Here is a 72,089-nt window from a genome sequence, read left to right on the forward strand (position 1 = left end):
TCGATATCAATGGTGAAAAGAAGCGAATAGGGTAGGGTTAGGGTTAGGTTAGGTAGGGGGCACAGAATTTCTTTATTTAAAAAATAAAAAATACTTATAGACAAACATACAAACCATACAAATGGTAATAACACTAATATTTCTTATAAGTAAATACAAAATAAAATAAATACAAATGACTAGTGTTACAGAACAAACAATACAGTTTAGGGAGCAGAAGTGGTCACAGGCAGCCCAGGGACGGCAGGGGATGGATTTAAATGTTTCTGATTGCATCTGGAGAGAGAAGATGAATATTTGTGAAACAATCTGCATTTTGTAATAAAGTGTTTTATTTAAATATTATTTTCTCTTCTGAGCAGTACAGAAAACTCAACTCAATAGTTTTCCTTGCAACCAGACCTACAGCATGCACACATATCTATTCAGTGAGGACTTCTTTCACAAAATGCATTCATGCTCTTAGACATCAATACTCTAAAGGCAAGAGCTTAAAACTATTAATGACAACAGGAGGAGGAAAATAAACATGTTAATCTACTATGGTGAAAGCTAACTAAGTACAGAAATGTAAGTAAATATAAAAGTAGGTTTTGTGTCCCAAACAACGTAGCCTACTATACAAAAGAAGAAGTGTATTTTCTTAAACTGGTTATTTTCTTAACATGAATAATCTGTACCTTATAAAAGTACAGTGGAAATAACGGATGTTAACTCGAGCTAGGAATCATTGACGTTACTATCATCCATCAATGATGATCCACCAACCAACACCTCTCACTCAATGCAGACTCTCAGCTGTGAACTTTGCTTTTTTACTTCGTTTATATTGACATGCACCTTAACTGCCTCTGCTTTATCTGGTCTCATGCACTACATCACTTTATTCTATCCATTTTATATCAGTATTCATACAGTTCTGGTTAATTTATTCCTGTTGTTTCTTATCCATCATTGCACTACAGTCACTTTATTTATCTCATTTTTACCTTACAGTTATATTGTATATATTAGTTCTGTTGTTCCATTATTCACCATGCACCTTATAACTTATCATTTAGTATTTGCCTACTTGCACATAGCTCTGTATATATATATATATATATATATATATATATATATATATTTATTTCTCGTTTACTGCACATAGTTCTGTTTACATCTGGTCACTACTACACATAGTTATGGTTACATCTGTTTACATCTGTTCACTCATATCTACTCCTTTATATTTTATATTTTGTATTTTTAAGTTAAGTTTAAGCTTTAAGTTGTATTTAAATTGACACTTTATATTTAGGTTAAAATGTTTTGTCTACTTGCACTGTTGTTAATTTACTGCTCTGTGTCCCCCCGGGGACAAATAAAGTTTTTTGAATTGAATTGAATTGAATTGAAATAACGAGCTATCTTAACTACAACAGATAAATAATTGATCCGTGCAGCACGTTACCTCTGTGTCTTTTTCACATTTTTTCTCCTCTTCTTCTTTTTCGTCCCTGGGCTCCGAAGCCTTTGTTGTTGTTGTTTTTTACATTATGGATGTTTATAGACTTCATGTTAACCAGTATGGTCAGTGTCACTTACTTCTAATAAATCACCTGCCCTCCTCCCCCACAACGAGCAGGTAACGAACAGGTAACGAGCAGGTAACAAACAGGTAACGAGCAGGTAACGAGCAGGTAATGAGCAGGTAACGAGCAGGTAACGAGCAGCTGTGTTGTGATGTGCCGGGCCAAGCAGAAGGCAAGAAAATAGAGCCTTTTTAAATGTGTGATAGTTGTGTTTTCATTACTAAATAATAGCATGAAAATGATATTAGATAAATAATATTTAGTGATATTTAAACTAATTTTTCCTTCTATTTCTTCTTCTTATCTTCAACTTTTCTGCAGCTCTCATTTGGGTCGCCAGCGGCGCCCCCTATGGAGGCTGGCGCCTCTAGCATTTGCCTATACTGCCGATGCCACTGGCCGGCCCTGGCCAGCATTACAGACTGACTGAAATGCGGGAGTGATGGGATGTGATATTTAGTCTAAAGTGTGTTGACCAAAAGTCATCATTCTCAACTACGGAATCTTTTGCCATGAAAACACCAATGCACCTCGTAATCTCTCTTGCTCTTGCAATCGTTTGGGCAAGAGGGGCTGCAAACCGGCTTGTCAGTGTGGGTTTGCCTGTTAATGTGTTTTTAACAAGGGGAGGTGATTGGAGCTTCTCATTGTGGAGTGGATTAAATGCTGCATCATGTTTGTTGGGCTATTTGTGTAGTTCCCTGTCTTCTTGTAATATTTGCACACAGTTTTTGTCTTTTCTCTTATCTTCTCAGCTCTTTCATTTTGTCTCTGATTTATAAGACGGTTGTGTGGTCGGAATTTCAACATCTTGCACTGCAGCTGCCATGATAAAGACTGCTTGTTACAACCAGGTTACAACCAACCGCCTCTGCTCTTCAGGTGCTGAGGCTCACGAGAGTGATGTAGGAAGTCAAACAAGAGAAGCATGAATAGATGGCGCCCTCTGCTGTTTAAAAAAAAGTACTGCGATTCAGTTTTTCAGAGTATCAAAGTGAACGTTGACACCTTTGAATCAATTTTTAACTGCCTCAGGATTAATCTTTACATCCCTAGTATGCAGGTGTTGGAAACAGGAAGTTAGTTATTGTAGTTTGTCAGCAGGGGGAGCTTCAGCAGTGGCACACAGGTACTGTACATCACCTGTAGTAGTCCCTTTTTTAGTGCAGTCATACCTGCGTCAGGTGTGAACACGAACAGATTTCGATTGGCTGTGACTGACCCTTAAAATCTGCTTTGATAGTTACTCTGTAGATTCAGATGAACCAGGTCCATTTAGATTTTCATTCATTTCAAAGAGCGTCCCATTGATTGACTAACGATGTAAATGATCATTCACTGTGAAACTGTCGACAGTTTTTAGACAATTAAATAAAACATGTTAAACACAGAAGTTTAGAAGAATAGAACTTTATTTGTCCACAAAGTGGAAAATTGTCTTTGGCTTCACAAGAATAAGACAGATGACAAACAACACAACATTCAAGCACAGCAGGAAACCAGGAGAGCGCCTGTAGTCCTCGACAACATCACAGTCAGCATGGTTCGTGAATTTAAAATAATAATTTAGTATAATAATAAGCTAGAGTTTTAAGACATTTCATAAAGATATAGATTTAAAAACAGTAATTTCATAAAACAATGTGCAGTTAGAGTTGGGGGGGGTCGTTTTCTCCTTTATGAATTTAATAATTTTATTGCATTTGGTACAAATGATTTTTTATAAACATTTTTTGTGGCTCTTGGCAGTCTGAATCGCCGACCTGATGGAAGCACTTTGAACTGGGAGTGCAGTGGATGAGAAGGGTCACTTGTTATGTCTTGGGCTTTCTTTTTAGTGTTCAGTACATGCCTGTCACAAAGAGGCATCTGTGGTTTCCCTATGATTTTACTAGCGGTATTGACCACTCTTGTCAGTTTGTTTTTACATTTAACATCTAAATGCCCGTACCATGAGACCATGTTAAAAGACAAAATACTTTCTACCATTTCAAGAATCTTTTTACTCACCCCAAACTCATTCAGCTTCCTAAGTAGGTGTAGCCTCTGCAGAGCTGTTTTAAAGACATAGTCTGTGTTATCTATGAATTTGAGGTGACTATCGATGTAAGTTCCTAAATATTTAAAGCAGTTTACATTTTCAACCATTTATCGATCACTGAAGATCATTTCAAAAGGACGATGGTCAATAATAACTCAAGTTTTTGTCTTTTTTTAATGACAGTCTGAAAGTTCTTCTCTTGATTGACAGCTGAGGTTTCAACATGAAGACAATCTCTGCTGCTTCTGATCACACACACTTTAATTTCTTCTCATGAATCTTAAAATAATGAACTCAAACTTCCTTCAGGGAGAAATGAAGGGTGTGTCTTTTGATTACCTGCCAGATGCGGTATTTCCTGGTCTCAGTAGGACTCTGACTCTGTCTCGTTCTGACGCAGATCTGTTCTCTGTGTTGAAGGTAAGAGACACTTTTCACTGTTTTTTAAGACTCTCTGTTTGATTTAAGTGTCAAAAGAGCTGTAAGCTAACAGTTAGCCACCAGGTTCATTAGCTGCTCTGACTATAGTAGAAGTGCAGGCAACACAATGACTCTCAGTTAGCATGCAGGCTATGCTAACATGCTAACATGCTAACAGTACAGTTTTACACAACAGAGGGAGGGCATGGAGCTGTCCTCATCAGTTAGGACTAAAAATAATCACTCCATCAGCTCAACTGATTCCACAACTGAAACTGGACGGTTGCCAAGCAACACAAACACTCCTCTGCAAGTCAAGTCAAGTCAAGTCAAGTCATATTTATTATAGAGCACATTTAAAAACAGCTACAGCTGACCAAAGTGCTGTACAATACATTAAAAAAGAAAAAACAACTTGAGATCACAATGTCCACAAGAGAGAAATATATATATATGTATATATATATATATATATGTATATATGTACATATATAAAGAAAGAATATTTAAAGAAAGCAACAAAGGAACCTGAAAGAAACGGTCTATTCAGGACCAGAGGACTCAAATGCTAAAATATAAAAGTATGTCTTGAGACAGGACTTAAAAGAGTCAACAGAGGGTGCAGACCTGATGGAATGAAGGAGGCTGTTGCACAGCTTAGAGGCTTTTACTGAAAAGGCCCGATCTCCCTTTAGTTTGAGCCGTGAGCGGGGAACAGCCAGGAGGCCCATGTCTGATGATCTCAGGCGCCTAGATGAGGTGTACGGCCTGAGGAGGTTGGTAATATATGGGGGGGCCAGGCCATTCAGGGCTTTAAAAACAAACAACACAATCTTATAATCGATTCTGAATCGTATTGGGAGCCAATGAAGGAACGCTAGGACAGGACTGATATGCTCCCTCTTCTTGGTTCCAGTCAGCAGCCTTGCTGCAGCATTTTGGACCAGCAATTGCAGTAGTCAAGCCGGGATGAAATGAGCGCATGGGTTACTGTCTGTAAGTCACTGAATGAGAGGATAGGTTTTAGCTTGGAAAATGTACGGCGCTGAAAGAAACTGGATTTGACAACTGGATTTACCTGCCGATCAAATGTAAAACCTGAGTCGAAGATAAAGCCAAGGTTCCTGTCGTGGGGCCTAATGTGGCTGTATAACTGACCTAAGCTGTTGGCGACCTGTTTGATGATGTCGGGGGGGGCAAAAAGAACAGCTTCGGTTTTTGACTCATTTAATTGTAGGAAGTTATGGGCCATCCAGTGTTTTATGCCTTCAAGGCATTGTATAAGAGAGGTGAGTTCTGCGAGATTGTTTGGTTTGACCGGTAGATAAAGCTGAGTGTCATCTGCGTAGAAGTGGTATGAGAGGTTGTGCTTCTGGATAATTTGACCCAATGGGAGCATGTATAGTGGAAATAGTAGAGGGCCTAGGATGGATCCCTGTGGTATCCCACAGCTCAGACCAGATTGGGAGGATGTGGCGTTAGTTAAGTTTACAGAGAAGGTTCTGTTGTTCAGGTATGATGTAAACCAAGTCAGGGCTGTGCCCCCAACACCAACCCAATGCTACAGGCGATTCATTAAAATTGTGTGGTCGACAGTGTCAAATGCTGCAGTAAGGTCCAGTGAGATCAGGAAAGCACAGTTTCCAGAGTCCATTGTAAGCAGAAGGTCATTGTAGATTTTGAGAAGTGCAGATTCTGTGCTATGCTGCTCTGAAACCTGATTGAAATTTGTCTAAAATACTATTATGATGAAGGTAGGGTAGCAATTTCTCCAGAATAACCTTTTCTAGCACCTTAGAAAGGAAGGGTAGTTTTGAGATGGGTCTGTAGTTGGAAAGTAGTATGGGGTCCAGGTTGGGTTTTTTTTAACAAGGGCTGCACTATAACATGTTTAAATGAGGGAGGAACAGCACCAGTTGACATAGAGCTGTTTATAATGGAGAGGATAAAAGGGCCGGTAATATCAAAGGAATCTTTGAGGAGCTTGGTACGTACTATGTCACTGGGGCAGGTGGCAGATTTCATTTTAAAAACCGTCTCTTTGAGTGAGGTGAAGGTGATAGGCTCAAAACAGTTTAACTGGGCAGAGCAGTTGAAGGGCGGGGAGGCTGAGATGTGCCTGGTAGGGGCTGAGATATTTTTTCTAATGCCAGCAACTTTTTCAGTGAAGAACTTTAGGAAGTCTTCAGCTCTACTAAGGGGAGTGTCTAGAGAGGATCCAGGAGGGGGGCAGGTGAGAGAGTTTATAATATTGAATAGGACTTTAGGATTATGGTGATCTTTTGAGATGATATCTGAGAAATGTTTTGCTCTCGCTGCCTTGACTGCAATTTGGTAGCTGATCAGCCGCTCTTTAAGGATGTCATGTGAAATTTGGAGCTTATCCTGCTTCCACTTGCGTTCAGCTTGTCTGCAGCTCCTCCTTAGGGCTCTAGTGGATTCAATAATCCAAGGCTGTGATTTAGGCTTTGGTTTTTTTATCTTGAGAGGAGCAATATGGTTGAGAATTGAGGAGCAGGTAGCATTAAATAACTTAATGTGATCCTCAGTGCAGAGTTCAGTAGGAATATTTTCAACGGACAGAGTATCTTGAGCAGCTAAGAAAGCAGCTGAGAATAAACTGGCAGTGGAAGAGTTAATGTAATGAGAGTAAAGCATGGGGAGGAGACCATTTGATGACAGGTCAGAGAGAGACACATTAAAAATAATGGCACTGTGATCTGAAAGACAAGGGTCCATTATTTCCAAATTGTTATTAGGAATACCAGACAAGACCAAGTCCAAAGTGTGGCCATGTTTATGAGTGGGACCTGAGACATGCTGTGCAAAATTAAATGATTCAATCAGGTTTAAAAATTCACCGACAAGTGGTTTTGATGGACAACATACATGGATATTAAAATCACCCAGTATTAAAATTCTTTCAAATGATGGCACAGTTTGCGATAAGAGGTCTGCAAACTCAGTGATAAAATGTTTATCTGATTTTGGAGGACGATATAATATGATGATAAGAAGAGGGTTTGCTGTACCCACTTTGTTTTTAAAAACTGCTGCCAGGCCCCGCCCCGTCCGGAGGGTCGTGGCGTGTTAAAGAAGGAACAGTCATTTGGAGAAAGCTCAATAAGTGGACTTACATCATTGGAGTTCGGTCAAGTTTCAGTCACCAGAAGGAAATCTAGGCCCTGGGATGTGAAAAAGTCGTGAAGAATAAAAGTCTTATTTAGCGCTGATATGGCATTTATCAGAGCCAGTTTAATCGGGGCCGCATTACTAACGTGCGCTAGTGGCGTCCATGGCAGAGAGCGGGGGGCGCTCTGCTATGGATCAGTGTGAGGACACAGAGGAGGGAGTCCCTCCCTCTAAAACCTCTCTGTGTGAGGAACATGAAGCTCTGAGGTGAGGATCTCTAACTGTCCATGACTCTTCTCCATGTCACAGCTCAACACTCACATCACTCCACCTTCATCATCATCATCATCATCACCATCATCATCATCATCATCATCATCATCATCTAAATCATCATCATCACCACATCATCATCATCATCATCACCACCACATCATCATCATCATCATCATCATCATCATCTGCTGCTCACAGTAACTGATAATGTTTGTTTTTTTGTATCAGGATGCAGGAACAGAGACCAGACTCTCCTGGACCCAGCTGTGTGTCCATGAAGAGTGACCGGTCTATGAGTCGCCCTGTGAACTTTAAAGATGGACGTCCTGCTGATGGAAGGTGAGATCTGACATTGACAAAAAGCTCTGTTCTGCTTTTCTGTAGGCTCACTCTTTCATCCTCAGCCATTTACATCACTCTCAGTCTTCAGTCCATGTTCACCTCTCCCAAGACTCGTACTTTTCTCCTGTTTCTCCTACTTCTCCACCAGAGGTCCTCAGAATTCACCTCCTTCTCTTCTAGGTTTCAATAGCCCAGACTTTCCCCTCTACTCTACTCACCTGTCTTCATTTTCCTCATCAGCTTCATGTAGTTTTCTTACCACTTCATGATCATTGTGTGCTTTGGTTCCATCTTGTGTTTTTTAATTTGAAGTTTTTGTTCTTGAACCCTGACCTGCCTGAAGGCTGTAAAATGTGGAAAAGAATCATTTTATTGCAGCTGTGAGTCCATTTTTTTCTGCATTTGGGTCTTTCCCTGCGCCCTATTTCCCTGACCCTGTCAGAACTTAACCTGCCTGACACAGAACCAGCCGACAGTGTGATGGACTTCATGACTTTAATGCAAAAACAGCCCTACTAGAAAGAAGCTAAATATTCTTAGACAAAGTCAAAATAATAGGCCAAACCTTAAAAAGAGACAAATCTGAGGAAAGATTTATTTTTGGGCTTCTTCCGTTATTTAGAGACGGGACAGTAGATAGAGTCGGAAATCAAGGAGAGAGAGAATGGGGAATGAGATGCAGGAAAGGAGCCACAGGTTGGATTTGAACCCGAACCACCAGCTTTGAGGGTTACAGTCTCCCTGCATGGGACACGCACACTCACCACTAGGCCACCAGCACCCCAATTAAAGCATTTTTAATGAATGAACATTTTTGTTTTTCCCTCAGGTAGAATGAATGTCCTCTCCTTCCTCACTCCCAATGATGACCAAAACAAACAGACATACTGTCCACAATATCAGATTTCATTCACTGAGAGTCTGCTTCTGCACGTCCATTTTAAAGCATGCACCATCAAGGATGGGAGCCACGGTTTAAAAACTGTGATTAGAGGATTATGGTCCACGTGGTGGATGTTGGATGTCCTGACTTTGTCCACAGCCCAGATCCTGAACCTGATGAGGTTCTGCTGGTGAGATGTTGGGCATTGAAAGCTGCAGGTCAAGTTCACTAACCTACCTGGTCCATACATCCTGCTGATCCAGCTGACCATTGTACTGATATCTGACTACACTTTCTCCTGGACTACATAGTTTAACACTTGATCCTTGTTTTAGTGAATGGTGTCTGAGTCCAGCTGAGGCACGTTTAGTACATCAGGGATGATGTCATGGTGGTATACTGAACATTTGGTCTAGTGATCTTGGCAGGACACTGGTGAGCAGATGTATCATGAAGACTGCAGACAAAGATCTTCAAAGCTCTTGAGTGTTTTTACAAACCTTGTAGGATCCATATTCTGGACTTACTCACAATATAAAAACTACTGTGATGGTGCAAGCAGCACTTATTTCCATCTGAAGTGATGTCAGTCTGAAGACTTTGTCCCAGAAGTGAGTTCTAGGTTGAGGTTCCTGAAGTTGTTCTGGACAAGTTCTTGATCTTGATCTGTTCTGTATCCTAATAGTAATTGCTGCTCGTTGTAAATGCTGCTCGGTCTCTAAATGTACTATGGGAGGTAGAGCCTTCAGTTATCAGGCCTGCCTGTGATACCTACGGTCTCTAAATGTACTATGGGAGGTAGAGCCTTCAGTTACCAGGCCTGCCTGTGGTACCTACAGTCTCTAAATGTACTATGGGAGGTAGAGCCTTCAGTTACCAGGCTCATCTCCTCTGGAATCATCTTCCAGATGGGGTATGGGAGGAGACACACTCTGTGTTTTTAAGAATACAATTAAAAGTAACTATACATTTTATAGTTAGGGCTGGCGCTGGTGTAGACCAGCTCTTAGTTATGCTGCTATAGGCTTAGACTACTGGGGGAGCTGGCACCTTGAGCTCCTATATCTCCATCCCTCTCTCTCTCGCTCTCCTTCTCTCTCTCTCTCTGTGAGATCATATTACTGCATGTTGCTATCTGTAAATCTCAGTTACTAACCACAGAATCTTTCTGAGCTGTGTTTATCTTTAAGTCGTCTTCTGTTAACTTTAGTTTCATCAGTCTGAAGAATTTGAGGACAGACACAGTGTTGGCTGTATTCTGAGTGAGATACTGTTCTAATAGAAACAGAGAGAACTGTGGAGAACTTCACCTCTGCCTCCTGATTACTGATTATCCATCTGCCAGTTTAAACTGGAACAATCTGATTAAAAATTATCTTTCTTTGTTTATTTGTTTGTATCAGGATGCAGGAACAGAGACCAGACTCTCCTGGACCCAGCTGTGTTCAACAGGAGAGCTCCAATGTTCACAGAGATCAACCAGACCAGCAGAATCCAACAGACCTGGACTCCATCTTTATGGTGTGTTCAACACACTGTTAATTAATATTGTAGTGGCAATTTCTTCTTGTGTGTCATATAAAAATTGTCACTTGTGTCATATGAGCCAACCTGTTCGTTCCTGATGCGTGTCCACTTTAATATACTCACAGATCCCTTGTTTCACTTGATTTTTTGTTTTATTCGTAATTCCACTTGTATCCAGAACAGATCCAAAATGAATATATCAAAACTCAAAACAAAAGGTCACGATCAAAAAACATTTGCTGCTTGGCTCCTAAACCTCCACCACAGTCCACAAACAAAACGATCTACCTTTTTTTCTCTCCACCTGTGCATCGCACCCAAATTAATCAACTCGGCTCCACCTTAACTCGGCTCCACCCATAACACAAAATACCTGCCAAAATATGCCCAAATAAATCCATTATTCACCATAAAGGTTTCCATGTCAAATCAGGTACTCATAAATTAATACTTATTTCTTACAACACAAAAAATATACTCTATTAACACAAACTTAAACCATACTTCTGAAACTAAAGTTATCATGATTAAAATGGCCTCCACAAATCCGGCCCCTAATTATAAGGCAGGAGGAATTATAATTACCTTTCTTCAATAGTGTATATCACACTGCTTACATTAACAAAGGAATTCTCCAAAACTATAACGATCCTACTATTTCATCAATTTCATACATATTACATTTCATATACAACAGATTTTTTTTTTTTTTTTTTTTTCTTGATTCTTCCTGGAAAGAGAGTTACTGATAGTCATTTGCGGGGCAGCGATCCGCCTACACCCCTTAGTCAGCGTCAGTCATTAGTTGTTATGTCATTAGTCATCAGTCTCACAGATGAGACAAAGTTTGGCAACAGGTCGTTCCAAAGTGCTTGATCTGGTCTTGACCAGCACACGCCGAACAAGACCTTTTGAATCCATTTTTGTCTGCACTACTCTCCCGAGCAGCCAAGAATTTCTTGGTGCATTTTCATCCAAGATCATGACGATGTCTCCTAGCTGAAGATTTTGTTTAATTTTGTTCCACTTCTGGCGCTCCTGAAGATTTGGTAGATACTCCTTCACCCACCTTTTCCAAAATAAATCTGCCAGATATTGAGTTTGCTTCCACCTTCGACGTGAGTAGCAATCATCCTTACCGAAAAGACCAGGTGGCAGCAATGGTTTCTTCTTGAGCAACAATAAATGATTTGGTGTTAGAGCTTCGAGGTCGTTTGGGTCATCGGATGATGCAGTTATTGGTCGGTCATTGATTATAGCTTCCACTTCACAGAGAAGAGTTTGTAGGCACTCATCATCTATTGTTTGTTCACGAAGCATTGACTTTAAGATCCTCTTCACCAACTTTACTTGTCTCTCCCATATACCACCAAAGTGCGGGCCAGTGGGTGGATTAAAAATCCATTGTATCCCTCTTTCTGTAAGAGGATTTTGTATCTTGGTTTGATTCATTTCTTGTAAAGAAGCTCTTAGCTCTCTATCAGCTCCTACTAAGTTGGTACCATTATCGGATCTGATGAGAGCTACCTGTCCTCTTCTACACATGAAGCGTCGAATTGCATTTATGCATGAATCTGTGTCCATCGTGTGGGAGACTTCAATGTGCAGAGCACATGTTGTTAAACATGTAAACAACACTCCATATCTTTTGATGATGCTGCGACCTTTCTTGACCTCTATGGGACCAAAATAGTCTATCCCTACGTTTGTAAAAGGGGGTTTGTCAGGTAGCAGCCGATCCACTGGCAAGTCTGCCATTTTCTGTTCTTGAGCTTTAGCATTATTTTTTCTGCAAATGACACAACGGAACAAAAGCTTTCTCACTGCAGCATTAGCTGAGGGTATCCAATACCGCTGGCGCAGACGAGAGAGCATGATGTTTCTGCCAGAGTGTCCAGTTTTCTCATGTATGTCCTGCAGCAACAAGTTTGTGGCATGAAGACCCTTTGGCATTATTATAGGGTGTTTTGAACTTTCTGGCATTGCAGATCTATTCAATCGTCCTCCAACTCTGAGCATGCCATCTTTAAGGTGTGGATCCAGTCTGTAGATAGGACCTTTTCTTTTCAGCACCTGTTTTCCTCTTTCCAAAGCTGAAATCTCTTCTTGGAAGCTGCAACTCTGACAAAACTTAACAATCTGCATTTCTGCTCTGTTCAACTCTTCCACAGTAAGACGCCCTTGGTTTGGTGAAGCTTTAGCGCCAACAACTGTTTCTCTTATTTTCTTGTTTTTCGAAATCAAATGGTCTTTCGCTCTGAGTATCCAGGCTATGGCTCGTTTTAGACGCCACCAGCTTGAATAGTGATTTATTAATTTTCCAACTGCACACGAGCTCTCTGTGATTGTTGAAAGCACCACTATTGCGTTTCTCACCTCTTTGTCATCTTCAGAGAGCCTCAGACTTTCATGTTTGTCAGTTTCTGTTTTTCTTGCATCCTTTAAGAAGGATGGCCCCTTTGTCCAGATCTGATTGGTCAAAAACTGTTCCACTGCCAGTCCACGTGAGGCATGATCCGCTGGATTTTTAGAAGTTTCTACATGACTCCACTGTTCCACATTTGTAGCCTCCTTGATCACTGCAATTCTGTTAGCAACAAAAGTCTTCAACCGCAGTGCTTCATTTGCAATGTATTTTAGCACAGCTGTGCTATTCGTCCAAAAAGCTGAGGCCTGAAGATCAATCTGTAGCTCTCTTTTTATCACCTTGTCAATGTTTACAGCCATTACTGCTGCAGTAAGCTCCATTCGAGGAATGGTTGTTTGTTTCAGTGGGGCTACTCTTGCTTTTCCCATCATAAAGGCACAGTGAACATGACCTTTATCATTTGTCAACTTAAGATATGATACTGTTCCATAACCGGTTTCGCTGGCATCTGAGAAGTGATTGAGCTGGGCTGCAACAATCGGACCGAACTCATTTGGTTTGATGCACCTAGTTATCTGGAAGCTGGCTACTTGAGGCAGTTGGTTCACCCAGACAGACCATTCATGCAAAAGATGTTGAGGAATTTCCTCATCCCAGGAAATCTTTTCCTTGCACAGTCTTTGGAGGATCATATTTGCAGGGAGTACAACTGGAGCAATAAAACCAAGCGGGTCATATATTGAACTCACAATAGAAAGAACTCCTCTTCTTGTCATTGGTTTTTCCTTCATGGCAACTTTGAACTTGAATGAGTCAAGAGTTTTCACACCACGGCACACCTAGTGCTCTTTCTATAGGAAGAGCATCTTTTGAAAGATCCAGACCTTTCACTTCTTTAGCCCTTTCATTCTCAGGCACCGACCGCAAGAGTGTGTGGCTGTTGCTAGTCAAATTGGAGAGTTTGAAACCGCCTGCAGCACACAAAGTTGTGAGGTTTTTCCTTAGAGCTACAGCGTCCTCCTCATTGCTGACCGCCTTTAAGCAATCATCCACATAAAAGTTTTTCAACACGGTTTCAACAACATCAGGCAATGCTTTAGCTTTATTATCTTCTGCGGTTTTGCGCAAAGCATAATTTGCACAGCTGGCGGATGAAGTTGCCCCAAACAGATGGACAACCATTTTATATTCAGCCATTTCTTGAGTGAGATCCCCTTCTGGCCACCAAAGAAAACGTAGAAGGTCTGTGTCCTCTTCTGGAACTCTCACTTGATGGTACATGGCTTCAATGTCAGCCATCATTGCTATTTTTTCCTGCCTGAAGCGAGTCAGCACTCCTATAAGTGTGTTAGTTAGATCTGGGCCCTGAAGCCGCTTTTGGTTGAGAGACACTCCCTGATAACTGGCGACACAGTCAAATACCACCCGCAGTTTTTTCTTTTGCGGATGGTAAACTCCATGATGTGGAATATGCCACACTTTGCCATCCTGCCGACTCAGTTGTGTTTCTGGAACTTTGACAGCATATCCATTTTTTAACATGTCTGTGATACAGTCAGAATATTCCTTATGAAAATCAGGATTCCTGTTGAGTCTTTTCTTCAGTGTGAGTGCACGCTGCACTGCTGCAACTTGATTGTTTGGCATCTTGATCTCCGACTCCTTTGTTGGCAACTTAATATAGTAGTGTCCTTCCTTATGTTCCACAGAATTTGACACAGCATACGTAAACCTTTTGTCCTCAATTGACATTTCCACTTTTTCATCACAGGCACGTTCTGGAAAATCCACATTGTACTGCTGCATGAGCATCCTTTCTATAGTATCGACTGATATCTGATTCACACTAATAGCTTGATGCTCTCCATCCTCTTGTCCTCTGATTGGTCCATTGACAGTCCATCCAAGAATTGTTTTGACAGCATGTGGGCCATTGTTTTTACTGTTAATCACTCTCCAAAACTTCAGGAACATCATAACCAATTAGCAGCCCAACATCAGCATCAATGTGTGGCAGCTTCACTTCTTTAAGATATGTCCATTTATCAATATCCTTCTGGAGGGGGATATTTTTCTTTCCAACTGGAATGTTGTTTTGAGTAAAAACCTTTGAAAGGGTGACAAATTTATTCTCAATGATTCCACTGATTTCCAAGTTTCTTACAAGACGGCCCTTTACTTGTTTGGTTGAGTTCATAGTGCTTAAGACAATCTCTGTTCCTTTACCATTTAGGTTAAGTTGCTTTGCCAATGCATCAGTACAAAATGTTCCTGAGCTCCCAGGATCCATAAACGCATACGTTTCCACAATTTTTGTCCCTTTTTTTGACTTGACATACACCGGCAGAATAGACAGAATGCAGTTGTCTCCGGCCCCAGTAGACAGAGTTGCTACATGATTTAGACTCACAAGTGTACTTGAAATCCAGTCACATCCAGTGTTTTCTGTATGACAACTTGTGTTTGTTTGCTTTGAAACATTCTCATTTTTATAAATGTGCAACAAGCTTGGGTGTTTCAGCGAGCACACTTGACATGTTAATCTCTTTTTGCAGTCTTTGCTGAGGTGTCCTTTTAATAAACAAGCAAAACATATGCCATTCTTCCGCAAAATGTCCAATTTTTCTTTGTGTAGTCTCTCTGTGATTTGGTAACACTCGGCCATAGTGTGGTTCTTTCTGCAAAACAGACATGGCCTGGTGAGGGCACTGTTGCTACACAAGTTGGGGGCTTTACCTTTAACATTTTCAATTTCTTCACATAAAGATACATTAGTAGCAAAGCTACTTCCTCTTGGTTTATCTTTCTTTGTAATTTTTACCGTAACAGGCATTTTTCTGTCTTTCCATTCACCTGCAACTCCCTGCAGGTCTCCAAAGAGGGGTCATTCACCATTTTTGCCTCTTTGTCAACAAAGTTTACAAGATCCACAAATCTTATTCGAGTTTGTTTTCTTTCTTCGATGTCAAAGGCCAAAGCTCGCCATTTTTCTCTCATTTTATATGGCAGTTTTGAGATCACAACCCTCATGTTGGTTGGATTGTCCAACTCATCCATATAATCCACATCCTCCAAAGCATTGCAACAGTTTAAAAGAAAAAGTGAAAAACCATGAAGGGTTTTAGCATCCTCTGATTTTATTTGTGGCCATCTAAATATCTTATCCATTAAAGCTGTCACAATTTTAAGAGGGTTTCCATAGTGGTCTTCCAGCAGGCGAACTGCTTCTCTATAGCCACGGCCAGTAGGCATATGTTGGCAACTTTTTACCACATCATGAGGCTCACCTCTTGTGAATTGCTCCAAAAAGAACAGTTTGTCTACATTGTTGTCAGTTTTCTAGTCCACAACATGTTCAAAGGCCTTCATAAAGGATCTAAAATCAAATGAGTCACCACAAAACACAGGAATATCACGTTGTGGCAAGCAAGCTGATCGTTGATGATTGACAAGCGTTTCTGTGGTGTCTGTTTGTCGTTTCATGACATCATAGAGTTCATAATTATGATCTGTAGGTTGTTTGGGAACAGTATTCTGCGTTGTGATGGACTCATGTGGCCTTTGTAACTTGGGTCTCGCTCCTAATGATGGGACTGACCGCTGACTGTGGTCCATATTAACAGGAATTGACATTTTCTGCTCATTAGCACCCCTTTGATTGTGTGTCATGGCTTCTACAGCATAATATTCATTCATTCCATCACCAATTTCAGGAATGTCATGTCCTTCATATACTTTAATTTTTGCATTTGACACTGCTAATGCTGTTTGAATTTCTAGCTCCTCCTTCTCAGCCACGAGATGTGCCTCCTTTAATGCCAAAGCCTGTTTTTGTTTCAGGGCAGCTGCTTTTGCTTCCAAGGCTGCTCTCCTTGTTTCCTCTTTGAGGCGAGCGGACGAGGCCGATGACACGTAAGAGCGCACACTGTAAGAAGTTGATACACTTGATTTTGACACGTGACGCACTGTCCAGATGAGATAACTCATCTTCCGCTGTTGTAGCCGTTTCCATGCGTCTCTTGACATCTTTACACCACAAATGAACCCTTTGGATGAATTCTTCAAACTTCTTCAACCTTGGTTCAAACCAGTCTTTCTGATCAGCACTTTGCTCCTCCTTTTTCAAATGCTGTTGAACAGAATTGTTTATCTCCTTGAACGTCTCCAAAACTGCATTGAAGTCCTTTAATTTTAATTTGACCTCCTGGTGGCTTGAATGCTTTCCCAGCAGATCCTCAATTTGATTTGATTTCAATGTGAGCTGCCTTAGTTTCACTCTCCTTGCGCTGACATCGCGCTGCAGCTTTTCCTCTTCGCTTTTGTCCACGGGCGCAACATAGCCAGCACTATCCTCAGTCATGCTTGGATACGCTTCAGAGAGTCGGACATTGAATCCGCAGATTCATAGAAAAGAATCACAATGTGCTCTCGTTGACCAGGCATGAAACATGTTCCTTTTTAAACTTTTTAAAAACCCGAGTCATTTATTCATTCATTGTAATACAATCAGCTGTTGCGGAAGCCGCAATCACAGGCTGTCATTCATGTGGCAAGATTCCAGGACAAACAGCTGAACTGCTCACGCCTGGTTTTTGATTTTATGTAGTGGCAATTTCTTCTTGTGTGTCATATAAAAATTGTCACTTGTGTCATAGGAACCAACCTGTTCGTTCCTGATGCGTGTCCACTTTAATATACTCACAGATCCGTTGTTTCACTTGATTTCTTATTTTATTCGTAATTCCACTTGTATCCAGAACAGATCCAAAATGAATATATCAAAACTCAAAACAAAAGGTCACGATCAAAAAACATTTGCTGCTTGGCTCCTAAACCTCCACCACAGTCCACAAACAAAACAATCTACCTTTTTTTCTCTCCACCTGTGCATCGCACCCAAATTAATCAACTCGGCTCCACCTTAACTCGGCTCCACCCATAACACAAAATACCTGCCAAAATATGCCCAAATAAATCCATTATTCACCATAAAGGTTTCCATGTCAAATCAGGTACTCATAAATTAATACTTATTTCTTACAACACAAAAAATATACTCTATTAACACAAACTTAAACCATACTTCTGAAACTAAAGTTATCATGATTAAAATGGCCTCCACAAATATACTACCATTACAATGATTTAATTCTAAGTTATTGTTCTGTTTAGACCAGCTGACCTTCAGACTGACAGATGAATCACATGTTGAGTTCTACCAGTTTATATTAAATATCCAGTGTCTCCTTCTGTTCCAGCTGCTGGAGGAGAACATCATCACCTTTGTGAAGAACGAGCTGAAGAGAGTCCAGAGGGTTCTGAGTCCAGATTACCCAGAATGCTTAGAGAGTCAGAGTGAGGATGAAGAGCAGGGGAGAAGCTGTAAAGAGGCATTTTTGAAGATCACTCTGCACTTCCTGAGGAGAATGAAGCAGGAGGAGCTGGCTGACTGTCTGCAGAGCAGTAAGAACATTTGAACAGATTTAATATTTTAGAAAAAGGACAAAGAGGTTTAAAGTTCCAAACTCAGATAGTCATGTCATCTATATCAGGATCTGTTCATTGATTTCAGTTCTTTCTTTTTTCAGGAACAGTCGCTGCAGACTGCCGGCGTAAACTCAAATCTAACCTGAAGGAGAAGTTCCAGTGTGTGTTTGAGGGGATTGCTAAAGCAGGAAACCCAACCCTTCTGAACCAGATCTACACAGAGCTCTACATCACAGAGGGAGGGACTGGAGAGGTCAATGATGAACACGAGGTCAGACAGATTGAAACAGCATCCAGGAAACCACACAGACCAGAAACAACCATCAGACAAGAAGACATCTTTAAAGCCTCACCTGGAAGAGATGAACCAATCAGAACAGTGATGACAAAGGGAGTGGCTGGCATTGGGAAAACAGTCTTAACACAGAAGTTCACTCTGGACTGGGCTGAAGACAAAACCAACCAGAACATACACTTCACATTTCCATTCACTTTCAGAGAGCTGAATGTGCTGAAAGAGAAAAAGCTCAGCTTGGTGGAACTTGTTCATCACTTCTTTCCTGAAACCAAAGAAGCAGGAATCTGCAGGTTTGAAGAGTTCCAGGTTGTGTTCATCTTTGACGGTCTGGATGAGTGTCGACTTCCTCTGGACTTTAAAAACAACGAGACCCTGACTGATGTCACAGAGTCCACCTCAGTGGATGTGCTGCTGACTAACCTCATCAGGGGGAAACTGCTTCCCTCTGCTCACCTCTGGATAATGACACGACCTGCAGCAGCCAATCAGATCCCTCCTGAGTGTGTTGACATGGTGACAGAGGTCAGAGGATTCACTGACCCACAGAAGGAGGAGTACTTCAGGAAAAGGTTCAGAGATAAGGATCAAGCCAGCAGAATCATCTCCCACATCAAGACATCCAGAAGCCTCCACATCATGTGCCACATCCCAGTCTTCTGCTGGATCACTGCTACAGTTCTGGAGGATGTGCTGAAGACCAGAGAGGGAGGAGAGCTGCCCAAGACCCTGACTGAGATGTACATCCACTTCCTGGTGGTTCAGTCCAAAATAAAGAACATCAAGTATGATGGAGGAGCTGAGACAGATTCACACTGGAGTCCAGAGAGCAGGAAGATGATTGAGTCTCTGGGAAAACTGGCTTTTGAGCAGCTGCAGAAAGGAAACCTGATCTTCTATGACTCAGACCTGACAGAGTGTGACATCGATATCAGAGCAGCCTCAGTGTACTCAGGAGTGTTCACACAGATCTTTAAAGAGGAGAGAGGACTGTACCAGGACAAGGTGTTCTGCTTCATCCATCTGAGTGTTCAGGAGTTTCTGGCTGCTCTTCATGTCCATCTGACCTTCATCAACTCTGGAGTCAATCTGATGCCAGAAGATCAAACAACATTAAGGATGTCTAAAGTATTCAGAGAAAAACCTGACCCAACACATTTATATCAGAGTGCTGTGGACCAGGCCTTACAGAGTCCTAATGGACACCTGGACTTGTTCCTCCGCTTCCTCCTCGGTCTTTCTCCAGAGACCAATCAGAATCTCATACGAGGTCTGCTGACACACACAGGAAGTGGCTCACAGACCAATCAGAAAACAGTCAAGTACATCAAGGAGAAGATCAGTGAGGATCTGTCTGCAGAGAAAAGCATCAATCTGTTCCACTGTCTGAATGAACTGAATGATCGTTCTCTAGTGGAGGAGATCCAACAGTCCCTGAGATCAGGACGTCTCTCCACAGATAAACTGTCTCCTGCTCAGTGGTCAGCTCTGGTCTTCATCTTACTGTCATCAGAAAAAGATCTGGACGTGTTTGACCTGAAGAAATACTCTGCTTCAGAGGAGGCTCTTCTGAGGCTGCTGCCTGTGATCAAAGCTTCAAACAAAGCTCTGTACGTGCTCACATAACTATCCAGTTCAAATGTAGTTCTCTTTATTCAGAAATAACAACTATAGTTTGTAATTGCTTTCATTTGTGTTCTTCTGAATCATCTTCAGGCTGAGTGGCTGTAACCTCTCAGAGAGAAGCTGTGAAGCTCTGTCCTCAGTCCTCAGCTCCCAGTCCTCTAGTCTGAGAGAGCTGGACCTGAGCAACAACAACCTGCATGATTCAGGAGTGAAGCTGCTGTCTACTGGATTAAAGAGTCCACTCTGTAGACTGGACACTCTCAGGTTAGTGTGGAGGTTTTTCAAAAATAATGACATTCTAAGAACATAATAATTTCATGTGTTAATAAGTTTTTTGACTGGTTGAAAATTCTCTTCAGGCTGAGTGGCTGTAACCTCTCAGAGAGAAGCTGTGAAGCTCTGTCCTCAGTCCTCAGCTCCCAGTCCTCTAGTCTGAGAGAGCTGGACCTGAGCAACAACAACCTGCAGGATTCAGAAGTGAAGCTGCTGTCTACTGGATTAAAGAGTCCACTCTGTAGACTGGACACTCTCAGGTTAGTGTGCTGCTGATCCACATTATTCATCTAAGATCACGTTTTCTTGATGAATCATTTATTAAATGGGCCTTGGTGGTGGTTTAAAGTTTTCCTGTATGTTACCACATTAAATCTGTAAAGCTCTGAGCTCGTTCTATAGCTCTCAGTCTTTTAGTCTGAGGAAGCTGGACTGGAATAAAGAAAGTTAAATATGAAGTTCTTTCCCCACCAACAAACAAACCATGGATAATGTTTGGAACATAAAGAACTAAAGAATCTTTATTTCAGATGAAACAGTTCAGAACTGTTTCTACATCACTGCTGATGTCAAAGCAGTCTGTGTGTTTATCTCACGCTCTGTCTTACCTTCACTATTTGTCACCAGAGTAAATATTGATTAGTATCAGATTATGAAGTCTATTCTGTTCAGCTGCATGGTTATGACGGGAAGTTACTGGTAAAACAGTGAAGAATGGACCAATGGATGTTAAGCATATTGTGTGTGTGTGTGTGTGTGTGTGTGTGTGTGTGTGTGTGTGTGTGTGTGTGTGTGTGTGTGTGTGTGTGTGTGTGTGTGTGTGTGTGTGTGTGTGTGTGTGTGTGTGTGTGTGTGTGTGTGTGTGTGTGTGTGTGTGTGTGTGTGTGTGTGTGTGTGTGTAGTCTGTCAGGTTGTCTGATCACAGAAGAAGGTTGTGCGTCTCTGGCCTCAGCTCTAAGCTCCTCCCCCCTGAGACATCTGGACCTGAGCTACAATCATCCAGGAGAACGAGGAGAGAAGCTGCTGTCTGCTGGACTGGAGGATCCACACTGCAGACTGGAGACACTGAGGTACAGACAGACACACAGAAGCTGTCTCACTGTTTCTGAATGATGAACTCTGCTTCTTGTCTGATGCTGGATTTAAATGAAGATGTATGAAATAGATTCTGATCTGGTTTCTTCCTCCAGGTTGGACCATAGTGGACTGCACAGACTGAAGCCTGGTCTGAGGAAGTGTGAGTGTGTTTTCATTTCTCTTCATCAGAACACAGCAGCACATGTTGGAGTGTAGAAGAGTAAATGCTCTTGAACAATCAGACAGAGACTATGGCTTGTGAATAGAGGATTTGTTTATTTCTCTCTGAGAAGTTAATAACAATAACTTAGATTTATATAGCGCCTTTCATGAAAAGGATGCTTTACAAAGTGTGTGTGTGTGTGTGTGTGTGTGTGTGTGTGTGTGTGTGTGTGTGTGTGTGCGAGTGTGTGTGTGTGTGGGGGGGGGGGGGGGGTGGGCGTAATGGGAGACAACAAGAGAGGAATAGAAAAACACAAACAGAGAAGAGAAAGGATAGAAACACTAGACAAACAAATGAAGGAGAAAGGGAGTGGGTGATCAGCTGAGGGGAGTGTTAGATGAGGCTGAATGCTTTGGTGAACAGATGGTGTTTGAGGAGGTTTTTAAAAATGACCAGGGGTCTCATTTATAAAAGAGTGCGTAAAATTCATACTAAAAATGTACGTGTGCCAAAAACCCAGAAATGGCGTGCGCACAAAATGATTCAGAGTTATAAAACCGTTCGTACGCACACCTGCACGCAATGTTCCCTTTATAAATCACCATCCACCTGGAAATGTGCGCACGTAGATTAGTCCCATGTTCCGCCCTCTACACGCCCACATTCAACCATAAACGGTCAATGCAAAGCAGCTCGTGAATGAAAATACATCCAAACGAGGGGGCAGATCAAAGGTTTCCAGTGTTGGATCACGAAAACTGAAGTTTAGATGAAGAAACGAAACTTTCTGACCCAGAAACAAAGGAACTTGTGAATGAAGTGAAGGATAAAATGGACATATCGGTAGTTTGCTGCAGCAGGAGGATCACGAACTGAAGAAAATTCAGAGAATGACACCACGTCGCTGCTGCATCCACGCTGTCCTATGTGCCAAAACATCCACCGTTCATCATTACGCACGAGTATATCTGCAATGTTTACATGTTTACAGGACCCACACTGATTTCTTCATATAGTGGCAGAGAGGACACGTCAGTCAGCATTCTCCCTCACTCTATCATATTATTAATCAAAGGTTTGATCAACCAACAAAAACTTTGAATTGTTGGCCACATATTTTCGTGGGCATCTCCGTCTGCACTGTGACTAATTATGAGCAAATATATGGCTTAATGATCGTGTCAGAGATGCCCCGACTTAATGTCCACACTTGAATTATTTACAGAATAAATACATGCAGCTGATGAAGATGTGCTGAGTATGGAGGAGGTGAAATGTGTGAAGCCATCGCCATGTCTCTGTGCACTCTTTATTAAAACTAAAAATCACAATTAATGATAAATGCAAGATATTGAAATATATTAATGAAAACTGGAGGCTCTATGGTCTTTGAGTTAGTCTAATGTTTAACTCTACATCAGTGATTACATTAGTGTATAAGTCCGGTCCTCTGAGGTCCGTCCGGGATAATGAAGGCGAGATGGCGCTGATGCAATATGTATGTGGCAGACTTTTATTTTTATTTTATGTTTATATATTGTCATAATGAAAGTTACTTATTGGAAACGGCTCACTACATGCGCGATTATAGCCTAAATAAAACCATCGGTTTGAATGATTGTGATGACGTGGATCTGTCAGTAAAGTTTGATATTTAGTGAAATAGGTTTGCTTTGTTGTTAAGGGAGCGAGCATTCTGCAGCATAAATGAGGCGATGGTGTATTCTGAAGCAGAGGGGGAGAGAGGAGTGGTTCTGTCAACACACACAACAACAGGTATCAGGTTTCTGGTGTGCACTGTAGTGTAACTACTTTTAATATTTATATGTATATATAACTCGGGGCACCATCCTTGTTAAGTAAGGAAACTAATATTACTTGTAGTAATAATGAATCTGTAAATCTGTCTCATATCATTGGGATGAATTCTCAAGCAGTAAAACCATAAAATTACACAGACAAAGTATTGAAAGTTTATATGAAAGTTTAATAAAGAAAAATTATGAACAGAAGAATTTAAAGGAAATGCATAAGTAATATCAGTATAATTACGACAGTAATATAACTTGAATGATAATATTGAATCGTTTAAATTGCCATGGTGAGATCCTTATGTCAAGTTTGGAGTTTGACTATATTGTTTGGGGAATTTAACGAAGTGGGATTTTGAGAAAGAAAAATAAAAAGGAGTCCTTAATAAATTTGGTGAAGTGGACTCTGAGGCTTTTATTCAGATACCACAAGCTTGACTCAACAACCCAATCTCATAATCAGAACGCTTCCTTACTGAGACGTAGTGTTCAATTGATCTCCGCCGAATGGTACCAAGACTCGAGTTTTTCGGATCAGGAATGCCAGTGGCCCACGATAACCGCCGTAGCAGGTCCGGTCGGAGTCAACAATGAGATGGGTTTGAAGAAAAACACAACGGTCCAAGCGGTTGTCCGGGGGTCCTTCTCTCAGCGGCTCAAAGAGTCTTAATTAACGTTCGTCAGGATTGACGCTCGTTAATTCTCACTTGACTTGAATGGTCACTTGTAGTCAAGTGTGAGGATTATAAAAATGACTGTTCTGAAAGACGAATGATCAATACTTCAAAAAAAGGGAAAAGAAAGTGACGCTCAATCGTAGGCTGTAGGAAAAACCTTAGAGTGCGCATGAAAAATCAGGGTTGGTTTAAGTTGGATTCGAGTTCTGCAGGTCCTGCAAATCCGGACTTAAATTCAAAGAGTTTGAAAAACAACGTGGTTCGAAAAACAAAAGGGTTGACAAGAGACGTCTAAGAGATTTTAGAATAAGAAGTTACGGGGAAGATTTACAAGAAACAAAGCAGTAGAAGACGCAGAAAAAGAAGCAACGAAATAAAAGCGGCGAGCTCCGGAGAGACGGGCTAATTTATATTGAGGATGACGTTACGAGGGGGCGGGGCCTAATATCTAGTCCGCCTCCGATGTTTCACTTTAATTTCAATCCACTCTCAGTTCTTTACTTATTAAGAGCATAAATAAGAACTTTGATCATATGAACATCATCATGTCAATATTCGTATGTAGGATTATTTCCGGCAGTAAACATTTCAGACAATTATGCAATGAAATAAACATTACGTCCAACCTGAAGACAGTTAGACGATTTCCGCCTGTATGGGAATGAAATCAGCATTATACCATTAAACATTCAAAAACACATTAATATAGTATGAAGGGTATAGCATCATATCTTAAAATACAAAATTTATAACTAAGACAAAATCAGATAGTAACTATCGTACTTCCTCCGCCAGCAGCCGAGCCAGAGTAGGGGGGAAGCGGCAGCCAGCGGTAGTTTATAGGTGGCGGGCCGCAGGGCGACGGGTCCAAGCCAGGTAGGGAGCCGACGTGGCCGACAAAGAAGGACGGTCCACCAATAAGGCAGGCGAGGGTCCAGTGATCACAGACTGGTGAGGATATCCTGATAGCTGTGCGAGAAGCTAACAGCTGATCGGCGGCTAGCGCTAACAGCTGATCGTCATAGATGGTGAGTAGCTGTCAGTTTACACAAACTGAAAGCAGCAGCAAAGTCGATCTGTTTGCAGACTGTTAGTAGAGGATAAGTAGGAGGGAGAAGCATAGATAGCACAAAAGAAACACGATTTTTGTCATGGATCGTGAAGCGGCGACATACACGCCAGCGTCCTCGCTCAACCGGAACTTTTATAACATCCCAATCATCCTTTTATGGGCAATCAACACACTGAGCAATTACAACATGTGTGCTATATGAAGACCATTTCCTAGAAGTTTCCTGGACAGACAACTGGTCTCAGGAAAGAGAGAGTGTGTGTGTGTGTGTGTGTGTGTGTGTGTGTGTGTGTGTGTGTGTGTGTATCAGAACATGATCTTATGACTTGGCTAAATTCAGAGGTTAGATAACTATTGGTTTGTGCCTGCTGCTGTCCAGATTGTGTTTCTGTTATGATTAAACCTTTCAGACTACAACAGGATGAGGGCTGGAAGTAACACAAAGTGATGATAAAAGTGAGGGTGATGGAAACTCATGAGAGTTTAAATATGAAATAAAAAATGTAAACTGAAATAAAAGTGATAATCCAGTGAATAGAAAATCACCATTCATCACATCCAACAGAAATGTATATTTTACAACATGCAGTTTTTGTGACATTTCACATTTGATGTTGGCTGCTGGCCGGCTGCTCGTAGTCGAGCTCGTGGAGCTCATCAACTTTAAAAACAGCAGAAATCATTTTTGATTTGACGTTCATTTTCATAAACATGTAAATATGCAGAGTCTCCAACATCAAGTTCTCTCCTCAAAAACATCCAGACGTGAATTCAGTGATGAAATAGAAACAGAATATCTTTAGAGACATAAGCTAGCTCTCCTCCTCGTCTTCTGGCTGTGCAGACAGTAAGGCACACAGCAAAGTCCACAATCACCATAGTACAGGCCAGAAGGAACATCCAACAACAATACACAAGTCAGCTGCAGGCCGCCAGGTGGCCAGGTGAGGTCGGGACGGCGTGGCCTACACCTTAGACAAGCAGAGAAAAACTCACAAGGACTGAGTTGTCATCTGTTTCTTCAGATTTTGATCTGTTCATCCAGTCCAGTTAAATTTCAATTAAAACAAAAACATGTATGTTGTAGAGCCTAGATTGATGGTAAAGAAATGGTCTCCATGACTTCAGAAACACAGTTTAAAAGTAGTTAGACAGGACAAAGGGACGTGGCACACTCCTGCTGCCATCACATTGTGTGTGACAGTGAAAGTGGAAATGAGGCTCCTGTTTGTGCTGAATGTGACCTCTGAGGACAGAACAGTTGGAGACAGCAGATGGTTCATAGATTCTTTGTGCTGCACTTTGATTAGTCAGACTTTATTCACTGCATGTGTTTGTTGATTTGGATCTCCATTCTTCCTGGCTGCCATGGTAACTCCATTTGAACTTGATTAGAAGTGGATTATTACATTTCAGTGCTGTCAAACATCATTCAGTGCTGAATATGAACTGTAAGTTTGATTGGCTCTCAGTAAGTAGGGGTGTAACGGTACACAAACATTTCAGTTCGGTACAGTTCTCAGTTTTGAAGCTTCGGTTTGGTACATTTTCACTACAGTAAAGGGACCTGATGCAACGCTTTTTTTTTTCTTTATTAGGAACATTTATAATTTCTCTTTTACACATTGGACTAAGTGCAGCATCGACAGTTCAGACTTGTACACCTGCTCAGGTTACTTTTTAATAACATTTTAAATTAAACATTGTAAAAAAAAACATAAAATAAACTTATGTTGCTTCCTTCAACCAAAAGAGTCTCCAATAAATAAAAGATATGAATGAAATAAAGTATTTTAGAATGAAATGAAGTCATTAATATAGCCTATAAGTAAAAGTATTTATTTTAAATAAGCACATAATAAACCTAATCACATCTGGGACAGTGTAGATTCAGAACTATTAATATTTCCCTCTGTCGATATAAGAACTTCAATGGCATTTTTTATGGCTTTGGCCCGTTTAGAATTATTAGCAAAAGGCTGTCTGTTTTTTCCTAGTTGCAGTGATGTTTACGTTCACGTGGTGCCTTTTCAAGTGCTTTAATAAGTTGGACGTGTTGCCTGTGACGTACCCGATGTCCTCTGAACAACAACGGCACACTACTCTCGTCTTGTCAACGTCTCTTTGTCCATTATTGTGGGAATGGGGAGGGAGGTGTTCATTCTATCATGCTGCAGGTCAGTGACGTGCGGCGAGGTTCGTGGCTGGTGAGGCACTGACTTTTTCAGAGTCAGATTTACAATATATGAACCCATTTATAGAGTAGCTTAAATTCACCATTCAATTGGCAGCTTGCACATTGACTACTGGTTGTGTTTCATATCTCATATCAGCATTATTTACACACACATAGAGGGAAGGTGCATATTTGGCAAAGGAAGAACGTTACATTTATAGCGCCTCAGAAATGTTTTTTCCATTGCAATTCCACAATTCATACTCATTCAATAAAAATAAAAGTAGGCATATACTGCGGTGTATTCATGGTCTTACCTTTACTTGTAAACAAAGTCCATTCACCTATCCTTCTGGACTAAAATATCTGTGACTTTGTTGTAAAAGTCCTCCTTACCTTCTTTTAGTTTTAAAAGTCTTCATTATTTATCACTTCACGTTTTGATTGAAAAATTGAGAAATCTTTAAGCTTAGATATAAAATCTTTTTTATATAAAAATTCTGCATAGAAGAGGAGCAACCATCAAACCAAGCATAAACTCTTGGTCTTATGAGCCTCACGCAACCTGACGCACGCCCCCTTCAGGTGAAGCAGCTGCCTCACCTCATGCTTTTTCAGTGCGGTTTTATGTCAAATTAGACTAAATATGTTAAAAACATGTGAAATACATTACTTATTCTATGGAAAGTGAGGACGTGTAATAGAAGTGTCTACAAACATTACATCGGTGACAAACAGTAAGAAAGCAAAAGGCATACGCTCGACCTAGTTTGTGAGGTATTGCGCAATCTGGGATGAGGCACAACTCGTCGCTGCCTCACCTCGCATCGGAGCCGGCCGGAAATATGCAAATTCAGAGATTTTGATCATGAAAATTATTGAACATTTTTGGAATCGTACAGAAATAACATTTATAACACAGATCAGTAGAAAAATATTAATATTTATTTGATTTAATGATTATTTGTTTTTTACTTTTGATGATGACGAGCCTCACCTGCCTCCCCTGACAGCACGTCTCTGCTGCAGGTTATTCTCCCACACAGACGCGTCTCCCCCTCCCCTTTTGCTCTTAGTTTGAGCGGGATCATCGCTGAAAATGAAAACAAAACTTAAGAGTAAGTCTGTAAAAAGAACTCCATCACGGTTATATGCAACTGTCCAGACCAACAGGACTCGAGGAACTACTAATCTGCACAGTTTGCACAGTTTATGTTTGAACTTTTTTACAAGTTATTAACTAAAAGCTGTGTCCCATACCAGCAGCGACAGCCTTCCTCCACCCTGAGGTGTGCTTCTGCTTTGCGGTCCGTGTGGGAACACAGATTAAATCACTTTTGTTCCGCACGTACTCGGATCAGTCCTGTGTCAGTAAAGTTGTTGATGAATGAACAGATGATAACCTGCAGCTGTGTTGTGTCTCGTTCTCTCCATCAGACGCCTGTGAGCTGGAACTGGACACAAACACAGTGAACAGAAAACTGAAACTGTCTGACAACAACAGGAAGGTGACACGTGTGATGGAGCTTCAGTCATATCCTGATCATCCAGACAGATTTGAATACTATCCTCAGCTGCTGTGTAGGACTGGTCTGACTGGTCGCTGTTACTGGGAGGTCGAGTGGAGAGTAAAGGTTTATGTATCAGTGAGTTACAGAGGAATCAGAAGGAGAGGAGACAGTAATGAATGTGTGTTTGGAAAGAATGATCAGTCCTGGAGTCTGTACTGCTCTGATGAAGGTTACTCTGTCAGGCACAATAACAGAAGAACAGAGATCTCCTCCTCTTCCTCCTCCTCCTCCTCCTCCTCCTCCTCCTCCTCCTCTGTCTCTCACAGAGTAGCAGTGTATGTGGACTGTCCTGCTGGCTCTCTGTCCTTCTACAGAGTCTCCTCTGACACACTGATCCACCTCCACACCTTCAACACCACATTCACTGAACCTCTCTATCCTGGGTTTGGGTTCTGGTCTCGTGGTTCTTCAGTGTCTCTGTGTGGTCTGTCAGTCTGAGAAACACTGCTGACTGAAGATCAGCTGACTCTGTTCACTCTGTCCAGCTGGTCTGTTTCATGGTTGGGGGGTGTGATAATGGGGGGTGGGGGTGGTAATGGGGGTTAAATGTTTTACATTACAGAAAAACAATGGACCCCCTTCTTTAATGTCTGTATTGTTCTGATCTCACCAATAAAAAACAAGTGACAATTAAACAATTAAAGTCCTCCTCCTGCTGTCTTGATATTGGCAGCAGGAGGAGGAGTCATGGCTCCAGATCTGTTACAAATGGTAAACTTGTCTCTCAGGTGTCTTCCCACAGGCCCTGAAAACAGCGGTCATCAAGCCACTACTAGAAAAGAACAATCTAGACAATAATGAATAATTACAGGCCTATATCAAATCTTCCTCTGTTAGGTCAAATGATAGACAAAGCTGTGTTTCAGAAGTTAAATAACTTCTTGATATTGAACAACTGTTTGGATGTCTTCCAGTCAGGTTTTGGACCAAACCGCAGCACTGAGACAGCTCTGGTTAAAGTGTTTCATGACATCTGTTTAAACACAGACAGAACCTCAGTCTAAGTTCTTCTTGGGTAACACTTTATATGAAGGTCCTTGAAATAAGCTGTTATTACCATCAAATCTGCTGTATAAGACACACTTTAAACCCTCAGGCATCAGTTTCATTTACTACCCTCTTAAGTCATTAAGGACAAAAATGTCCACTTCCAAAAATCTGCTATAAAAATAGAACAGATTACTTTTTTTTTTTTGCTTTTTTCTGCATAAATCTCTTAAACAACTTCCGCCCTGCTCAATACTACCAAACATTCAATCATTTTGAGGATTTTAACCTTTAGATGCCAATTTCATTACTTGATGTCACTGTTGTTATTTATGAAAAAAAAAGTTATTTTCCATATAACAAATATTTGGTGGCTGGGGGATTTTTTTAATCAGCCCAAAGGCATGTGTCTGTATATCCCTTGAACAGGTCTTCATGTAAGGTGGTGACCCTGCCCCAGGGATGTCAGGAGAAGGTGGAAATCTCAAAGTGGAGAGACTAAAGTGAGTACAATCATCGTTAAAAAAGATGTTCCAATGCCAGAGGATGAGCATGTGGTACAATTCCAAAACAGGCTTTTTAACTTCAAGAGGCACCTTTTGAATATTCCTGAACCTCACTGCTAAAGATGCCCTGATCCACACAGATTTCAGTGAAAGTTGTTCTTGTAAATACTACAATGAAATCCAGTCAGTCCACTTTTGGAGGGTCACATCAGCAGGTGACCCTCCACACAGGTGTGCTTTATCTGGCCCTTCTGCACCATCTCCCCCACTAGAAGGCACGACCCATCGCCAATATGGGCTCATTTGGACCCCATTCTTCAGAACACAAATCACAGTGACAGAGGCCGCTGAAGCCAGGTGAGTTAAATAAATAAGCATGGGTAGAGCCTGTCTGATTGCGATACAAACGGCGTGTGTGTGTGTGTGTATTAATGAAAATAGATCAGATGAAGAGTGTGAGAGAGAGAGAGAGAGAGAGAGAGAGACGTCACTGAGTGAGGTAGAGGAATATGTAACTTCACAAAGCTAATGGCTCTGCTCAGGTTAAAAATCTAAGCATCACTTAATCACAACAAACACTTGGTAAGAAAATATGTTTAATGATAAAAAAGTCTAAATAAAATTTTACATAGAAAAATAGCAACTAGTTTTGCAATTTTCGCTTGTTGCCGCAATTTTATTGCAAAATAGCGTCTAACAACAACATGCATTGCAACTTTTTTTGAAAAGCTGCCGTGAAATCAGTCGTTTTTGGCCGCAACAATCCCCCAAAAAGTCCCCAAAATCCTGGAATGTTTTTCAGAAAGAAAAGAATTGGGAGCGATGTCAAATTAAAACTGTATAATCAAGAAGTGGAGAGAGTAAGACACGTTAAGTTTTTAGGGTTCTGGTTTGATGAGAGGATTACATGGGCTGCATGTTCAGTGCATGTAAATGTTGTGAGTGGGTTTAATTGGAAGTGAGTGGGGGGCAGACTGCTGTGAAAGCATACAGGATGAATAAGATCAGTATTAGATTATGGTTGTATTGTATATGGATCAGCAGCAAGCACAACTCTTAAAAAACTAGATACTATCCAATATCAGGAATTAAGACTGTGTACAGGTGCTTTTAAAACAACACCAACACTGAGATCAGTCATTTGTTCAGATTCAAGTTCATCACTCATCAGTTTACAGTCATTCAGACAGCAGACATTTAGACAACAAACACTATACAGAAGTCAAATGATGTTTTTATTGGTACCTGCACACAAAGGCTTCAAAGGAAATGAATTAGCAGACAAGGTGGCAAAGGAGGCTACAAAAGATACTCAAATGGATTTGATAGTTAGCATTAGTGGAACAGAAGTGAAGAGCATTATTAAACAGAGACTGAAGGAAAAGGTGGCAAGACTCAGATTTGGACACACTGGATTCAATAACACATTGTTCAAAACAGGAAAACACAAATATGACTACTGTGGACAAGAGGAGACAGTGGAACATGTTGTTAGACACTGTCAGAAATAAAGTTTAAAAAGAAGACAGATGATGGAGAACCTGAAAGAAATTAAAGGCTTTATATGTGATTTTTTGATCCAGCAGATGTCGCCCTTGAGCACCAGCATGAAACCAAAACAACTCGCGGTGCATTGTTGTGTTAGCATGCTAATGCTAGCGATCTTTATTATGCTGGTATCTTCACACTGCATGTAAATTTATCTGAAATGAGCGTGATCTAGAAACACAGTTAAGCAGTGAGTACAGTATGTTATTCTTCTTTTCTCTAGTCCCTCAATTAAACAACTTTTATACACGAGGGGAGGAGTCAGCCGGCCGTCCCGGCGATGTAAACAAACTGAAGATAGGACTCTGAAAACATCACAGACAGTGGGACTCGGGTGTTACACCCATTGTAGACAGTCATGAATCACAGAGTTATTTTCAGAGGATATACTTGATTTATATTATATTTAAGTGTGAAAAATCACATATAAAGACTTTAAAGTATATTTGGATTTGATAGATATCTTACAAAATAACTTAGAAAATGAAGCTGTAGGACAAACTCAGTTGGTTGACAAGATATAATAGATTTTTATCTGGTTATTATTTACAGAAAATAGTACATAATAGATATTTTGATCCACACTCCTGACCAGTAGCTGGCAGAAATGCACCAGTTTGTTGTTTGCCAACCGCCATAAAACCTTGACGAAGAAGAAGAAGAAGAAATGGAGTGAGTAGATTTATTTCAGAGCACTGCAGAGCAACCGTTTTAAAGTAAAATTTTTGACACACTTTGAGAAGAAAACTTGGAGGTAACTCAGTCTCCTGTTGCATTGTACTGAGACAAACTGAACAAAATGTCTGCTAAATCATCCAAAGGAAGAAAAACATCTCTTTTAACCACGAGGCCTTCAACTCGTACTCCGACCGCGGCCTCCACTGAAAAACCTCCCCGGGGAGAAGCAGCCTCAGCTGCAGCCGCATCTACGACGGACACGGAGACTTTTCAAAGTGAGCTTCTGTCCTCCCTGCGCAAAGATTTGATAGAGACTCTGAAGATTGAGGTCCGGGCTGTGTTGGAGAGTGAAATGGCAGTCATTAGAGCCGACATTACTGCAGCCAGGTCCGAGCTAAAGGAATACAGAGAGTCCATTACATCCTCTCTGTCTACGTTGAGTGTCACGGTAAAAGGTATGGAGGAAAGCCTGTCTGCATGCACTGATGACGTTTAACATTTACAGAAAGAAGTACAGCGGCTCACTGCAACAGCTGATACTCTGATATTCATCATCCTCTCTGTTTCTATTTCTCTTCATCCTCTCTGTCTGTATTTCTCTTCTTCCTCTCTGTCTGTATTTCTCTTCTTCCTCTCTGTCTGTATTTCTCTTCATCTTCTCTGTCTGTATTTCTCTTCTTCCTCTCTGTCTCTGTATTTCTCTTCATCCTCTCTGTCTGTATTTCTCTTCTTCCTCTCTGTCTGTATTTCTCTTCATCCTCTCTGTCTGTATTTCTCTTCTTCCTCTCTGTCTCTGTATTTCTCTTCATCTTCTCTGTCTGTATTTCTCTTCTTCCTCTCTGTCTCTGTATTTCTCTTCATCCTCTCTGTCTGTATTTCTCTTCATCCTCTGTCTGTATTTGTCTTCTTCCTCTCTGTCTGTATTTCTCTTCTTCCTCTCTGTCTCTGTATTTCTCTTCTTCCTCTCTGTCTGTATTTCTCTTCTTCCTCTCTGTCTGTATTTCTCTTCATCTCCTTTGTCTCCTGTGTGTGTTTCTTTATTTCATCTTCTCCACTTGTAGGAATCTGTAATCTTGTGTTCATGACGTCACAGGACTTCGGGGCCTGGTTGCCTACTCTTGTAAAAAAAAGTTCTAACTTTTGGCAGCTTGGACATCAAGCTCTCTTTTTCCTCCCTCTACATCCTTTTTTCTGCTCTGCTAGATAAGCTTCACTTCATACAGGCTTGTTTGTTAGTTTCTATCTTCTATCTCTTTCGCTCTAGTCTCTTTTTTCTCTCTCTGTGATGCCGTGTCAATCATTTCTTTAAAGGGATACTTCACCCGTTGAAACATGAATCTGTATTGACATTGGGTCATATATGTAGAAATGTGAAATACATTTTGGTGCCTTCTTGACTGAGAAAGAAGAATTGCTCGACTTCCCGACTTGACGTCATCACATAGGGGGAAAATATGTTTAGTTAATGTTAACATACTTTTTATTAATTCACGTATTGACCATCAACTTTTTGCTCAAATATAACTGTAACAGTAACATTTCACTGATCTTCTTTGGAGCATCAACGCAACTGAACTGAAATCATGTCGAAAGAACGACTTCCTAACTCGGAAACTTGGAGCACCCGAGCAGCACCTGAATGCACCATAAGACCTGAGGGTCATGATGGAATAGTTCATGTAGTGCAGCGGGAGGGGGGAGGGGCCCTGAGACATGATTTATAGATGAACATTCTTCTGATAAGAACTTTTTGCGTATGGGTTTTTAGAAAAACATAATAACTTACCACAAAGTTTAAAAAATAAATATAATTTTAAACAAGATTTTTTGGTAGGTAGGACAGAATCAGAAACCAAAGAGAGAGAGTGGGGAATGACTTGTGGGAAAGGAGCCACAGGTCGGATTTGAACCCGGGCTGCCCACCCTCCAGGACTTAATGATGATGAAGAGAAACCTGAATCCTCACAGCCTTAAGGGCCTTTCAGATAGGATGCAGCCGGCGGTGCTGTCATGCCCATTCATTGTGTATTGGGTTGCTCCGCACAAGTGTGCATCTCCTTGCTGCTGAGTTGAGCTCAGCGTGGAGTCCTGCTCGCATTAATATTAAAAAATCAGTCTATAAGTACCGTTAATGTTTGTTTACTGTGTCCTGCAGATCTCCAGCAGCTGTTGGTGAGTAAAGAAGAGCTTCCACCTGAGCAGCAGGAGTGGAGCCACATTCTGGACCAGGAGGACACTAAGCCCCAACACATTAAAGAAGAACATGAGGAACTGTGGAGCAGTCAGGAGGAAGAACAGCTTCAAGAACTGGAGGAGGCTGATACCACCAAGTTCCCCTTCACTCCTGTCTCTGTGAAGAGTGAAGATGGTGAAGAGAAACCTCAGTCCTCACAGCTTCATCAGAGACAAACTGAACAGATGGAAACAGGAGTTGATGGAGAAGAATGTGGAGGAGCAGAACCAGAGTGGTACTCAGATCCAGAGAGACGTTTACAACCAGTGACTGAGGTCAAGATTGATGACAGTCATGATTGGCAAGAGACAAGAGAAGCTCTTTCAGAATTAAACTTCAAAAATAAGAAACTACAGACTGGTAAGAGACCACATAGGTGCTCTGAGTGCGGTAAAAGATTTAACGCAAAAGGAAATTTGACCAGACACATGATGATTCACACTGGAGAAAAACCCTTCAGCTGCTCTCAATGTGAGAAAATATTTACCCTTAAGGCCAGTCTGACATATCACATGGCAATTCACAGAGAGAAATCCTTTAGATGCTCTGAGTGTGGTAAAACATTTTACAGACAAAGAGATCTGACTATACACATGATTCTGCATACGGGAGAAAAACCCTTCAGCTGCTCTCTGTGTGGAAAACAATTTAGACAAAAGGGGGGTCTGAAGTCACACATGTTAGTTCACACAGGAGAGAAAGCCTTCAGCTGCTCTGTTTGCAGTAAAAGTTTTACCCAAAGAGGAAATCTGACCAGACACATGTTAGTTCACACAGGAGAGAAATGCTGAACCTCAGACTGACATATGAACCAGTAAGTTGGGAGCAGCTATGACGTTTGAATTGAAAGGGTTTATATGAAACAGTTACAGTGTAAGGATCCTTCTTCTCTCCTGATATCTTCTCTTCTTTCTGTCACTCTGTTTCCTTGGAGTCCTCTGTGTTGGGTAGCACAAGTTCTTCAGACAGCTCATGTGTAACCTTGTAATAAATAAACTGATGTAGAGTGAGAAAGACTTTCATCTACTTGTGTTATTTTGTGTCGAGTGTCTAAAGTGTCTTTGGTAAAGAAAAGGAGCTCAGCAGATCCTGATGCAGAGCGACCACAGTCAGGTCAGGTCGATGTCGATTTCACTGAAAACCTGTAACCCTTAATAAGAATCCTGCAGTCAGAATACAAAATAAAGAAAATCACAAACTGAATGATAACACCTGTAGATGTCATCTGGCATTCTGGATTTACTCAACATATTGTTAGAAGAAACGATAGAGATGCATTATAGCCTTCAGTGTGTGTAACTAAATGGTATATGGTAAAAACCACTTCAATGGTGTGTTTATTTGTTCTGTTATCATTTCTCTCTTTGGCTTCCTTTTTGCTGCTTCACTGCTTTTTATACATTTTCAGCTAAGAGGAAAATGATTCTTCGATTGGTCTTGGCGCTATCCAATTCCCACGGTAACCTGACTCATCATCAATCTTAAAACTTTTCTTATTTCAATAAAAGTAACTGCTTTCATTTATCAATATTTCACCTCCAAGCAGACCCTTATTCTAAAAGACTGAACACATTGATTTGGGTTAGGCCACGATAGTAAAAGAGTTCAAAGAGGAGACTTTAATGCAGCGAGGTTACAACTGTTTATTGTGTGTGGTTCTGAAAAGCAAGGAAAATATCTATGAACAAAATTCTTCCCATATACATTCCTATTATAATTGTAAAGTAATCTGGGGAAGCAGTTTTCCACTTATACAATGTTAACCATGCATCTTTTAGCATCCTTACCTTCCTTTTTCTCATTTTAACACCAAACAACACAAATCAGAATTTAAGTTAATATAACCATTAAATGAATCTGAATTTTAGTATCTATTCAGTTCTTTATCTTTTGTTTACAATTTAAACAAACCAGTTAAATGTGTTCAATATTAATTATTATTTACCCTTCTAATTTAATTGTTTCCTGTGAACACTACACTATAAAACCAGAATACAGAGTGCATCACTATGAAATAAACAGCCTACATTAAATACATGTCACCATTCAAACATTCTGAACAGATAATTACCAAAGAACACAGCACACTTACCAAAGGTATCTCTGCTGTCTTCCTTTCATTGAATTCAGCCTGAAAGTGTCTCAGCCTCTCACCTCACTCCTGCTCTCACACACACCGCTGACACTCCTGTCTGTCAGTTAGAGCCACTCAGCAGGTTTACACACCTGGCTCACAAAGGTTACCTGATTTCCTGACCTGCTCAGTGCTGCTCTCCAGTGTTCAATACAAACTTTAAATAAAGGCTGACAACAGAGATAACCTGATAAGTAATAATAAAGCTGATTAACCTTTAAACACAAAGTAAATAAAAGCATATTAATATTTTAATTTTCTGTTTGTCCTTAGATTTTAACAAAACAAAGACTGATTTAAAAAAATCCCCCAGACACCAAACATTTGTTATATGGAAAATAACTTGTTTTTTGTGTGTTTTTTTTCATTAAAAATATTATCATCATGTAATCAAACTGGCATTTAAAGGGTTTAAATCCTGATAATTATTCAATATTTGATCGTTTTGATCAGGACTGAAGTTGATCAAAAGATTTAACCCAAAAAACAGAAAAAAAATAATCTGTACCATTTTTATAGCAGTTTTTGGAAGTGAACATTTTTGTCCTTAATGACTCAAGAGGGTAGTACATTTTAAATCTGATGCTACACAAAAACTAATAATGCATCAAAGTCAATATTTTGTATAATCTTTGACATATCCAAGACTGATTTTAAAAAAATCCCCCAGCCACCAAATATTTGTTATATGGAAAATAACTTTTTTTTTATTTATTTATTTTTATATATAACAACAGTGACATCAAGTAATAAAATTGGCATCTAAAGGGTTAAAATCCTCAAAATGATTGAATGTTTGGTAGTTTTGAGCAGGACTGAAGTTGTTTAAGCCTTCATATAAAGTGTTAACCAAGAAGAACTTAGACTGAGGTTCTGTCTGTGTTTAAACAGATGTCATGAAACAGGGTAACTAAAACTCATATTTTCAGTTGTACTGCTCTACCCTGGAATTTAAAAAAATGCATTTAGAATGTCAATGTATCAACTTAGAGAAGGAGGGGGGGGGGGGGGGGGCAAGACACGCCCACTCACTGCTTCAAGCTGTTATCAGCCACAACATGATACAATGTTTGCCCCACACACACACACACACACACAGTGGCTCAGGCTCAGGGCTCAGTGTGCATGTGTGTGTGTGTGGGGGGAGCGAGTGAGGAGAGAGAGTACGAGGTGAGAGAGTGTGTTCGGCACAAGGGGCAACCTCCGGTCTCGAAAAATGAAGCCTATGCTTAAGTACAAAAAACTGCAGTTCCTCGAGGTTCTGCTTGAGGCTGGCTGCAGAAGCGCCGGAAGTGCCATAAGCCCACAGACAAAAAAGCCAGTTTTTACCACAGGAATCAACATGTTTACAGCCAAAAGGCAAAAGTTTCTTCAATGAAAGGTTTAGTCAAAGTGCTTCAGAAGAAACTTCTAATTTCATTGGAATGTGCCTCTCTTCTTTCTGATCTCGAAGATGTTCCAAGAGAGATCTTTCAAAGACTAAAAAAGAAGAAGTCTGTGTTTTCAGAGAATCTGAAACAATTCGCCACAACACTGCACTTCTACTCTCCGAAAGCCTATGACTATGTCAGAGAGAAATTTCTTTTGGCTTTGCCTCATCCACAAACCATAAGAAAGTGGTATAGTAGCATCTCTGCAGATCCTGGATTTACTGTTGCTTCTTTCACAGCTTTAAAAAGTCATGTTGCTGATCAGAAAGGATTAGGTAAGGACACAGTTTGCTCATTGATGATGGATGAAATGTACATTCATAAGCAGACTGAGTTTGGGGGGGACCAAATTCACGGCTATGTTGACATCGGAGCTGGTGAAATTGAAAACGTAATTGCAACACAAGCATTGGTCCTCATGGTTGTTGCAGTTAATGCGTCTTGGAAGATCCCCATTGCTTACTTCCTCATCAACAGCATGACCGGACAAGAGAGAGCAAACATTGTCCGAGAGAGCCTAGTTAGGCTTCATGAAATCGGTGTTAGGGTTGTCTCATTGACATGTGATGAACCATCTCAAAACTTTGCAATGGTCAAAGAGCTTGGTGCCAAGTTGGACCTCGTGGACATGAAACCTTTCTTTTTCCATCCTGAAGATCTCACACAAAAAGAATGTGGCCAACTCCTTTTTGATGTTTTGTTTTTTTATATAATAATGCTATAGAACAACATGGAAACTGTTACTTGGAGCCTGCATGAACGGGGCACAAGTAACTTTCAATGTCTGCCGTTTAGAAAGTGCACATGTTGTCACAAGTGAGCAGAAATCTTGAATGTTCAGAGCTGGAATTAAAACAATAATTGAACTTAGAGCCTGCATGTACGGGGCCTTAGTTCTTAGTGAAAAGACTTTCTTTCTTTTTTCTCAGAAAAACCCACCGATTACATAGATGATTATCAGTTGGAGTCTGCATGAACGGGGCCCAACTTTTCTATTAAAAATCTACTGGGATGCTACTTCAAGACATAATGAAAATAGAATTCTCAAAACTGTACATAGAGCCTTTAAAGAGAAACCTCACCTCACCACTACTTAAAGCCAATGTCAGATAAAAACTGAACACATGAATGACTGTCTTTTAGAGTCTGCATGAACGGGGCCTAAGATGATGTTGATCTGTTAATCATTTTCAGTGTCACATTCGTTGTAGTTATTATGTACATAGTTTATGGAATTGTTTGTCCAATTAAACGTTTACTTCAAATTTTAAATGTCTACAAAAAATACATATTATAGAATTTACCTATAAACAAAAAAAACTTCAAGATGTTCAAATGTACTGTATGTTAAACTTTCTGATTTGTATTATAGAGTTCACCAACACATTTTTGGATCTCCAGGTTTGATAAAAATGTTATATATTAATATTTAAGTTATGTATTTTGAATTGATTGTTAATTTTGCTGAGGGTTTTTGGAAATTGTTATTGTTACATAGTTGTTATAAGGTAGATAAACATACTTCCTGATTTATTTTGTGATTAATTTTGTCCCCATTGCTCACCCTCAGGTTCAGTAATAGTGCGTAACTTTTGCATTGTTGTTATATTCTTGCTTTTCATTTTCACATGTCCTGTGCTGTATAGTGTCTCGTGCGTTTGTCCCGTGTTATATGTTCCTACTCTTGGCCTGCACCTTGTCGTGGTGAGTGGGCTTTCAACCAAGACAGGCCATACTGCATGTTTAAAACCAGAGTTTTAACCTCTCATTTTCTCTCTCATGTAGGATGTAGGACACCAGGGAGTTGTGTTTCAACAACCTCGCAAGTGTGACAAGCAAGGCATGGTTCAAAGGTTGAAGGTATTACTAGTTTCAAGAAAAAAACTCTGATTTTAAAAATTATTGTTTTTAATGTTAGCTTTGTTGTTGTGAATTCCATGTTATATATATCTTCTTCCTTTAGGAATATTTATTTCTCATTCCATCGTTGTCTTGATCACTGTCACATGTGAGCTGTTCAAACAATAATCCAGACATGTCCATTTACAATCACTCCTGTTACCTCATAGTGTGGCGTACAGCGGTCAAAAAAGTGTAATTGCTCCCCGTCTAGCAACACCTGACACCCCAGTGATAGTTCCTACCTATATAGAGTTTCACCTTAACCTGAAGGCGACACCTGCTGGAACAATTTGTGTTTGCACTTCATAAACATGGCTCCTACAGTGGTGTTGTTTGTCATTCCCTGTCTGTTTAATCCTCATGTGTCTCTCTCCTGTCTGTGTGAGTTTGGTGAGCGGGGTTCATGTTCTCAGGCGGCACCAGGTGCAGCTTGTTGGTCATCAGGATCTCTACTACAAAGACTTCCCTCTGCTTCACCTCGCCGCCAGATTGTTTCACCAGCTCGCGTGGTATTGTACTCTCTTGGCTTCTCTGTGATTACTAGTTCTCGTTGTGATAGCTTGTGTAGCTAACCCCTTTTTTCTTCTCTCCCTTGCGTCAGATAGCTGTTTGTGTTTTTTGCTTCACCTCACCTGTGCTTTTGGGACACCACACTGGGATCACAGACACTGCCACTTGGAACCTCGCACTACCCCTCCCCTTGCACTTTTTGAGTCACATTTGGAATAAACTTTTTGTAACTTTATCCTGCCTATCTGAGTCGTGCTTTTGGGTCCAGAATTTGTACTAATCGTATCAGGAGTCTCCTACTAGTTCCCATTTCTTAACCTCTTATAACTGTAATACATTGGTTCTTTTTGATATATTTTATAAATATAAATGATCTGCTTTTTAATACTTCCCTTAATTGTTAACATTAAAACTCTTCTATATTCGAGGATAAAGCACATCATTTGTATAGTTTAGATGGGTAAACTAGACGATATTATGTGATATTGATCTAGGAAGACCACATTTCTGAATGATTTTTAAACATTTTTCTAATCACACATAATTAATGTAATTTACTCTGGTTGAATCTTGATTTTGATTGTTTTGAATTTGTATATGGGGACTTCTTGTGGCAGATATTGGAACAGAAAGAACATAAATCTCTCCACTTTCCATTATTAAAGATAAAGGAAGGGTTTTTGTATCTAAAGCAAGTAACAAAAGGCATGCTCTAAAAATTATTATAGCTCTGGTGTCAGGGACATTTAGTTGTCTTTAATTATAAAGCTAAATACTCTTCCTACCCAAACAGATATTAACTGCATTACTATTTGGTAAAAAAAAAAAAAGGTAAAAAGAATGAAAATGTATACTCATAAGTAGAGACAAAGGAGTGAATATACATAAAATACTTTTTTTAATAAAAAATAAATAACCACCAAATAAATAACAAACCTGGTGCAAAAACAAATAGGGGTGATAGTTATTGTCCTCACGGGCACACATTTACAGCGTGGTGTAATTTCCAGCAAGGAGACTGCCATCGATGGGACTGCAGGAGCAGCGAGGGACTGCGGGAACAGACGGGGGACTGCAGGAACAGACGGGGGACTGCAGGAACAGACGGGGGACTGCAGGAACAGACGGGGGACTGCAGGAACAGCGAGGGACTGCAGGAACAGACGAGGGACTGCAGGAACAGTGAGGGACTGCAGGAACAGACGGGGGACTGCAGGAACAGACGGGGGACTGGAGGAACAGCGAGGGACTGCAGGAACAGACGGGGGACTGCAGGAACAGCGAGGGACTGCAGGAACAGACGGGGGACTGCAGGAACAGGAACTCACTCAGGCTTCAAACGTTCATATTTACATAACATATGTATGGTGACAGCTATGTCCATCATGAGCCCAGAGAGCTGCAAAGAGTGGGTGGTTGGTTGGGGGGGGGGGACACAGTGTCATGGCTACAGAAGCGGATGTTTAACAAAAGTATAAAGAAACTCAACATTAGCCATGGCAGTGGGCTATGAATTTGGCATCTAAAAAAAGGTCCTAAAGGCCACTTTCAAATTCCAGTGCAGTTTCACTGTATTTGGAAGTGGTCTTTAAGGCAATGAGCAAAATTACTTAAAAATATATAATTTCCCCTAGATGTGAAATGAACTCCATCTTTCAAAAATAGCCCAGGACTGTCATGTCTAATTTGAGGGTGCTCAATCATTGCACCGCTTATGGATCCAACAAATGTAGCCATAACACTGTTGACAAACCTACGAGATTTGTCGATCTTCCCCGGATGGATGCCATGCCTCCACTGGCACCTCTGGGTGAGGGCAGACAACATGATCTTCATGCCAGGGTGTCGTGCGTGGAGTTGCTGAAGGTCCTTCTTCATCATATTGAGCAGCACGACACCACTGACATGTCCCATGCTGCTGCCCCCACAATGAATGATGAGGCCATCCGGGGGAGACCTCCCTCGGAGTGAGTTTTCAAAGAAGGGAAGGAGGCCTTTCCAGCGAAGTCCACCCCAGCCGAACCAACTCATGTGGACGTTCTTCAGGCCCAGGTTCCTTCCCTCAGTCTCTGCAGCTCTCTGGGCACCTCGACGGACACAGCTGTCACCAATAATCCACACGGTGTCTAAGGGAGAAATACAAAAATGTTCAATTAATGCCTCAGACAAGACAAAATGTACAGTTAACTACATGTGACAGCTCAGGCTGTTTTTTTGTTATTAGCCTCATCTGCAGGAATAATATTGAACAAGGTAGCTGCAGCTCATAATAATAGATGCCAGTCTTAAAATACAATTTATTCTAATACTTACAGGTTTTGGCGGGTGAAGCTGACACTCCATCACTGTCCACAGACTCCATGACTTCAGAGGATTCTATAGAAAATAAATATCTTATGATTAATATAAAATATTTATTTTTTAGTTGTCACATTCACCGTCATCACTGTTGACATCAGTAAATATAAGACACAGACATTCCTCTTTTTGTCAGAACAGTAACATGAACTGTATGCTTTGTAATATTGATTTCTTCTGGATGTCTCACATGTTTATTTACAGTTTATGTCTAACAGTAGGTTCATCAACAACAACGAAAAGAAAAGAAAAGAAGCGCCAAAGATCTTTCTTTTATGGTTTTCAAACAGACTTCTAAACTTTAAACATGTTATTACATCCAAGTAATGATTTGTAACACAATGTGAGAATTTTAATGTAAAGATTAGCCTCAAACTGTTTCTTACATTTTATGTTACAACTTTGTTAATGTTTTGTTCTACTAACCCGGACAAAGTCACTGCTGTGACTAATAACCACCGGTAATACATTTTTTAAAAGTGTAGTTTTAAGACTTTAATTATATATTTGGGTTGAAGATAATTTGTTTTAACTGTGTTATAGAAAAGTTAAATGTTAACTTACTGTTTATAGTTATGGACGAGTGGGAGCAGGACAGCAGTAGCAGATAGAGCAGTTGTTAGCAATGCTGTGAAGTAGCCTGCTAGGCTGCTAGGGTCAAGCTCGTCGGTCGCGTCGGTCGGTCGGCGAACTTTGGTCCCGCCCACAGTCCCGCCTTACTGCTGTTACTAGGTTGATCCAAAGTTAGGTTGAGACAGCAAATCCAATATGGATGCGGCCGTCGATTGGACTCATTTGCTGCCTATGTAACAGACAGGTCAGGGTTCGTCCAGTAATATTTACAGTCTATGGTTCTTCAGGTGTGAGCGAGAGGCACGTTATGATGCCGGGGACCGGAGCAGAATAAGCAGGAGAATGTATCAACTTGGAGAGGGAGGGGGGCACGGGGGTAAACTCCCCCACTCACTCCTTTCACGCCGTTATCAGCCGCAACATGATACCATGTTTGCCCCACACACACAAATACACACACACACTTGAGTCCCCACAGTTCGCCGAGTCGGGTGACGAGGCTTTTATAGGTTTGGTGACGTGGGGCTGTACTCCTACGTCATACTGTACTCCAAAAAAACTGTTAGAGTTTTTCAAACAGAAGGGCAGACACTATGCACATTTCTAACACAATATTTCAAATTTCAATACTTTGTACTCAAATGTCGAGATTGGGACTTGGATTGATCCATAACACTACTTAATACTCAAATACAGAGGTTTAGAGTTGAAGAAAGTGGTTTTAGGGTTTAGTTACTCTTTAACCAGAGCTGTCTCAGTGCTGCGGTTTGGTCCAAAACCTGACTGGAAGACATCCAAACAGTTGTTCAATATCAAGAAGTTATTTAACTTCTGAAACACAGCTTTGTCTATCATTTGACCTAACAGAGGAATATTTGATATAGGCCTGTAATTATTCATTATTGTCTAGATTGTTCTTTTCTAGTAGTGGCTTGATGACTGCTGTTTTCAGGGCCTGTGGGAAGACACCTGAAAGACAAGTTTACCATTTGTAACAGATCTGGAGCCATGACTCCTCCTCCTGCTGCCAATATCAAGACAGCAGGAGGAGGACTTTAATTGTTTAATTGTCACTTGTTTTTTATTGGTGAGATCAGAACAATACAGACATTAAAGAAGGGGGTCCATTGTTTTTCTGTAATGTAGAACATTTAACCCCCATTACCACCCCCACCCCCCATTATCACACCCCCCAACCATGAAACAGACCAGCTGGACAGAGTGAACAGAGTCAGCTGATCTTCAGTCATCAGTGTTTCTCAGACCGACAGACGACACAGAGACACTGAAGAACCAGGAGACCAGAACCCAAACCCAGGATAGAGAGGTTCAGTGAATGTGACAGACGACACAGAGACACTGAAGACGACAGGTGTTGAAGGTGTGGAGGTGGATCAGTGTGTCAGAGGAGACTCTGTAGAAGGACAGAGAGCCAGCAGGACAGTCCACATACACTGCTACTCTGTGAGAGACAGAGGAGGAGGAGGAGGAGGAGGAGATCTCTGTTACTCCTTTATTGTGCCTGACAGAGTAACCTCTATCAGAGCAGAACAGACTCCAGGACTGATCATTATCTCCAAACAAACATTCATTCATGCCTCCTCTCCTTCTGATTCCTCTGTAACTCACTGATACATAAACATCTCCTCTCCACTCGACCTCCCAGTAACAGCGACCAGTCAGACCAGTCCTACACAGCAGCTGAGAACACCAGTTATCAAATCTGTCTGGATGATCAGGATATGACTGAAGCTCCTCCCCCCATGTCACCTTCCTGTTGTTGTCAGACAGTTTCAGTTCTCTGTTCACTGTGTTTGTGTCCAGTTCCAGCTCACAGGCGTCTGATGGAGAGAACGAGACACAACACAGCTGCAGGTTATCATCTGTTCATTCATCAACAACTTTACTGACACTTACTGATAGGGGTGTAAAGGTACACGTACTCGGACCGGACCGTTTCAGTACAGGACTGATCCGAGTACGCACGGAACAAAAGTGATTTAATCTGTGTTCCCACACGGACCGCAAAGCAGAAGCACACCTCAGGGTGGAGGAAGGCTGCAGCTGCTGGTATGGGACACAGCTTTTAGTTAGTAACTTGTAAAACAAGTTCAAACATAATCTGTGCAAACTGTGCAGATTAGTAGTTCCTCGAGTCCTGTTGGTCTGGACAGTTGCATATAACCGGGATGGAGTTCTTTTTACAGACTTACTCTTAAGTTTTGTTTTCATTTTCAGCGATGATCCCGCTCAAACTAAGAGCAAAAGGGGAGGGGGAGACGCGTCTGTGTGGGAGAATAACCTGCAGCATGATAGAATGAACACCTCCCTCCCCATTCCCACAATAATGGACAAAGAGACGTTGACAAGACGAGAGTAGTGTGCCGTTGTTGTTCAGCGGACATCGGGTACGTCACAGGCAACACGTCCAACTTATTAAAGCACTTGAAAAGGCACCACGTGAACGTAAACATCACTGCAACTAGGAAAAAACAGACAGCCTTTTGCTAGTAATTCTAAACGGGCCAAAGCCATAAAAAATGCCATTGAAGTTCTTATATCGACAGAGGGAAATATTAATAGTTCTGAAACTACACTGTCCCAGATGTGATTAGGTTTATTATGTGCTCAAAGAGCATTCAAAAAAGTGTTGCCTTCATAAACTAAAAGGTGGAAGTGTAATTTAAAATAAATATTTTTATATATGGGCTATATTAATGACTTCATTTCATACTAAAATACTTTATTTCATTTGTTTTTTTAATTTATTGGAGACTCTTTTGGTTGAAGGATGCAACATAAGTTTATTTAAAGTTTTTTTTTTACAATGTTTAATTTAAAATGTTATTAAAAAGTAACCTGAGCAGGTGTACAAGTCTGAACTGTCGATGCTGCACTTAGTCCAATGTGTAAAAGGGAAATTATGAATGTTCCTATAAAGAAAAAAAAAGCGTTGCATCAGGTCCCTTTACTGTAGTGAAAATGTACCAAACCAAAGCTTCAAAACTGAGAACTGTAGCGAACTGAAATGTTTGTGTACCGTTACACCCCTACTTACTGAGAGCCAATCAAACTTACAGTTCATATTCAGCACTGAATGATGTTTGACAGCACTGAAATGTAATAATCCACTTCTAATCAAGTTCAAATGGAGTTACCATGGCAGCCAGGAAGAATGGAGATCCAAATCAACAAACACATGCAGTGAATAAAGTCTGACTAATCAAAGTGCAGCACAAAGAATCTATGAACCATCTGCTGTCTCCAACTGTTCTGTCCTCAGAGGTCACATTCAGCACAAACAGGAGCCTCATTTCCACTTTCACTGTCACACACAATGTGATGGCAGCAGGAGTGTGCCACGTCCCTTTGTTCTGTCTAACTAGTTTTAAACTGTGTTTCTGAAGTCATGGAGACCATTTATTTTCCATCAATCTAGGCTCTACAACATACATGTTTTTGTTTTAATGGAAATTTAACTGGACTGGATGAACAGATCAAAATCTGAAGAAACAGATGACAACTCAGTCCTTGTGAGTTTTTCTCTGCTTGTCTAAGGTGTAGGCCACGCCGTCCCGACCTCACCTGGCCACCTGGCGGCCTGCAGCTGACTTGTGTATTGTTGTTGGATGTTCCTGCTGGCCTGTACTATGGTGATCGTGGACTTTGCTGTGTGCCTTACTGTCTGCACAGCCAGAAGACGAGGAGGAGAGCTAGCTTATGTCTCTAAAGATATTCTGTTTCTATTTCATCACTGAATTCACGTCTGGATGTTTTTGAGGAGAGAACTTGATGTTGGAGACTTTGCATATTTACATGTTTATGAAAATGAACGTCAAATCAAAAATGATTTCTGCTGTTTTTAAAGTTGATGAGCTCCACGAGCTCGACTACGAGCAGCCGGCCAGCAGCCAACATCAAAATGTGAAATGTCACAAAAACTGCATGTTGTAAAATATACATTTCTGTTGGATGTGATGAATGGTGATTTTCTATTCACTGGATTATCACTTTTATTTCAGTTTACATTTTTTATTTCATATTTAAACTCTCATGAGTTTCCATCACCCTCACTTTTATCATCACTTTGTGTTACTTCCAGCCCTCATCCTGTTGTAGTTTGAAAGGTTTAATCATAACAGAAACACAATCTGGACAGCAGCAGGCACAAACCAATAGTTATCTAACCTCTGAATTTAGCCAAGTCATAAGATCATGTTCTGATACACAAGACACACACACACACACACACACACACACACACACACACACACACACACACACACACACACACACACACACACACACACAAACTCTTTCCTGTTAAGAGACCAGTTGTCTGTCCAGGAAACTTCTAGGAAATGGTCTTCATATAGCACACATGTTGTAATTGCTCAGTGTGTTGATTGCCCATAAAAGGATGATTGGGATGTTATAAAAGTTCCGGTTGAGCGAGGACGCTGGCGTGTATGTCGCCGCTTCACGATCCGTGACAAAAATCGTGTTTCTTTTGTGCTATCTATGCTTCTCCCTCCTACTTATCCTCTACTAACAGTCTGCAAACAGATCGACTTTGCTGCTGCTTTCAGTTTGTGTAAACTGACAGCTACTCACCATCTATGACGATCAGCTGTTAGCGCTAGCCGCCGATCAGCTGTTAGCTTCTCGCACAGCTATCAGGATATCCTCACCAGTCTGTGATCACTGGACCCTCGCCTGCCTTATTGGTGACCATGCTATCCCCACTGTAGTGTCTGACCGGCGCCATCATCACAACAAATCACACGTGCACAGCAGAAACCTGATACCTGTTGTTGTGTGTGTTGACAGAACCACTCCTCTCTCCCCCTCTGCTTCAGAATACACCACCGCCTCATTTATGCTGCAGAATGCTCGCTCCCTTAACAACAAAGCAAACCTATTTCACTAAATATCAAACTTTACTGACAGATCCATGTCATCAGAATCATTCAAACCGATGGTTTTATTTAGGCTATAATCGCGCATGTAGTGAGCCGTTTCCAATAAGTAACTTTCATTATGACAATATATAAACATAAAATAAAAATAAAAAATAAAAGTCTGCCACATACATATTGCATCAGCGCCGTCTCGCCTTCATCATCCCGGACGGACCTCAGAGGACCGGACTTATACACTAATGTAATCACTGATGTAGAGTTAAACATTAGACTAACACAAAGACCATAGAGCCTCCAGTTTTCATTAATATATTTCAATATCTTGCATTTATCATCAATTGTGATTTTTAGTTTTAATAAAGAGTGCACAGAGACATGGCGATGGCTTCACACATTTCACCTCCTCCATACTCAGCACATCTTCATCAGCTGCATGTATTTATTCTGTAAATAATTCAAGTGTGGACATTAAGTCGGGGCATCTCTGACACGATCATTAAGCCATATATTTGATCATAATTAGTCACAGTGCAGACGGAGATGCCCACAAAAATATGTGGCCAACAATTCAAAGTTTTTGTTGGTTGATCAAACCTTTGATTAATAATATGATAGAGTGAGGGAGAATGCTGACTGACGTGTCCTCTCTGCCACTATATGAAGAAATCAGTGTGGGTCCTGTAAACATGTAAACATTGCAGATATACTCGTGCGTAATGATGAACGGTGGATGTTTTGGCACATAGGACAGCGTGAATGCAGCAGCGACGTGGTGTCATTCTCTGAATTTTCTTCAGTTCGTGATCCTCCTGCTGCAGCAAACTACCGATATGTCCATTTTATCCTTCACTTCATTCACATGTTCCTTTGTTTCTGGGTCAGAAAGTTTCGTTTCTTCGTCTAAACTTCAGTTTTCGTGATCCAACGCTGGAAACCTTTGATCTGCCCCCTCGTTTGGATGCATTTTCATTCACGAGCTGCTTTGCATTGACCGTTTATGGTTGAATGTGGGCGTGTAGAGGGCGGAACATGGGAATAATCTACGTGCGCACATTTCCAGGTGGATGGTGATTTATAAAGGGAACATTGCGTGCAGGTGTGCGTACGAACGGTTTTATAACTCTGAATCATTTTGTGCGCACGCCATTTCCAGGTTTTTGGCACACGTACATTTTTAGTATGAATTTTACGCACTCTTTTATAAATGAGACCCCTGGTCATTTTTAAAAACCTCCTCAAACACCATCTGTTCACCAAAGCATTCAGCCTCATCTAACACTCCCCTCAGCGGATCACCCACTCCCTTTCTCCTTCATTTGTTTGTCTAGTGTTTCTATCCTTTCTCTTCTCTGTTTGTGTTTTTCTATTCCTCTCTTGTTGTCTCCCATTACGCCCCCACACACACACACACACACACACACACACTTTGTAAAGCATCCTTGGGTTTCATGAAAGGCGCTATATAAATCTAAGTTATTGTTATTAACTTCTCCGAGAGAAATAAACAAATCCTCTATTCACAAGCCATAGTCTCTGTCTGATTGTTCAAGAGCATTTACTCTTCTACACTCCAACATGTGCTGCTGTGTTCTGATGAAGAGAAATGAAAACACACTCACACTTCCTCAGACCAGGCTTCAGTCTGTGCAGTCCACTATGGTCCAACCTGGAGGAAGAAACCAGATCAGAATCTATTTCATACATCTTCATTTAAATCCAGCATCAGACAAGAAGCAGAGTTCATCATTCAGAAACAGTGAGACAGCTTCTGTGTGTCTGTCTGTACCTCAGTGTCTCCAGTCTGCAGTGTGGATCCTCCAGTCCAGCAGACAGCAGCTTCTCTCCTCGTTCTCCTGGATGATTGTAGCTCAGGTCCAGATGTCTCAGGGGGGAGGAGCTTAGAGCTGAGGCCAGAGACACACAACCTTCTTCTGTGATCAGACAGTTTGACAGACTACACACACACACACACACACACACACACACTTACACATATAAACACCAACACACACACACACACACACACACACACACGCACACACACAACATGCTTAACATCCATTGGTCCATTCTTCTCTGTTTTACCAGTAACATCCCGTCATAACCATGCAGCTGAACAGAATAGACTTCATAATCTGATACTAATCAATATTTACTCTGGTGACAAATAGTGAAGGTAAGACAGAGCGTGAGATAAACACACAGACTGCTTTGACATCAGCAGTGATGTAGAAACAGTTCTGAACTGTTTCATCTGAAATAAAGATTCTTTAGTTCTTTATGTTCCAAACATTATCCATGGTTTGTTTGTTGGTGGGGAAAGAACTTCATATTTAACTTTCTTTATTCCAGTCCAGCTTCCTCAGACTAAAAGACTGAGAGCTATAGAACGAGCTCAGAGCTTTACAGCTTTAATGTGGAAACATACAGGAAAACTTTAAACCACCACCAAGGCCCATTTAATAAATGATTCATCAAGAAAACATGATCTTAGATGAATAATGTGGATCAGCTGCACACTAACCTGAGAGTGTCCAGTCTACAGAGTGGACTCTTTAATCCAGTAGACAGCAGCTTCACTCCTGAATCATGCAGGTTGTTGTTGCTCAGGTCCAGCTCTCTCAGACTAGAGGACTGGGAGCTGAGGACTGAGGACAGAGCTTCACAGCTTCTCTCTGAGAGGTTACAACCACTCAGCCTGAAGAGGATTCAGAAGAACACAAATGAAAGCAATTACAAACTATAGTTGCTATTTCTGAATGAAGAGAACTACAGTTAACCTGGATAGTTATGTGAGCACGTACAGAGCTTTGTTTGAAGCTTTGATCACAGGCAGCAGCCTCAGAAGAGCCTCCTCTGAAGAAGAGTATTTCTTCAGGTCAAACACGTCCAGATCTTTTTCTGATGACAGTAAGATGAAGACCAGAGCTGACCACTGAGCAGGAGACAGTTTATCTGTGGAGAGACGTCCTGATCTCAGGGACTGTTGGATCTCCTCCACTAGAGAACGATCATTCAGTTCATTCAGACAGTGGAACAGATTGATGCTTTTCTCTGCAGACAGATCCTCACTGATCTTCTCCTTGATGTACTTGACTGTTTTCTGATTAGTCTTTGAGCCACTTCCTGTGTGTGTCAGCAGACCTCGTATGAGATTCTGATTGGTCTCTAGAGAAAGACCGAGGAGGAAGCGGAGGAACAAGTCCAGGTGTCCATTAGGACTCTGTAAGGTCTGGTCCACAGCACTCTGATATAAATGTTTTGGGTTAGGTTTTCCTCTGAATAATTTAGACCTCCGAGATGTTTTTTGTTTTTTTTGACATCAGATTGACTCCAGAGTTGATGAAGGTCAGATTGACATGAAGAGCAGCCAGAAACTCCTGAACACTCAGATGGATGAAGCAGAACACCTTGTCCTGGTACAGTCCTCTCTCCTCTTTAAAGATCTGTGTGAACACTCCTGAGTACACTGAGGCTGCTCTGATATCGATGTCACACTCTGTCAGGTCTGAGTCATAGAAGATCAGGTTTCCTTTCCGCAGCTGCTCAAAAGCCAGTTTTCCCAGAGACTTAATCATCTTCCTGCTCTTTTTATTCCAGTGTGGATCTGTCTCAGCTCCTCCATCATACTTGATGTTCTTCAGTTTGGACTGAACCACCAGGAAGTGGATGTACATCTCAGTCACGGTCTTGGGCAGCTCTCCTCCCTCTCTGGTCTTCAGCACATCCTCCAGAACTGTAGCAGTGATCCAGCAGAAGACTGGGATGTGGCACATGATGTGGAGGCTTCTGGATGTCTTGATGTGGGAGATGATTCTGTTGGCCTGCTCCTCATCTCTGAACCTCTTCATGAAGTACTCCTCCTTCTGTGGGTCAGTGAACCCTCTGACCTCCGTCACCATGTCAACACACTCAGGAGGGATCTGATTGGCTGCTGCAGGTCTTGTAGTTATCCAGAGGTGAGCAGAGGGAAGCAGTTTCCCCCTGATGAGGTTAGTCAGCAGCACATCCACTGAGGTGGACTCTGTGACATCAGTCAGGGTCTCGTTGTTTTTAAAGTCCAGAGGAAGTCGACACTCATCCAGACCGTCAAAGATGAACACAACCTGGAACTCTTCAAACCTGCAGATTCCTGCTTCTTTGGTTTCAGGAAAGAAGTGATGAACAAGTTCCACCAAGCTGAACTTTTTCTCTTTCAGCACATTCAGCTCTCTGAAAGTGAATGGAAATGTGAAGTGTATGTTCTGGTTGTCTTTGTCTTCAGCCCAGTCCAGAGTGAACTTCTGTGTTAAGACTGTTTTCCCGATGCCAGCCACTCCCTTTGTCATCACTCTTCTGATTGGTTCATCTCTTCCAGGTGAGGCTTTAAAGATGTCTTCTTGTCTGATGGTTGTTTCTGGTCTGTGTGGTTTCCTGGATGCTGTTTCAATCTGTCTGACCTCGTGTTCATCATTGACCTCTCCAGTCCCTCCCTCTGTGATGTAGAGCTCTGTGTAGATCTGGTTCAGAAGGGTTGGGTTTCCTGCTTTAGCAATCCCCTCAAACACACACTGGAACTTCTCCTTCAGGTTAGATTTGAGTTTACGCCGGCACTCTGCAGCGACTGTCCCTGAATAAAGAAAGAACTGAAATCAATGAACAGATTCTGATATAGATCACATGACTATCTGAGTTTGGAACTTTAAACCTCTTTGTCCTTTTTCTAAAATACTAAATCTGTTAAAATGTTCTTACTGCTCTGCAGACAGTCAGCCAGCTCCTCCTGCTTCATTCTCCTCAGGAAGTGCAGAGTGATCTTCAAAAATGCCTCTTTACAGCTTCTCCCCTGCTCTTCATCCTCACTCAGACTCTCTAAGCATTCTGGGTAATCTGGACTCAGAACCCTGTGGACTCTCTTCAGCTCGTTCTTCACAAAGGTGATGATGTTCTCCTCCAGCAGCTGGAACAGAAGGAGACACTGGATATTTAATATAAACTGGTAGAACTCAACATGTGGTTCATCTGTCAGTCTGAAGGTCAGCTGGTCTAAACAGAACAATAACTTAGCATTAAATTATTGTAATGGTAGTATATTAATTAACAGTGTGTTGAACACACCATAAAGATGGAGTCCAGGTCTGTTGGATTCTGCTGGTCTGATTGATCTCTGTGAACGTTGGAGCTCTCCTGTTGAACTCTGTGACAGGACATATTACACAAGAAAACAACAGGATATATATAACGAAACTCTGAGCCAAGATATGAGTATTAAAACAACAGCGACATAACATTAACTTGATTTTTAATTCTCACCTTCCATCAGCAGGACATCCATCTTTAAAGTCAATAAGGCGACCCATAGACCGGTCACTCTTTATGGACACACAGCTGGGTCCAGGAGAGTCTGGTCTCTGTTCCTGCATCCTGATACAAACAAACAGCTGGTTAATGAAAGCATTTAGAACAAAGATAATTTTTAATCAGATTGTTCCAGTTTAAACTGGCAGATGGATAATCAGTAATCAGGAGGCAGAGGTGAAGTTCTCCACAGTTCTCTCTGTTTCTATTAGAACAGTATCTCACTCAGAATACAGCCAACACTGTGTCTGTCCTCAAATTCTTTAGACTGATGAAATTAAAGTTAACAGAAGACGACTTAAACATAAACACAGCTCAGAAAGATGCTGTGGTTAGTAACTGAGATTTACAGATAGCAACATGCAGTAATATGATCTCACAGAGAGAGAGAGAGAGAGAGAGGGAGGGAGAGAGAGAGAGAGAGAGAGAGGGAGGGAGATATAGGAGCTCCAGGTGCCAGTTCCCCCAGTAGTCTAAGCTTATAGCAGCATAACTAGGAGCTGGTCTACACCAGCGCCAGCCCTAACTATACAATTTATAGTTACTTTTAATTTTATTCTTAAAAACACAGAGTGTGTCTGCCTCCCGTACCCCGACTGGAAGATGATTCCAGAGGAGAGGAGTCTGAAAACTGGAGGCTCTACCTCCCATAGTACATTTAGAGACCGAGCAGCATTTACAACGAGCAGCAATTACTGTTAGGATACAGAACAGATCAAGATCAAGAACTTGTCCATAACAACTTCAGGAACCTCAACCTGGAACTCACTTCTGGGACAAAGTCTTCAGACTGACATCACTTCAGATGGGAATAAGTGCTGCTTGAACCATCACAGTAGTTTTTATATTGTGAGTAAGTCCAGAATATGGATCCTACAAGGTTTGTAAAAACACTCAAGAGCTTTGAAGATCTTTGTCTGCAGTCTTCATGATACATCTGCTCACCAGTGTCCTGCCAAGAACACTGGACCAAATGTTTAGTATACCACCATGACATCATCCCTAATGTACTGAACATGCCTCAGCTGGACTCAGATACTATTCACTAAAACAAGGATCAAGTGTTAAACTATGTAGTCCAGGAGAAAGTGTAGTCAGATATCAGTACAATGGTCAGCTGGATCAGCAGGATGTATGGACCAGGTAGGTTAGTGAACTTGACCTGCAGCTTTCAATGCCCAACATCTCACCAGCAGAACCTCATCAGGTTCAGGATCTGGGCTGTGGACAAAGTCAGGACATCCAACATCCACCTCGTGGACCATAATCCTCTAATCACAGTTTTTAAACCGTGGCTCCCATCCTTGATGGTGCATGCTTTTAAAATGGACGTGCAGAAGCAGACTCTCAGTGAATGGAATCTGATATTGTGGACAGTATGTCTGTTTGTTTTGGTCATCATTGGGAGTGAGGAAGGAGAGGACTTTCATTCTATCTTTTATTGTTCATTCAATAAAAATGCTTTAATTGGGGTGCTGGTGGCCTAGTGGTTAGTGTGCGTGTCCCATGTAGGGAGACTGTAGCCCTCCAAGTGGGTGGCTCAGGTTCAAATCCGACCTGTGGCTCCTTTCCTGCATGTCATTCCCCATTCTCTCTCTCCTTGATTTCTGACTCTATCTACTGTCCCGTCTCTAAATAACGGAACAAAAAGCCCAAAAATAAATCTTTCCTCAGATTTGTCTCTTTTTAAGGTTTGGCCTATTATTTTGACTTTGTCTAAGAATATTTAGCTTCTTTCTAGTAGGGCTGTTTTTGCTTTAAAGTCATAAAGTCCATCACACTGTCGGCTGGTTCTGTGTCAGGCAGGTTAAGTTCTGACAGGGTCGGGGAAATAGGGTGCAGGGAAGGACCCAAAAGCAGAAATAAATGGACTCACAGCTGCAATAAAATGATTCTTTTCCACATTTTACAGCCTTCAGGAAGGTAAGGGTTCAAATACAAACACTTCAAAAGAAAAAACACAAAATAGACCCAAAGCACACAATGATCATGAAGTGGTAAGAAAACAAAATGAAGCTGATGAGGAAAATGAAGACAGGTGAGTAGAGTAGAAGGGAAGGTGTGGGCTATTGAAACCTAGAAGAGAAGGAGGTGAATTCTGAGGACCTCTGGTGGAGAAGTAGGAGAAACAGGAGAAAAGTACGAGTCCAGGGAGAGGTGAACATGGACTGAAGACTGAGAGTGATGTAAATGGCTGAGGATGAAAGAGTGAGCCTACAGAAAAGCAGAACAGAGCTCTTTGTCAATTTCAGATCTCACCTTCCATCAGCAAGACGTCCATCTTTAAAGTTAATAAGGCGACCCATAGACCGGTCACTCTTCATGGACACACAGCTGGGTCCAGGAGAGTCTGGTCTCTGTTCCTGCATCCTGATACAAAAAAACAACATTATTAGTTACTGTGAGCAGCAGATGAGACAGTGATGATGATGATGATGATGATGATGATGATGATGATGATGATGATGATGATGAAGGTGGAGAGATGTGAGTGCTGAGCTGTGACATGGAGAAGAGTCATGGACAGTTAGAGATCCTCACCTCAGAGCTTCATGTTCCTCACACAGAGAGGTTTTAGAGGGAGGGACTCCCTCCTCTGTGTCCTCACACTGATCCATAGCAGAGCGCCCCCTGCTGGGAGAGCTGCACTCTGAGAAGAATGATCAATAAAGAGTTATTACATCTTCATATGAAACTTCATCAGAATCTTCACAGTTAAACTTGTCCTCCATGGAGCTTGACTGGGACAAAAATAAGCAGTCCTGTATTTGGACTGGACCCTCCAATCTGTCCTGTGATCCATGAACACACCATCCTTTCAGCCCCTTGATATGCAAACACTGCAGTATCCCCCAAAACCACCATGAAGCTTTTGACTGACTTCCTGGTGATCACACACTTCTCTCCCCTCCACCTGTGGCTGCATGTTAATACTACTGCTGCAGAAGAATATGTTAAAACTAGGGATGCATCGATTATGGATATGACTTCCAGATTATAGTCTGTGTTGGAGCCATGTTTAGGAGAATGAAGAGTAAGACACAAATTGTTCCAGCAGGTGTCACCTTTGGGTTAAGGTGATACTCTTTATAGGTAGGAACTTTCACTTGGTTTTCAGGTGTTGCTGGACGGAGAGCACATACACTGTTTTGACCGCTATGCCATGCTATGAGGTAACACAGAGTGAGCGTTAATCTTTGAGTCGAAATTTCGTCCGTCTGTCTGTATGAAGAAATGTATGATGTCATTAATAAACATTCTCATGGTTCTTCAGGGTTTAACTTCTCACCCTCACTACTGTTTTCTTATCTATAAGGATCTGAATGCTCTGTCATTTCTCCTCTCCTCCCGCTTACATGGCGTGCACAGTGAGTGTGAGCCCGAGAGAGTGGACCCCCTCCCTCCTCCCCTTCCTCACTCTGCTCTCTGTTCTGTTAGCATTTTAGCATGTTTGCATAGCCTGCATGCTAACTGAGAGTCATCTTTAGGCCTATCCCTGTTCTTCTACTGTAATAAGAGAAGCTAGTGAACCTGGTGGCTAACTGTTAGCTTACAGCTCTTTTGACACTTAAATTAAACAGAGAGTCTTAACAACAGTGAAAAGAGTCTCTTACCTTCAACCAGAGGATTATAATATTTTACAGGACTCTGCCTTCAACACGGAGAACAGATCTGTGTCACAACTGGAGGAAGTGAAAGTTAAAAGTCCTGTCAACAGGAAACACCACAGAATGTTTATCACCATAGCAACAGGGTTTCAAATGACACTGCCCACATTTCTTATAAATAAAAGTTTTATTAAACATGTAATAAAACACTGAAAGTGATCTTGAACCTTCAGCCAAACGTGTCTCACTGCAGCTGTAGAATCACTGCTGGCTGATACTGGCACTCCACACGGCTTCAATGTGGTGTTGAGTTTCATTGTAGCAGCCCTCAACAACAACAACAACAACAACAACAACAACAACAACAACAACAACAACAACAAGTGAATAAAGATGTCCACCTGTTGAACTCCACGCTTCCTCCTCCTTGTTGTTGATCTGTTCTTCTCTAAAACTGTAACATCAATAAAACTTAGGCCTATCTAATCTAAAGTCGTCCACAGTGTAATGAATGAAAAACGTATTAAAAGTTAAACTGTAGACAAACATGATGTAATCTTCATCGTTGTTCTGTTTGAATATTTGACCGTTTAATTAAAGTTAAATATTTAACTGCTTGTCTTGATGTAATCCTCATTTCAGAATAAGCAGGGCTCCAGTGTGCTGTACCATTGAATGACTTTATCACTGTGTGTCTGTGGCCAGCAGAGGGCGCTGTTTACTAACATTACAGTCACAGCAGCTGCTATCAGAGCCTGTGCACATTAGAGAAGCTGTGATGGAAATGTGTTGACCTGTTTCAGGTGACACATGAAGGTTAATGTGAGCTGAGAGGAGAAACATGAAGGATGACGTTTAATTGAATGAACATCCATCAGAAACAAACAAATTGGCTCCTCTTACTTCAGTGACAGTTGTACGAAAATCTTGAAGAAATTGCCACTACAAATAGTATAGAAAGGATACTGACTGACATGACATGACCTTTTGTTATTCTAGTGGCAGTGTAACAACAAAAAATGCCACTTGAGGGAATCCAAAGTCATTTCCAACTCATGGTGTGTAAAAAAGGGAAAGTCCACCGTTGATTATATTTGAAAGTTTTATTTCAACGATCTTAAAGAACACCAACAAAAAGACGGGTGTATAGACAAAACGAGCTCGCAAACATAAACAAAGACTAGGATCCAGACATCTTCACACTCCCACGGTTGAAAAACAGTGTGGCTTTCACTAATTCCCTATCCCCCTTCACCTGTGTCTCCCTTTTCTCCCTACCTGTGGCTGTACTAATTACCACATGTGCCCAGGTGCGCAGGTGACGTAGCAGCAGACAACATTTACATAACTTACCACCCAGCCACACAATAACACACATCAAAGTGGCTACAACAGTTATTACGGCTCACTGTTACTGATGAGAGTAGAGGAGGATTCCTCCTCACTTAGTTACCACATTGAAGATTCAAGAGAAGAATCATTCATGAGCGACATTGATGATAAGTCACCAGCTGCCCACCACACACCTCTGCTACAGTGAGCCCAGCTTCGTTCATAGCCTCACCTACGGCACCAGAGAAGAAAGTAGTTTCAACGTATGCTGGAGTAAGATGCCCTCAAGTACAAGAAAGTGATTGGATACTGAGAAGAGGCCGTCTGCAGCAGAGAGAGGTTACTAGGATTGCTGAAATACTGACTGCATGTGTCACAAGGCAGAAGTGTTGCTTTTATGATTCATAAACTGCACATTCTTTTACGCAGGTTTTTATATTTTGGGTTTTATTCATGCTGTGTTTGAATAAAATAAATAAATATGTGATATTTGTGATTTGGTTTTATTGATTATTGTGTTTTTATCAATACTCTTGGTTTTATGTTTATAGAATGAGTTAACTTTCTGCCTTGGGGAGACTAATGACAGATTATCTGCTCCTGTGAAGCTTTGTTTATTTGATGGACAGTTTGTCTGCTCAATGTGGAGCAAGAACAGAGCCGCCTCGTCCAATCAGAGGCCGAGGGGAGGGACAAAAACAAAGAAACACAGAAGAAAAGACAGCAGAAGGGCGGAGGGAACCGCGCGGAACAGGCGCATGCTCAGTGTAGTAGTCGGGTTGGACAGCACCTTAACAAACTCATGGTTAAGAGTTTGAAAGTAAGATTAGATGAAGAATCTGCTGATTTAACACAGGAAAAGTTCCGGTTGTCGCCCGCTCTGGCCCCGGGTATACACCTAACTATGCCCGCTGACTTCACTAGCTTCACGTTTCGGACTATGGAGTCTCCAATAATCAGAGTTTTATTCTCAGCCGGTGTGTCGCTGAGTGGGGAAAATTAGTTTGAAACGTGAAGTGGTTGGTGGGGAACCGTGTGCTTCGATTCTCGACTATGCTTCCCTCGGACAGTAACCCAGCCACCTCTATTTAAATGTTCCACATTACAGAAGAAAACATCAATACTTATGTTTTGTTTGAGATTATTATATTATTTCTTAATATTGCTGTTCAAGGTCATAGAAACTTTGACACAGGTTATTAGAGAGAGAGAGAGAGAGAGAGAGAGAGAGAGAGAGAGAGAGAGAGAGAGAGAGGGGAGGGGGGAGAGAGAGAGAGAGAGAGAGAGACAGAGAGAGAGAGAGAGAGAGAGAGAGCACAGTTGTCACTCGTTAAGGTTCATCACAGATAAAACCTGCTCACATGAATAAGTTGTCACAAACAAACAGAGTGTCTTTGATGCTGTAGCGCCTGCAGAGTCAGAACTCCTTTGTACACACCTCCATTCATTGCTTCCTCCGTCATCCACCCACATTCATCTCACACTCCAATGAAAAACCGTCCAAACTGAATCCGTCCTCCAGGAAAGGCATTTGTAGAGGTGCAAGTCACCGGTGATCGAGGCGGACAGTCATTGGAAAAAAGTCAGTGAAGGAGAAGGTTACCTCGGCATAGAGCGTGTTTGAAAGTTCGTGTATGGCCGTTTGTTCAAATCTTGGTCGCTGGAGGTCCGTTGCTGTCAGGCCCGGCTACCTGTTGGATTTGTTTATTTCCCTGTTCCTGGTGGATCAGCTGTTCCCTGGAGTCAGGAGATGCCAGAGGAGAAAAGCCCAACTCTGACTCTTGACTACTGACTGACTTAAAAACTTGGGTACCGTGAGTACCTGCTGTGTCTTTTGTTTCTTTGTCTTTTGATTGTTGCTCCGCGAAGAGAGACGCTGGTTTTCTTTTCACTTTGTTTCCTTATTTGTTTTCGAGGCCCGCGGTAAAACCCGGAGCGGAGTTTTTGTTTTGTAGTTTGAACATTGAACTGAACTGTGGGTTGTGGGTTACCGGAGCGGACTGAACTTTGAGTTACAAACACAGACTGTGAAACACGCACACACAGTGCTCACATTCATTTTGTTGCAGTGTGGTTGATGCCTGTGATAATATATATATTTGAAATCCCATTGTTGTTTTGCTTGATTGTTTGTCGCTCTTGCTTGGCTCCTGTTTTGTGCAGGTTGACTATTTTTTTGTTTGCATTTAATTTTTATTTGTCAGACTTGACTCTGACTGGCACCCCAAAATTAAAACCTTGTCAAACCCGCTACAATGCAAAGACCAAAGTCACCTTCAGGTATTTTAGTATTAGGCATTATAAAATGATAACATGTTTCCAAACCAACAGACTTGAATTGATCCTTCAGCGTTGATCACTGCAGTCTGATCAGCTCCGTGTGGAGTGCTCGTTCTTCAACTAAGTAAACTCAGTTAAACGACTTCTGATATGAGCCTGGCAGTCCGTTCTTCTACTTGTCCGCACTATCGTAATCTAACTCTGTCACTGACGTTTTATGCGTCATGAATCTGTTTCATCTCCGTGCGTAATTCAAGGAAGAATTTTAGCGCTGCTCCACGGTTAAACCAGCGGACCTCTGTATGATCGGACAGCCTGTGCGTGATATCGTTTTTGGATGAGAATGAAATGTTCGGGGTTCGGTATGACAATACCTAAATCACCAAGGATTTGCCTGTTAGGGGATCAAACTGAATTGACCAAATTTAAGCAATGGATGGAACTTATGTCAGTAATCAATAATGAAGGTGAGAACTTCCAGAGGTTATGGGGCCACTTTTTTGCTTATACATGTAGTACCATTGGTGCATTGTAATGATAAAGATGTGGTACTGTGTATACTGTGGTTACTGAATTGTTATTTTGGTTCCAATTATGTACTCAGTTGTTATGGGACTTTGGGCATACTATTGTACAACAACAATGCTGTCTGTTTTGTTTGTTGAATGTTAAATTAAAATAAAAAGTTGAATTACAAAAAAAGAATGAAATGTTCAGTAATAGTTATATTTTTACAGTCTGATGAAAGCTGGTGATAAAGGCGCAACAGCAGTCTACTGCATTTAGAAGTGATGTCGCACTGAAACTTTTAGGTGATCAACACAACACGTTCACCTCTGAGTGACCTAAAAATGAACCATCTGTAATTAAAATCAGTTAATATTCATTTTAATTTACTGTTTTTACAACAACCAGAGGTAAAATAAGTCTATCATCAGGCTCAACGCCGGTGTCCACAACCTACACTTAGTCTGGATGTGAGGAGACGGTCTGGGCCGTTACACAGGACAGAGAGGATTGTTTTTTATTTGCACGAGCCGCTCTTTGTGGCTCACTCCATAGGAAGCTTTGTGATTATCAGCCAAAACTTTTGTTTTCCATCAGTCAAGACAGGAGAAACTGGTAAGAAGTGTGAACAGAGCTGAAGACCGTCAGGATGAGCGTGCAGTGCAGCGGTGTGCCTGTCGTTAAGTCCTGTGGCTCTGATACAATTCTGGCAACTTGTGAGCAAATAAAACTAAATAAATATCTCCCCTTCGATCTCTCTTGAAAACCTGCATTCTGTGTCACCTCTCTCAGGTGTTCAGCCTGTTTGCTGATTAGGGTAATGCAGGAGCAGCTCGTGCGCTCGGCCACTCGTCTTTTTTATGATAGGCCTTCTCCCTGCTGAGAAGATAGTTCAAAGTGCCCCAATTAAGTAATTTTTGTATCATGATATCAACCTTTACGTTGCTCATTATACATAATATTTTAATACAATTCGGGGGAAATAAGTATTACAAATATTTAATTTATAAAAAATCTCAAAATATGTTTTTATACATTTCCCCCTTCTTCCCAAAACGTCTCGCGGGCTGTATGAAACCTGCTGTCGGGCCGGATACGGCACGCGGGCCGTATGTTTGACATCCCTGATCTAAACAATGAAAGACTAAATGAAGAAATAAGCTCATAATAAATCAAACTAAGTTTGTAAGCTGTTTGTATTGTTGACTGCTAAATAAACATGTGCTGGTGAACAACTAATAACCTGAGTGATATTACCTCTTTGTGGCTCTTGCCATCACAGAGACATAGTAGATCAAATGAAGGGTTCCATTTTTTTCAGACCACCAGAAACTGTCCGTCCAGGCAAACATCAATGGCGTCCATATCAGTTTCTGAAATGCAAAGTAAGTGACTCTACAATTCACTTAGCAGACTCTTTTATCCAAAGCGACGTACATCAGAGAGTAAGAACAACACAAGCAAGGATCTAGAAAAAAGGGAACAATGTCAGTAAGAGCAAACGATCAGCTTTGAGTCTGATTGGACACACAGGTGCTGACAGGAAGTGACCAGAGGCAAAGCACAACATTGAGGGCAGTTCTTGAGAGCTCTAATCAGTATAGAAACCATCTTATAAGTCGTCGTTATCAAACAAAAACCATCGTCATTACCATCATCATCATCAATAATATGGAGACCATCATCATTAAGTTAGTAGGTATTCATGAAAGAGCTGGGTCTTTAGCTTTTTCTTAAAGGTGCAGAGGGACTCTGCAGATCACATGGAGTTTGGAAGTTCATTCCACCACCGGGGGGCGACAGAGGAGAAGAGTCTAGTCAGAGACTTAGGACCCTGTTGTGAAGGTTGGATCAGACGCCTTTCATTGGCAGAGCGTAGAGGGGGGGGGGGAGTGTAGACCTGGATCAGAGAGTTAAAGTAAGGAGGAGACGTTTCTGTGTCTGTTTTGTAAGCGAGCAGCAGAGTTTTAAATTTGATGCGAGCAGTAACTGGGAGCCGGTGTAAGGAGATGAACAGCGGAGTGACATGTGCTCTTTTAGGAAGGTTGAAGACCAGTCGTGCTAACCAGAACCCACATTTAACTTACTGATAAAACGCTAACCCCCAATTTCCACTTACGCCGTGCGCGTTGTGTTCCGTCGGCGCCCAGCACTTCGTAGTTCGCTGTGACTCCAGTCAATCGTTGTGTTTCCACAGCGAGCGCCGCGGTCCGTCTCCAAAGCGTGCAACCAGAGCCACTGTGCTCTGCTCCGCTTCAAATACGCGTCTAGAGTCTTTTTTTGATGGAGTACGCTGCAGGCCCGCGTTAAGCTGGACAGAATATGACAACCCGGACAGGAAGTCGGACAAGGAAACGCATAGGATCAATTTCAAAATAAAACACAATTGACGGACTCACGATCGTATTTTTCATCACTTTATCAACATTACGTCAAAAGACAAATCAATTTGTTGTTTGCATTGTCTCGCGTGATCTTGTAGTTCTCCTGTGTACTCCTCATGGCCGCTCTCCTCTGCGCTCACGTTCCAGAAACAGATCCAGTGGGGCGGGGCAAAACAATGGCGTGCACGGAGTATGTGGGGATCGGGGGTAAAGGCCTGCAGGTGGGTTCGGTCCCACAGCAGAACAGATTCTAGTGTCAGTTTGAAACAGACACTCAGGGTTATGGGAAGTTCAAGGTCTCTGGTGTTAGTTTTTGTTACATTTCCTCACACTGTTACTCCTCTACTCTGATGATCCGTTGCACTCAGTGCTGCAGGAGCCTCATTTGTCAATATGGCGCGATACCCTTTTTCATATCATCATGAACAAATACATAAAACTAAACCTCTCAGAAAAGTGAACACGTGAACATAAATGAGCACGATAAGAACAAACTTTAAAGACAGAAACCATGTTTGACGTATTTTGGTTTAATAGTTTGTCCCATCTGTTCACATGGAGGAGGCGGAGCTTTCGACCCACACTGCCAGCAGTCAGTAGGGGGACCTCCAAATAATTTGGCTTCACTTTTGGGAAGCTGTCGTGTTGCTCATCTTTTCATTCAGTCTGTGCTGCCTCCTTGGACAGCTTCTCCTCCATCAAACACCAATGGGAGAGAGACTTGAGCATGTCCCTGACCAAACACAACAGCCTTATCTAAATGTGTAAGATATAAAATTATTCAAATAAAAATTTTACATAGGACTTACATCACACCAACCAGATTAAAGATAATTCCCTCTCACATATGTGCTGGCATGGCTGTGGTGAGGCAGGAACACTGATCCACTTGTGGCACTGTTTTTGGAATGAGGTTATCTCAAGATTGACTTTTATTGTGAAAGTAAAAATACCCCCCTGTCCTCTAGTCTGCCTTCTTGGCATTAGAGTAAGAAACATACAGTCAACGCTCACACAACGAATCATCACACTAGCCTTTCTGTCAGTGAAGCGTATTATTATGATGAATTGGAAAATAAGTAAACCAAATTGCTTTAACATTGACAAATTCAAACATATGTTAATAGTTGATCAGGGCTTAAAAAGTCATTTTTCTACAAAGGAAGCTTGTACTGTATGTAACATACCTCTTAATGTGCCTTTTTATTAAACATGTATTTTTTTAAACATAATCTTTATTTAAGTAGAGGACCAGAGCTCTTATTTCATTCTGAATAATTTAAATGTTGTGACTTGTTTTACCTTCTCATGATCTGTAACTGCCGTAAGGTGCAGAACGGGGCTGAATGACCACATGCAGACTCTCCGCTCCGTTAAACAAGACTGCTCACGCCTCATTTTAAGAGGAACAACATCTTAAAATACACAGACGAGCACTTGTCAAACATTTGCCACAATGCTGTTATTAACCCTGTTACACAACTTACAGTGAAACCTGCAAAACTGGTCAGAAAATGCTGAATTAAATGTATGCACACATAAACATTTGTGAGAAATTACAATTTTATTTAAAATTTCAAGACAGAAATATTTGTTTTCTCATCTTCTTGTTTTATTCAATAATATATAAAAATGTTTTTTGCCTAGTTTTAGCAGATTTAAAGTTGATATTTCATATCAATGTTGATTTTTATAAGCATTTTTAAATCATAATTCTACCGTGTTTAACATTTTGTGTAATAAAACAATACTTTTGAACCTGTTCTATTTTTATGTCATTGAATAACTTAGCAAATACAGTATTTCTATAGTTTGGTCACTTCCTCATAGAGCCACTGGGGGGCAGCGGAGCAGCATTAACAATAAATACATGAAAGGAGAAGTGAAATTAAACTACATTACTCTCTGACCTAATATTTAAAAAAACTTTTCAGCCCATCAAATAATCAGACAGTTTTTAATCAGCTTGGAAGTGTAATAAGAACTACCAGACCCCAAAAAAAAGTGTAGGGATGTATTAGAAGTATAAAGTGGAAGAAGTTAAGTACAAAAAACTCTAAATGTAGTTTTTTTTTACGATAGTAAACTATCTATACATTTTCTAAATGTTTTTTGATTTTATGACGTCGTAGGTTTTTCCTCCAATTCCACTTTCTAACAATTTGTACAGCCAGAAAGAATATTTAAGTGTGCTGTGTGTCTCTCCACCCTGCATATCTCTAACTGAGACCTGCCTTCATCTGTCAAAATGTGCAGCAACACAAGGCTAGTAACGGGAACAAGACCTTAAATTGGGATGGGCTTTTATCTGAAGTTTTATGGTTCATCAAATATGGACGGTGGCCTTGCTTTGTGCACACGCTGCTGTCTTGGTCAAAAGTTGATCTTCAGTTGAAATAATTGCATCATTTTTGAGTGATTTGAATATTGTTCTTTGTTATTACAAGTTCTGTTTTTATGGCTGAGGCTGTGTTTGGTTTAGAGGACACATTTCACAGCTGGAACAGAAATGTAAGACTGTGAAAACTCTGTGTTTTGTCTCTTTTTCTTAATTTGACACTTTCTTTATGTGAGGCAACTCCAGAGGACCTTTGTGTTTCTTTTTCTCTGCTCTTCAAAAGACTTTTTAAAAATCTATGCTTTACATTTCATGACAACTTAGAGCATCAGTAACAGATTAGTTTAGTTTCAAGCTGCTTCTAATCATCATCATGTTCTGATCGTATTTCATCTGTCAAACCGCTTTTCATGCACTGACATCTCTTTCCTCATCCATCATTTTCCATCATGCAAACAGAAAGAGCTGCTGATGTTATTGAAGAGATCGAGCTGCCCTCTAGTGGTTGTGTTTAGGAGTGTTCAGTAAACAGAATGATTAAATGTGCATGTGTTAATACTTTGATGAAGGAGGGGGGAAGTGGAAAATAAAAATGTAAAGAGACATAAAAACATGACTTGCCTGTTTTCTCATCGTTCAAAAATGGCCGACCAGTTTATTGTTTCACTTGTTTCTTCTTTGAGACTTTTTAGTGATGCTAAATACAACATGTGTTCCCTACTGTTTTATTGAAAATAATTAGAGACCGCTCCAAATGTCCTTAAAATCCACGCCATGACATGGTATGATACGATATGAGCAGGCCCGGTTCATACATTTAAAATAAGGCTGCAATGCAAACTTTTGCACCCTCATTTTAAACGTCTGCACCCTCAATTGAATCGAAGGAGAAAAAAAAACCGAGTTAAAACATTAATAACATTTTTTTTTTTAAAAGTAATCAAAACTTACAAATGACAACAGTGACTCAGATCGTGTTCACTACATCCATGATGGGATGGTCATGACAGGTGCTCATGACCTGTCTGTTCAGCTGGGACCACATGATGGACTCATAACACCTACACTACTTTTCCTTTGCTGTTGCCGATCACTGTAGCTGCACCCCCTTTAATCTCAGATACACTCAAAGTCATTTTGTTCTAAGCGGGAATGGAAATGAATCCTGAGATATCTATAATAATATAATAATAATACTTTAATTGTAGGGCACTTTTCAAGACAGATGCACAAAGTGCTTTGCAGAATATGACAGTACAGCAATCTTAATACACTGCACATCTGACACTGTGGTCAGCAGCATCGGAGCACCACAGGGGGCCGTGCTCTCTCCTGTCTTGTTCACCCTGTATACCTCTGACTTCCAGTATAACTCCGAGCTCTGCCACATGCAGAAATACTCGGATGACACTGTGATGGTTGGTTGTGTCAGGGATGGACAGGAGGAGGAGTACAGGAGCCTGGTAGGGGACTTTGTGACGTGGTGCAGGTCGAACCATCGGCAGCTGAACACCTCCAAGACCAAGGAGATGGTGGTGGACTTCCAAAGGAACAAGCCACATCTACAACCTGTTTCCATCGGGGGGGTCAACGTGGAGGTGGTCAAGACCTACGGGTACCTGGGGCTGCAGTTGGACGACAGGCTGGACTGGTCATCAAACATGGACACTATCTGCAGTTAAGGTTTAAGGGACCAGTCACCTATTAGAATGACCATAATACTCACCACCACCAGTTATATGAATTTCTTACCAGTAGGAAGAGTATTTAGCTTTATAATTAAAGACAACTAAATGTCCCTGACACCAGAGCTATAATAATTTTTAGAGCATGCCTTTTGTTACTTGCTTTAGATACAAAAACCCTTCCTTTATCTTTAATAATGTAAAGTGGAGAGATTTCTGCTCTCTGTTTCAATATCTGCCACAAGAAGTCCCCATATACAAATTCAAAACAATCAAAATCAAGATTCAACCAGAGTAAATTACATTAATCATGTGTGATTAGAAAAATGTTTAAAAATCATTCAGAAATGTGGTCTTCCTAGATCAATATCACATAATATCGTCTAGTTTACCCGTCTAAACTATACAAATGATGTGCTTTATCCTCGAATATAGAAGAGTTTTAATGTTAACAATTAAGGGAAGTATTAAAAAGCAGATCATTTATATTTATAAAATATATCAAAAAGAACCAATGTATTACAGTTATAAGAGGTTAAGAAATGGGAACTAGTAGGAGACTCCTGATACGATTAGTACAAATTCTGGACCCAAAAGCACGACTCAGATAGGCAGGATAAAGTTACAAAAAGTTTATTCTAAATGTGACTCAAAAAGTGCAAGGGGAGGGGTAGTGCGAGGTTCCAAGTGGCAGTGTCTGTGATCCCAGTGTGGTGTCCCAAAAGCACAGGTGAGGTGAAGCAAGAAACACAAACAGCTATCTGACGCAAGGCAGAGAAGAAAAAAGGGGTTAGCTACACAAGCTATCACAACGAGAACTAGTAATCACAGAGAAGCCAAGAGAGTACAATACCACGCGAGCTGGTGAAACAATCTGGCGGCGAGGTGAAGCAGAGGGAAGTCTTTGTAGTAGAGATCCTGATGACCAACGAGCTGCACCTGGTGCCGCCTGAGAACATGAACCCCGCCCACCAAACTCACACAGACAGGAGAGAGACACATGAGGATTAAACAGACAGGGAATGACAAACAACACCACTGTAGGAGCCATGTTTATGAAGTGCAAACACAAATTGTTCCAGCAGGTGTCGCCTTCAGGTTAAGGTGAAACTCTATATAGGTAGGAACTATCACTGGGGTGTCAGGTGTTGCTAGACGGGGAGCAATTACACTTTTTTGACCGCTGTACGCCACGCTATGAGGTAAGAGGAGTGATTGTAAATGGACATGTCTGGATTATTGTTTGAACAGCTCACATGTGACAGTGATCAAGACAACGATGGAATGAGAAATAAATATTCCTAAACGAAGAAGATATATATAACATGGAATTCACAACAACAAAGCTAACATTAAAAACAATAATTTTTAAAATCAGAGTTTTTTTCTTGAAACTAGTAATACCTTCAACCTTTGAATCATGCCTTGCTTGTCACACTTGTGAGGTTGTTGAAACACAACTCCCTGGTGTCCTACATCCTACATGAGAGAGAAAATGAGAGGTTAAAACTCTGGTTTTAAACATGCAGTATGGCCTGTCTTGGTTGAAAGCCCACTCACCACGACAAGGTGCAGGCCAAGAGTAGGAACATATAACACGGGACAAACGCACGAGACACTATACAGCACAGGACATGTGAAAATGAAAAGCAAGAATACAACAACAATGCAAAAGTTACGTACTATTACTGAACTTGAGGGTGAGCAATGGGGACAAAATTAACCACAAAATAAATCAGGAAGTATGTTTATCTACCATAACAACTATGTAACAATAACAATTTCCAAAAACCCTCAGCAAAATTAACAATCAATTCAAAATACATAGCTTAAATATTAATATATAACATTTTTATCAAACCTGGAGATCCAAAAATGTGTTGGTGAACTCTATAATACAAATCAGAAAGTTTAACATACAGTACATTTGAACATCTTGAAGTTTTTTTTGTTTATAGGTAAATTCTATAATATGTATTTTTTGTAGACATTTAAAATTTGAAATCAACTTTTAATTGGACAAATAATTCCATAAACTATGTACATAATAACTACAACGAATGTCACACTGAAAATGATTAACAGATCAACATCATCTTAGGCCCCGTTCATGCAGACTCTAAAAGACAGTCATTCATGTGTTCAGTTTTTATCTGACATTGGCTTTAAGTAGTGGTGAGGTGAGGTTTCTCTTGAAGTAGCATCCCAGTAGATTTTTAATAGAAAAGTTGCGCCCCGTTCATGCAGACTCCAACTGATCGTCATCTATGTAATCGGTGGGTTTTTCTGAGAAAAAAGAAAGAAAGTCTTTTCACTAAGAACTAAGGCCCCGTACATGCAGGCTCTAAGTTCAATTATTGTTTTAATTCCAGCTCTGAACATTCAAGATTTCTGCTCACTTGTGACAACATGTGCACTTTCTAAACGGCAGACATTGAAAGTTACTTGTGCCCCGTTCATGCAGGCTCCGAGTAACAGTTTCAATGTTGTTCTATAGCATTATTATACTTACCATTTCCCATGTTGCAAGAAAAACATCAAAAAGGAGTTGGCCACATTCTGATATGCAGGAAATAGAATTTGTTGTACAATTAGAGAAACATATACACAAATATACATATATATAGACATAAAGAGATGCAGGTAGAAGAACATACTGTACAGATATAGAAACATGCATACAAATATATACACATACAAATATGCACATATAAACAAAGAGAAGCAGGTAGAAGAACATACTGTACAGTAATAGAAACATACATACAAATATATACACATATGTACAATATCAAAATATATAATAACTTATGTACTTTAACCACACACAGAAGTGACCAAACACCTTTTATTTAATCTCCATAAAAATTGATTAATTCAGTAAGCTTTCTGCGAACCACTTTACCTTCCTTTATTTTTTCTGCCTCTCTTCTTGCTATGTGGTTCAGTCGAACTTTGCAGTACCATGCAGTAGCCATCCTTACCAAAACATGGACATGGTTGGCTTCAACACACATGTCAAACATGTGGCTGTGCAGCTGGGGAAAGAGATTCTTCTCTGAACAATCTGCAAGAACCTGGGTGACAATTGCTGCAGTTGTTCCTCTTCCCAGTGGAGGCTTGCCCTCATTGATTTTTAGAAGCCTCTGAAAGCGTCTTTCAGTAGCTTGGCAAACTGCAGTGATGTCCGGTGATGGTTTCTGGAGGCCACCTCTGTTCTTCAAAGTAATGAAATGGTGAACCGAGTCATCTGAGGTCAGTGCTTGTGAGCAAGCCATGCATGTTGTCTTCTGTTTCATCTTCTTGACGATGAAGCCTGTGATGTAAGAAATTGCTGCGTCTTTGTACTCAGATAGACTGTCAACATCTGGAAGGTCAGACAGACTGTCATCCTCAGGCACAAGCACTTCAACTGGCTTCACATCCAACCTGCGCGCAACATTCACAGTCGCGTGTGTTGAATCAAGGATGGTTGTGTTGTCACAAAGGAGACAGTTACCTGTGCCTCTTTTTACCTGATGCCTTATAAGAAGGTGCTTGTAAGCTCCTCTAAACTGCCTCACATTGGGGTTGTCGTTAAATCCGCCACGTGCTCTGATTGCAGAGAAGAACAGCTCCAAGTGGTCCTGGCTGAGTTTGTAGGTCAGAAGGTATCGGCATGGGGCTGCTGGCTGCTCTACCAGATCTTCATAGATGCCCATCACACTTCTTGCACAAGCAATGAAACCATAAATGGCAGTTCTCTTCTGTGTAGAGTGCACATGTACAAGTGTGTTGTCTCTTCCTGTCATTCTGAGCCCACAAAGGAGTGACTCTGCTTCATCTAAAATGGCCTTGGCATGGTGTTTGTTTTCTGGCTTCAGGGGGGCTTTAAATCCCTTTCCAAGTGGGTTCCTGCTGTTAAGGACATCAAAAGCAGCATCAATGGTGCGCAAGAATTGAACAGTGGCTGAACATCCAAAGAACTGGGGATATTTAAGCCCCCTCTTAGAATACTCAATGGCATCAGCCACACTGCTGCTGAAGAGTTGGGCTGCAAGATGTAC

At 41.1% G+C, this 72,089-nt stretch overlaps 3 protein-coding genes across 4 annotated transcripts in view; 2 read left to right on the top strand and 1 right to left on the bottom strand.

The window, feature by feature from the left end:
- Nucleotides 1-3,955: 3,955 nt before the first annotated feature.
- LOC114922057 (NLR family CARD domain-containing protein 3-like) lies at nt 3,956-20,624 on the top strand. The gene is made up of 7 exons (XM_065962159.1): nt 3,956-4,035; nt 7,672-7,782; nt 10,072-10,189; nt 17,822-18,025; nt 18,136-19,955; nt 20,062-20,235; nt 20,505-20,624. Exons 2-7 carry the CDS (start codon nt 7,673-7,675, stop codon nt 20,518-20,520), a joined length of 2,442 nt encoding a protein of 813 aa, XP_065818231.1. The 5' UTR covers nt 3,956-4,035; nt 7,672; the 3' UTR covers nt 20,521-20,624.
- Nucleotides 20,625-21,015: 391 nt separating this feature from the next.
- LOC136181158 (stonustoxin subunit beta-like) lies at nt 21,016-35,759 on the top strand. 2 transcript variants are annotated; one of them, XR_010667564.1, is made up of 3 exons: nt 21,016-21,481; nt 28,658-30,281; nt 34,666-35,759. XR_010667564.1 is itself a non-coding variant. In XM_065961677.1 (2 exons), exons 1-2 carry the CDS (start codon nt 21,391-21,393, stop codon nt 29,227-29,229), a joined length of 663 nt encoding a protein of 220 aa, XP_065817749.1. In that variant the 5' UTR covers nt 21,016-21,390; the 3' UTR covers nt 29,230-30,722. The 2 variants fall into 2 exon arrangements, 1 of the variants encoding a protein (XP_065817749.1); XM_065961677.1 differs by lacking the exon at nt 34,666-35,759 and having other exon boundaries at nt 28,658-30,722.
- Nucleotides 35,760-49,971: 14,212 nt separating this feature from the next.
- LOC109975750 (NLR family CARD domain-containing protein 3-like) overlaps nt 49,972-72,089 on the bottom strand; it is a 393,020-nt gene continuing 370,902 nt past the window's right edge. Inside the window, exon 10 of the mRNA XM_065961443.1 lies at nt 49,972-50,526. Coding sequence (XP_065817515.1) covers nt 50,316-50,526 — 211 coding nt within the window. The 3' untranslated portion in view covers nt 49,972-50,315. The remainder of the gene's footprint in view (nt 50,527-72,089) is intronic.

This window comes from Labrus bergylta, chromosome 2 (genome assembly GCF_963930695.1).
Source record: "Labrus bergylta chromosome 2, fLabBer1.1, whole genome shotgun sequence".
In the NCBI taxonomy this organism is placed as follows: domain Eukaryota; kingdom Metazoa; phylum Chordata; class Actinopteri; order Labriformes; family Labridae; genus Labrus; species Labrus bergylta.

Excerpts from the sequence above, each read along its gene's own strand:
- LOC114922057 (XM_065962159.1), top strand. The coding sequence starts at position 7,673 with ATGCAGGAACAGAGACCAGACTCTCCTGGACCCAGCTGTGTGTCCATG. Across the intron at positions 10,190-17,821 it reads ACCTGGACTCCATCTTTATG|CTGCTGGAGGAGAACATCAT; the intron begins GTGTGTTCAACA and ends CTTCTGTTCCAG. Across the intron at positions 18,026-18,135 it reads TGGCTGACTGTCTGCAGAGC|TTCTTTCTTTTTTCAGGAAC; the intron begins AGTAAGAACATT and ends CATTGATTTCAG.
- LOC136181158 (XM_065961677.1), top strand. The coding sequence starts at position 21,391 with ATGAAGATGTATGAAATAGATTCTGATCTGGTTTCTTCCTCCAGGTTG. Across the intron at positions 21,482-28,657 it reads GAAGCCTGGTCTGAGGAAGT|ACGCCTGTGAGCTGGAACTG; the intron begins GTGAGTGTGTTT and ends TCTCTCCATCAG.